Source organism: Rutilus rutilus (genome assembly GCF_951802725.1).
Source record: "Rutilus rutilus genome assembly, chromosome: 2".
Taxonomy (NCBI): domain Eukaryota; kingdom Metazoa; phylum Chordata; class Actinopteri; order Cypriniformes; family Leuciscidae; genus Rutilus; species Rutilus rutilus.
In genome coordinates this window covers 21,718,037-21,783,036 of record NC_140210.1, presented here as the reverse complement: position 1 = coordinate 21,783,036, position 65,000 = coordinate 21,718,037, and the positions used below count along the sequence as shown (strand labels likewise).

The following is a 65,000-nucleotide window of genomic DNA, read 5'->3' as shown; positions in this document are numbered from 1 at the left end:
TTGTCTCCCGATAGCAAGGAGACACTGCTGTGAATGTGAGATTGTTCAGAGTCTTCGGTCATGCCATCACAATGCACAGCAAACAATGGTCTCTCTCACACTCTCTTACGGTCATGAATTTATGCTGCGTTGATTATTTTAGATATCTCCCATGGCTGCTAGCATTACATATGCACACATCAAGATCATTTGCTGTACTCTGGAGCTTTGCTGGTGTGTACTATTCATAAACTAGACTGTGACCCGGAGGTTAGCGAGAAGATCACGCACACATAAACAAACTTCCTTTATGAGTTTATAAAGAATTCATATGCACTCAAAGGCCACATTTAACATCCACAAACATTTACCACTCAGAGTAAAGGGTCACTAACTCACGAAGAAAGTTGGAATAGGAACTAATTTAATCTTGTTGATCCTGCTTTCTTGCTAAAGATACACTGAAATAAAGGCAGCTAATGTTTTAAAAAGCAAAGGTCAAACTCCAGCAAAACTTAAGCGACGAGAGTGGGTGCCATCTAAATGCATTTCTGCCATCTTCACGGTCGGTGTTGTCGTACTCATATTCTGCAAGATGCAATGACTTTAGCGAGAGAAAAGCTCTAATTTAGAGTCACAAAACAATCTTGGCACTAGAGCGTGCTAAGAAAAACAACAACTGACTTTTGGATTTGGAGCCAGTGTTTAAGCAGTGTTCCTGTCTAGAAAGCCATTTGGTTTGCCAAGAAAAGGATGTAATTAGGTTGGCAATTAACCCCACTATAAAATGCAGTTTATGATTATTGCAAGCCCAGACCAGCATGCTTAATACAATAGACAATAATTAATAGGAAAAACATGCATGATTTCATAAAGCAAGCCTGAAAGTAAATCAACAGCAAAATGAACAGCAGCAGAAGCGATGAAAACGTCTCCGTGCATACATTTACTCTCACAAATAAGTCTCTGACAGTGTGTCATAATAGCAATAAATTCAACATTTCAGCCACACAATCACTTCATGAGCTGAGGGTGAGCGCAGGCTTTGTAGACTTCCTGTAGGGCAGCGCAGGAAGAGCATGCCTAACGAACCTGCATCATTAATGCGGATAATTATCATATATTACTGGAATTCGCATGAAATTAGCATGGCTTCAGTCCCCCTGAATGTTCCGAGACACGCAAAAGAGACAACAGGGAGACGCTGCCGTACGCGGGCGCGCTCCGGCTCTACAAAACAACAAGCGCTCCTAGCCATGGTGTTATCGTCAGCTTTATTATTTACGCCGAGCAGAACTCTTTTGTTTTGACAGTTTATCAAAGGCAATAACGTTCACAGGTTGCCCACGATGGGCACGGGCATGTAACAATGTGAATAATTCAGCAATTTCGCATTCAAATTGGACTAAATAATGAATGAGAGGAGAAAGGAATCACCCCGAGCATCTCTCTGTTTGCGCAAGTGGGTAAATGTGTTTGACGCGGAAACAAGTCAGAGGGGTGGTTGCTCCTGGACGCGCTGTCGGTACAGTACAAGAAAAAGCCGAGCGGTACGCCGTGTGATTCAGAGCGCACGGAAGGTCAGCAGTGCTGGGGAGTAACTGGAAAAAAGCAGTGATGTTACTAAATTTGGTAGAATTGTAGAAAGTCTGAGTCCTCTCTTTAATATGCAGCAATGGAAAGTTGATTGATTCTAGTGAATCAATTCCTTTAAAATGGTTCTTTCTCATGTGTAGCGACGAAAAGTTAGATTCTTTCTAGTGAATCCAACTAAATGAAAAGATATAATTATAGCACAATATTTAGTATGATAAAGTGCTGTCATTGTTAACTAAACTAAAACCGTTACAAATCCTTTTTTGTTAAATGCTGAAATCAAATTTACATATCAGATTAAAATTAGAAATGTCTTGCCAACTAACTGAAATACAATTTTAGTACAAACAAAGTAAAAAAAAAAAAAAAAAAACTTAAAAACCAAAAAAAACCTGAATTAAAGACAAATAGAAATAAAAAAGCACAATGAAAAAAGCACAAAATTACTCATTTAAAATATTAATAAATATTATAATAGTGGTGACCAGTAACATTGTGTTATTTTAGTATTATTTAAATATTATTTTACATTTAGCCAATTTCTTTGTTTTATTCATTTTTAGAGTAATTTTTAAGTTGATTGTAACTGAGATTCAATCAAAACAATACTGATTTACTAAATTATACTGAATTATAAACCATGTTAAAAGTACAGTAAGTGATTTCTGAGAATCTCAAGAGTGGATGTTTCTTTATCATAGCAGAAGCAAAGCAAAATAAAGCTTCACAGAAAATAAAGCGAAGATGACGAATGAACGACAAGAAATAACAAAAAATGAATGTACAGTACACAAAAGTATATACAGAGTTTACTGTTTGACTCACATGTCACATATGGAGTAGAAACAAGGCCTTCCCGCTTTGGTCTGTCCAGCGCTAGAGAGCTTTTTTTTATATTAACGTGGCTCCTAAAGCTCTTGTCTGATCATTCTTTTTCCAGTGATATTCCTCTGAGCTTTTTTCTTTGTAATGTCTCTCAGCCATCACACTTTATACGGTCTTCAAATCTCCCTCTTGCTCACTCTCTATCCTCCTCCATGAGTGGAATCCACTTTTAACAGCATTTTTTTTAAAAATCACCTACTTCACCTTTAAATTATAAATTGTTTAAAATTGTAAATAATTTTAAATTTTATAATATATATATATATATATATATATATATATATATATATATATATAGATATATATACACATATACATATACATATATACATACATACATATACAGTGAGGAAAATAAGTATTTGAACACCCTGCTATTTTGCAAGTTCTCCCACTTGGAAATCATGGAGGGGTCTGAAATTGACATCGTAGGTGCATGTCCACTGTGAGAGACATAATCTAAAAAAAAACAAATCCAGAAATCACAATATATGATTTTTTTTTAAACTATTTATTTGTATGATACAGCTGCAAATAAGTATTTGAACACCTGTCTATCAGCTAGAATTCTGACCCTCAAAGACCTGTTAGTCTGCCTTTAAAATGTCCACCTCCACTCCATTTATTATCCTAAATTAGATGCACCTTTTTGAGGTCGTTAGCTGCATAAAGACACCTGTCCACCCCATACAATCAGTAAGAATCCAACTACTAACATGGCCAAGACTAAAGAGCTGTCCAAAGACACTAGAGACAAAATTGTACACCTCCACAAGGCTGGAAAGGGCTACGGGGAAATTGCCAAGCAGCTTGGTGAAAAAAGGTCCACTGTTGGAGCAATCATTAGAAAATGGAAGAAGCTAAACATGACTGTCAATCTCCCTCGGACTGGGGCTCCATGCAAGATCTCACCTCGTGGGGTCTCAATAATCCTAAGAAAGGTGAGAAATCAGCCCAGAACTACACGGGAGGAGCTGGTCAATGACCTGAAAAGAGCTGGGACCACCGTTTCCAAGATTACTGTTGGTAATACACTAAGACGTCATGGTTTGAAATCATGCATGGCACGGAAGGTTCCCCTGCTTAAACCAGCACATGTCAAGGCCCGTCTTAAGTTTGCCAATTACCATTTGGATGATCCAGAGGAGTCATGGGAGAAAGTCATGTAGTCAGATGAGACCAAAATAGAACTTTTTGGTCATAATTCCACTAAACGTGTTTGGAGGAAGAAGAATGATGAGTACCATCCCAAGAACACCATCCCTACTGTGAAGCATGGGGGTGGTAGCATCATGCTTTGGGGGTGTTTTTCTGCACATGGGACAGGGCGACTGCACTGTATTAAGGAGAGGATGACCGGGGCCGTGTATTGCGAGATTTTGGGGAACAACCTCCTTCCCTCAGTTAGAGCATTGAAGATGGGTCGAGGCTGGGTCTTCCAACATGACAATGACCCGAAGCACACAGCCAGGATAACCAAGGAGTGGCTCTGTAAGAAGCATATCAAGGTTCTGGCGTGGCCTAGCCAGTCTCCAGACCTAAACCCAATAGAGAATCTTTGGAGGGAGCTCAAACTACGTGTTTCTCAGCGACAGCCCAGAAACCTGACTGATCTAGAGAAGATCTGTGTGGAGGAGTGGGCCAAAATCCCTCCTGCAGTGTGTGCAAACCTGGTGAAAAACTACAGGAAACGTTTGACCTCTGTAATTGCAAACAAAGGCTACTGTACCAAATATTAACATTGATTTTCTCAGGTGTTCAAATACTTATTTGCAGCTGTATCATACAAATAAATAGTAAAAAAAATCATACATTGTGATTTCTGGATTTTATTTCTTTGATTATGTCTCTCACAGTGGACATGCACCTACGATGACAATTTCAGACCCCTCCATGATTTCTAAGTGGGAGAACTTGCAAAATAGCAGGGTGTTCAAATACTTATTTTCCTCACTGTATATATATATATATATATATATATATATATATACTGTATATGTCACGTATGGGTCGTATATAAACACACGACAAAGAAGATGAATCACAAATCAAGTCTTTACTAGATAATCCATAAGACAAACACAGAGGAAGGCAGGAACATAGCACTACACATATACACTGACGAGATCGGAAAAAAAGGACTGAAAGACACAGGGAGTATATATACTAGAACTAATGAGAGAAGTGATAAACACGGCACAGGTGAATGACATTGCTAATTAGACAGATATATTGCTAATATATATATATATATATATATATATACAATGATATTGTTTGCTTAAATAGGAAATTAGCTTGTATTGTTTGCTTAGCGTATTTACTATTTCAAAAGAGCAGCTTGACTGTAGTTGAACTATGTTCAATATGAATAGCTTGTAACTTGGCAAGCTAAAGTATCAAAGTAGATTCTCCAGCACTGAAAGAGAGATGAACAATGTTTTGTTGAGATAGTGGAAACACTTACCACAGAGTCAGATCACGAATTTGAAACGGCTCCGGTTGAGCCAAGATAACCAAGTTTTCACTTTCCCTCATCACCTACACAGGAAGTGGACAGATCTGTCTGTGCGTGTATAGGGTTAGCAGGGGTCAGGTGTGGAGGCTGAAATATGGCTGCCTGCATTGAGCTGGAAGCTAACTTGAACAGGCACAGGTGTTGGGGCTGCAGCCAATAGGGAGGAGTAGAGCTGGTCCCCGAACCACTGACAAACACGCTGGCAACAACGAGAGAGAGAGAGAGAGAGAGAGAGAGAGAGAGAGAGAGAGAGAGAGAGAGAGAGAGAGAGAGAGAGAGAGAGAGAGAGAGAGAGCGCACAGCATCCACAGCTTTCTGGCAGGAACATCTCTCATTCTCTCACTCTCGTCTGTCTCTCACCCCCCTCCTCTTCCTTTTCTGTCTCTCCACAGCAATGCAACAATTAACCAGGCAGCATCTGGTGTAGCAGAGGTGGACTCAGTTTCTCTCAAACAAATCTGACAGTGACTCTCGCAACCCTGCTCTCTCTCTGGCTATCAGAGTGTAAATGGTATTACTTGGCATGATAGTGGATTTCTAGCATTGCTGTATTTTGAGAACGTCCTCGTTATTTTGTTGGCACAGGCATGGTGTATTTGGAGCAGACAATAGGAGGATGTGTTTGCCAATGTCCTTTAGTTTAAGGCTGCTGAAGTCTAGTTTGGCTTCAGCAAACACTTATTTAAGTGGCATGGGTTTCTCTCTCTTTCTACATGTGTCTTTCCACATTAACGTCTGTCATTCTCTAGGATTATGTGAATTTAATATAATAATCGTTTATGTTTAATATAAAAGTTTAGAATGAAACTTTGTAAACTCCATCACTCCCCTAGAATTCACATACACACGGATGCTAGTGGTGGTGATCCCATTGACCAAAAAGATTTGTTTAAATTTGAAATTTGAATTTAAAAAGGTTAGTGATTCTCAACTTTTTGTTTAAAAGTCACCATGATATCAAAATGGACAATTCTTTGCAGTATTTATCATAAATGATTTATATGTGCACATAATATATATATATATATATATATATATATATTTAATATATGTGCCCTCATAATCTTCAATCAAAATCACTTCCCCTCCCTCTTGCAACAACATTTCTTCTCTTCTCTGATGACGTGTTTACTGGCGTGAGGGCGGGGCAACCTGTCACTCATCTACAGTCTGGCCACATTCCACACATTGGCCCATGCCAATCATGGCCTCCTAATAATCCCCATCCACTGAATTGGCTTGATCACTCTTCTCTCCTCTCCACCTACTGTATATGTGGTGTGTGGTGAGGGCACTGGTGCCGTCGCATCATCCAAGTGGATGCTGCACACTGGTGGTGGTTGAGGAGAGATTCCCTGATATGATTGTAAAGCGATTTGGGTGGACGGTAGTACATATGAAAGCGCTAAATAAATGCCTCATTCATTCACGACATCACAGCAATAGCAAACCACAACCATCCAATCAATTCCTGAGGATAAAATCAAGTCCCGGTCTACATTTTGTATTGATCGAAAAGTCGTTACACTCGGCTATATGTCGCAATAGGGAATAAAAGACTATCACAACTTCCGTTTCATGCTGTCTTTAATTTACAGAATCTAAGAGTGTGGATAAAATTAAGTGGCTAAAATAATTAGAATAAGAATTTAAAAACTTTCAGAATTGCATAAGCTTTGAGAGCTGAAGGTATAGGGGGATAACACTCATTTTAACAACTGAATTTTAATTACTATTTACTTTCGTGATTTACTGGAAAATAATGTTATGAAAATAATAATAAAAAAAAAATCTTTTAAAGTTATCTTGAGGCCTATTGGTCAATTGGTCAATTCGAATGAACGAATCCTTCAATTTTATGAACTGGATCAGCTGATTCATCAAAAAGATCCAACTCAAAAGTGTGTTTCCTTCATGAATCGGACATCACTACGTCACTCAGGAACACACAAAGAACAGGTAGGGCAGATGCCAAGATTTTTAGTGTATACCTTTTAGTCTGCTCGTCGCACAACACTATTGAATGGCTTCAGATGACTTTGAATTTATTGCATTAGTTGTATGGACCAATTTTATTATACTTTAATGGCATTTTGAAGCATGACAGTTCCTCGTTTTCTTTCATTACATTGAAAAGAGTGGCCAGGATAGTCTTCATAAATACACCTTAGGGTCTACAGAGGTGAAATGAGGTGAGTAAACAATGACAGAATTTTCATTTTTGGTTTAAGTATTCCTTTAACAAGGGGCACGATAATACATCACCCTTAACAACGAGACCACTTTACCATTAACAAGAATACTACCACATATCACACTTCATTTGGAAAATGGCATATACTCATCCCCCTTAACTAGAAGAAAATACACTGACAATGAGAATGTATCATTGTTTTTAGGAAAGCAATAACATTTCACCCTTAACTTGGAAAACATTACGCACAAAAATATCTTTAGATATTAGAAAAATATCTTTGCACAACTCTGACATTTTAAAAAAGGCAAGAGCTTGAGCTAATTCTAAAAGCCTGAGAGATCCCTCTCTTCTTGTAATTTATTTGTTTGTGGGTGTCTCTGGGGTCTGTTGAAAAGCACACCTGATCCCAAGAGGCTCCAGGAATTGAAACATTGATTCAGTGCTTGTTTGACAGCAGACGAGGAAAATGTATCGCTCCAAAACAGATCCAGGTCTGAAAGAATATTGAGGTACAATGACAGAGATATGACATTTCAAAACTGCTTACAAACACTAAACTTCAGTGGAGAATCCTTATTACAGCTAGTTACCTCCAAATTCTCAGACTTAAAAACCTGCCCAACGTGTCTGATAGGATAATATGAAGCTAAGCAGGATAATGTGGTTTATTTCACGATAATGACCGACTGTCATCTATACATTATATAATTACACAGTTGCTTAAATAAACAAATACATGGACATCATAAATTGACTATAAAATAATGTTATGATTTTTACCAGTACAATGTATTTATTATATATTTATATTGTCAAAATAACACAGTTGATATAAACAGTTACAAGCCATTTGACTTAAACAAAAAAAAAAAAAATCCCAAAAAAAATCTAAAGAATTTAAATTAAATGGCAGTAGTATATATTAGTTACATTGTTTCTTCTGTTATGGGTGGTTGCCCTGCACGCTTAATAAACAAACTATAGCTGGTCCAAAACGCAGCAGCAAGAGTTCTTACCAGAACTAGGAAGTATGACCATATTAGCCCAGTTCTGTCAACACTGCATTCAGTGTTGAAAATATAGCTCCCCAGAAAATATAGAAAATATAGAAAATATAGCTCCCCAGTACTTGAGCGAGCTCTTAACGCATTATAGCCCTTCACGTCTATTGCAATCTCAAAATTCCAGCCAGTTGATAATACCTAGAATATCAAAATCAACTGCTGGTGGTAGATCCTTTTCCTTTTTAGCACCAAAACTTTGGAACAGTCTTCCTAACATTGTCCGGGAAGCAGACACACTCTGTCAGTTCAAATCTAGACTAAAAACACAAATCTCTTTGACCTAGCATACACATAACACATTATAGACTTCTAGAATGCAATGTTAGTCTGCATAGATTAGGTCAGCCGGAACCGGGAACACTTCCTATAAATCCTGATGTACTTGTTACATCATAAGAAGAATGGCGTCTACGCTAATATTAGTCTCTCTGTTTATCAGTCCGCCGGATCTGATGAAGGACCTGCGCCTGGACACGACGACAGCGCAGTCCTGAAGTGTCAACTAGTCTCTCCCCTGTGAAGGCCTCCTTCCCTTCCCTTTACCTCTGTGCAGATAAAACGTTGTCAGGATAATTCCGGTTCACGTGGCTACGAGGAAGCGATAAAAATTCTGTATTATAAATTAAGGCCAGACAAGTAGTTTATTGTGGGTTGGTTTGTAAAGAAAGACTACACGCCTGCGCACATATATCTTCAAACGCGCATATCTATAGATTAAACACGTAATACACACGTGCACGCCATCAGCGTTCTCACAGGATCCCGTTTTGAAAGATTGCGCAGAGAGAACTTTAGGGTTTTCTGTTAGAACGGTGTCGTGTTAGCGGCCCCTAAGTTAATAACTAATGATCGTTGCGACAGAAGTGAATCAATCAAAACTAACTTTAGCTGGACAATAACTTTATTCTAGAGCTGCTATAAGCCAATACAATCTCTGTTATTTTAATTTCCTATTATCACTGTAAAGCTGCTTTGAAACAATCTATATTGTTAAAAGCGCAATATAAATGAAGGTGACTTGACTTATTTCTATGTAGCGTTTTTTTTTAAGTTTTTTTTTTTTTACTTGCTGTCCTCAACCCTATTAGCTCAGCCCAGTTGCTTATTTTGGGTCATGACTCACCAATTAAGAATGACTGATCTAAAAATAATAATAATAACAACTTGACCATCTAACCCATAATATAAAATAAAAAATAAATAAAACTAATTAAGCCTCACTAAGTCTCAAATGCACAGACGACCTTGTTTCTCCAAACCTGGAGTCTTCCAGTTGACCCCGAGCAGCACATTTTGAGACTGACCTAGTGTTAACAGCCAAAAGGACTCTTTCCAGGCTTTTTGCACCTCTTTACACCCTCTCCTTCTCCTTCTCTCCTGAGACCCAAAGAACAGAAACCTAGTTTAGCGTTTTAATAGTTTTCCACGCCATGCGGCTCCAAAGGTCAGGAGAAGGACATCAGAAGCATGGCTCTTAAAAGCAGGACTGCAACTGCAGAGAGCAAAGGAACACTTAGATCAACTTCTCAGTAGCATGAAAGCACAATTCCTCCAAATGAGCCCTGCACCTAATTACGGCACGTGCCCTCATTCCCTCCATAAATTGTCCTCTGAAGTGGGCGTCTGGCGTCATGGAGAGTGGTTTTTATTGTGCTTGTTAGATAAGAGGCTGGTGATATTGTGATTGTGATGTTGTAATGGGCCTTGATTAGCTACAAAAATAGATTTGTGTGACTGCCGTGTAGCTGGATACCTCACTGAGACAAAATTAACATTAGTGTCAATTAAATTTTAATCAGAGCAATATGCTGGAGATGGGAATGAGACAAAGAGCGTACATTAAAACAACGAGCTATGTGATGAGATGGTTGGCTCATTCTCCCAGTCGTTGAAGAGAAATTTCCCATGCTCTACCGAAGCCTATGCTCATTCCTCCGAGCCGCGCTCCTTAGCCTCTGCGTTTCCAATTTCCCCATCTATTTTCTACCCTTCGTCTTGCTCTTGATTTCTTTTCCCAGTTTTTTTTTATGCTCCAACTCACCTGGTTCACCCTAGATAGTCTCCTGAATACTCATACTGCTTAATCTGCATGGAACATAAATCCACTGCATTTCTTATAGTCTCCCTCATATGCTAAAATAAATGAGTAAATAAATAAATGAAAAACAAGTCATGGCAGTACACAAAAAGGTGACTGGCATGAAAAATCGAGGTGTACACCCAGATTTTACGGGTTTTTTTTTTGCTAGTTGATTGATTGCATTTGCTGTGATTTTTCGCAAACAGTCCTATGATGCGACCTAAAGAAAAAAACAAGTATGCTTGCAGCTTCAGATTTTCAGATGTATAATGTATTGCTGTTTTGAGTATAAATTCATGTGTTACATACATTTTTTTTTATAGATAACTACATAGTTTTGTGATAAATAAAAATAGTTAAATATCCAGAAAAAAGAATATAGATGTATCATGATATTAAAAATGAATACTTCTGATCCTTGATTAGCTGAAGCTGTTGTAAAATACTCTGTAAGGATATACCTGTGACCTCATGACATCAGTATTACTGTACCATTGCTGTGTGTTGCAACCATTCTGCTAAATGTTGCTAAATAACTATTTGCTTAGTGGATTAATTATTATTTATCAACGTATTTTTATTGCTGTGTGTTTATTTTATCGAACCTTGCCAGGTATATGTCGTAACCATTTTATAAAAGCAATGCACCTAATGATTGTTGTTGACTTTAAGAACAGGAAACAACGTCCCTAGCAGTTTTAAAATCACTGTAAACCATGGTTTCTTGGTGTTTATTGCTTTAACCCTATAAAGCTACTGTATCATATTTTATAAAATTATACACGATCAAACCTTTAGCTCGTGGTGCCCATGTGTTTTTTTCCTGTGATTTAAAAAAAATAATTTTACTATAAATTAAACATATTAATAAATGTTATACTGTAATATTTCAAGATGATCACTAACTGGACTGAAGCAACTTCACGTGATTATACATAATTAGAAAAAAATAATTGGTTACAATTCGAGAATCAAATTTGATACATTAGGCTTTTGAGGATTGTTTATTTGTCTAATATCTCAATCATCATTGTTTGCATTGCATTATATGTTTTGCCCTCCACAATGAAAACTATGAGGTGTTGATCATAAAACTAAACATTATATATCATCTTACTGAGGCATATTATTGGGAGATATAGAGTGACAACTGATATTTCTAAGCATTTTATGTAAGTGCACTGCTGTACTGTTAAAGATATCATTGATTTACATTACAAACTAACAGCAACTTTGTTTTATTGGTGCATTTTTTTGCTCAGTTTGGTTCTCTTAATTAAATTAAGGTGTTTTTGTCCTCCTTGAGTATGAGCTCCATATTCTCCTATATCATACTTTGAGCCATAAAAGCCTGATGAATCAAATGACGCTCAAATTATTATTATTTTTTAAAGAATTTGTCTAAAGTTCAAGGTTCAATAAAGAGGGTTCAATAAAATGTTCCATTAAAAGACATTCCATTTCCAACCTTTATAAAAAAAAAAAACACATCATACCGTGACTTTAATGTATACTGAGCCTATAGCGACAATGGCGATTAAAAAAAACTCCCTCTTACACACATACATCTCCATATCCCTCAAACACACTGACTTTCTACCGCACGACCATTTCCACACAAATCACTTGGCAGCTCTTGGCTTTTCTCCTCGTACAGCCTATTTTTTCCTCCCTCTTACAAATCTATGCCTTTTCTTCTCTTTCACGATTACTCTCCTTACATCTACCCCCGCCTCCAAAACACTTTTCCCCACTCAAATCTCTCTCAGATCCACCAGCCCCCCATCTCCCCTCTCTCTCAGGTGAACAGGTATAGGGTTTTTGAAATGAGGTGATACAAATGATTTTTATAGGCTTGCCGTGGTGCTTGAGGAGCCTAAGCTGAGGCCATCACCGAGCCCATTGTCTGCTCGCATGTGATTCTTAATGTGCTCCATTTGATTTAATGTCTGCGATAGGTAGGATGAGGAGAAACTAGGTCACAAGTGTCCTTACTTTTTTAAATAATAAGGCGAGACTAGAGAGAGTGTGTGTAGAAGAAAAGACAGCGAAAAAAGAATGAGGTGGGAGGGAATCTAATTCAGAGAGAGAAATGGCATTTACAGGGCGAGCGAGAACCGAGCGAGTATTGGAGAAGCCGAAGAAACGGCAGGAGTGGGTGATAGCGCTGGCAGCTAACGAGAACGAGTTTGTGATTGCCTCTCAGCGCCCGTGGTGACACTCTTCTGATAGGCAGAACAAGTGAAATAGAGAAAAAGGGTATTTACATTGCTAAAGCTCAACCTATTCTTTTTCTCCTCCCTCTATGCTCTCCCAGTGATGGCTGCAACAAGCCCCGCTGCTGATTGCTATCGGCCATTTCTTCACACTCGTTCTACTTTCAGAAAGTTTGCGCGCTCTCTCTTTCTCTCTTTGCCTCGATGAGGGTACATTTCTGGAGCTCTTGATTGCGAGATGCTAGTTAGCTTTTAGCCGAGAGAAGCACGCAGCGTTCTGGCCTTTGTTGGCATGATTGCATTGAGGGGGCTCTGACAGAGCTGTTTTATTGGCCACTTGGGTTGGATTCTCAAGGAGAGTGGTTTAAACGTCACTATGTGATTACCTCAGCATCTAATGCGCCATAAAACTTCTCTGACCTGAGTTATTTCTGCAGTAGTCTCACCTTTCACTAAACGATACAAGACCCCATATTGCACATCTGGAAATGAACCACCAACTTAGAGAGGAAGAGACAGCCTGGTACATGACCAACTACGAATTATATAAAAAAAAAAAAAAAAAGGAAATTATGATATGGCTGTCTCTATAAATGATTTTAGAAAAACACCACAAAAAATCAGACTTCACTCAAAGAAAGTGAGGAAACCTGCTGCTTTGGCAAAATCAAGTATTTTCCAAATGAAGCTTCAACATAATCTTTTTTTTTTTTTTTTTTTTATGTTACACAGAAGGGAACTGAAATATGTTATGGCCTATTATTATTTTTTTTTTTAAGTTGGCATGAAATGCCAAGGACACCTATATGAATTTTCTAAATGTATGTGAATGATTCATCCAGGATGCATTTTGAATGTATAAACCTTTTTAAACCTGTTTGACCGTGTAATTTTTCATCAACTTGTTTTCCCAGAGATGACAGGCTTCTCTCTGGTGACGTATGCCGGACTTCTCCAATCCCTGTCTTACAACTCTGCAAGGTCACATTCAGATCTGCTGCCAACAAATCAACAACCGATTGATAGAAACAAGTCTCTAACCAGTTTGTTCTTTTCAATAATCTAGAATGTCACAACATGGAAGAAAAGATCTGATGCTACTTCAATTTCATTTTCATTCATATTGCTGTATTTTAGCAATAAACCTTTCACACAGAACACAAATCCATTTAAAATGTAAGAATGCAGAGGAATAACAAAAAAAGTACAGAACGCAGGAGTAGCAAGAATGCTTTTAAGAATTAAAATAACAAAAAGTGCTAATGCACTGATCAAAGATGTCTGTCTAGTGCAAATTTAACCAAAATAAATTAATAAATTAGAATTAAAAAGCTGCTAAGTGGAATGCTAAAATGTGCCCTTAACTTTTTCCCTGTCAGTGTTTCTTTTTTTTTTTTTTTGCCAGCCACCACCAGGTGCCAGCATTATTCATCATTTTAACAAAAGCTTCATGGTACCCAGAATATTTTGTTGTAAGAATATCTGAACATGCAATAAATCAAAAGAAAGAACAGAGCCTCTGCTTTAAAAATAAAAATATTATATATATATATATATATATATATATATATATATATTCTGGGGAGAACAAGTATTTGATACACTGCTGATTTTGCAGGTTGTCCCACTTACAAAGTATGTAGAAGTCTGTCATTTTTACCATAGGTTCTCTTCAACTGTGAGTGACGGAACCTAAAACAAAAATCCAGAAAATCACACTGTATGATTTTTAAGTAATTAATTAGCATTTTATTGCATGACATAAGTATTTGATACATCAGAAAAGCAGAACTTAATATCTGGTACAGAAACCTTTGTTTGCAATTACAGAGATCATACGTTTCCTATAGTTCTTGACCAGGTTTGCACACACTGCAGCAGGGATTTTGGCCCACTCCTCCATACAGACCTTCTCCAGATCCTTCAGGTTTCGGGGCTGTCGCTGGGCAATACAGACTTTCAGCTCCCTCCAAAGATTTTCTATTGGGTTCAGGTCTGGAGACCGGCAAGGCCACTCCAGGACCTTGAGATGCTTCTTACGGAGCCACTCCTTATTTGCCCTGGCTGTGTGTTTCGGGTCGTTGTCATGCAGGAAGACCCAACCCATCTTCAATGCTGTTACTGAGGGAAGGAGGTTGTTGGCCAAGATCTTGCGATACATGGCCCCATCCATCCTCCCCTCAATACGGTGCAGTCGTTCTGTCCCCTTTGCAGAAAAGCATCCCCAAAGAATCATGTTTCCACCTCCATGCTTCACGGTAGGGATGGTGTTCTTGGGGGTTGTACTCATCCTTCTTCTTCCTCCAAACACAGCGAGTGGAGTTTAGACCAAAAAGCTCTATTTTTGTCTCATCAGACCACATGACCTTCTCCCATTCCTCCTCTGGATCATCCAGATGGTCATTGGCAAACTTCAGACGGGCCTGGACATGCGCTGGCTTGAGCAGGGGGACCTTGCGTGCACTGCAGGATTTTAATCTATGACGGCGTAGTGTGTTACTAATGGTTTTCTTTGAGACTGTGGTCCCAGCTCTCTTCAGGTCATTGACCAGGTCCTGCCGTGTAGTTCTGGGCTGATCCCTCACCTTCCTCATGATCATTGATGCCCCACGACGTGAGATCTTGCATGGTGCCCCAGACCGAGGGAGACTGACCGTCATTTTGAACTTCTTCCATTTTCTAATAATTGCGCCAACAGTTGTTGCCTTCTCACCAAGCTGCTTGCCTATTGTCCTGTAGCCCATCCCGGCCTTGTGCAGGTATACAATTTTATCCCTGATGTCCTTACACAGCTCTCTGGTCTTGGCCATTGTGGAGAGGTTGGAGTCTGATTGAGTGTGTGGACAGGTGTCTTTTATACAGGTAACAAGTTCAAACAGGTGCAGTTAATACAGGTAATGAGTGGAGAACAGGAGGGCTTCTTAAAGAAAAACTAACAGGTCTGTGAGAGCCGGAACTCTTACTGGTTGGTAGGTGATCAAATACTTATGTCATGCAATAAAATGCTAATTAATTATTTAAAAATCATACAATGTGATTTTCTGGATTTTCGTGATTTTTTTTATTCCGTCTCTCACAGTTGAAGTGTACCTATGATAAACATTACAGACCTCTACATGCTTTGTAAGTGGGAAAACCTGCAAAATCGGCAGTGTATCAAATACTTGTTCTCCCCACTTTATATAAAATAATACAATTAGATAAAAAAATATAAAATAAAAAGCTGCAAAATTTGTTTCTTTGTCAAAGACTACAATACTACACGAAATGCTATCAATGGTGGGGAAAGAGTTAAAAAGTAGGTTGCTGACATGATTGTATCATGTGCGAGAAAACAGAACACAAGACTTATAAAGTGACTAAGTCGAGCAGTGTAGGATGTTGGAAAAATGCTTGAAGATATCTTGTTTACTTACTAGTGATATCTTGTCTCACTGCCAATGAAATCTTGAACATCTTTCAAAGATTCAGATTTCATTTAATTAGCATATTAGCCCAATTTGAGCAAAACACACAATTAATTAAAGACATACAATAGTGTATACAGCAAGGATTTATCAACATTCGTATTGGTCCTGGAACAACATTTCCTTCAAACAGCCAGATTTTAGGGTTTAGGTTAGAATCAAATATAAAGCTAGGGTTAGGGGTTTCAACAAGATTCAAATCAACCAATAATATCCAATACTGGTAATGGTTAGGACCATGCTTTTTTGACAGGACTGTTGATCTAGGAATACATCCTACTTGGCAAAATCACTGTCACCTTCCAAATCCCCAGTCAGGAGATTTCCAGCGGTACTGAGATAGAGAGACAAATGTGTGATCATGTACTCTTAGCACTAGTCATCTTTCAGCAGGCTACTCTGCTGTACTCCTGCTCACATTACTTCACACTTGGGCTTTAATGAAACCATTTGCTTGAAGCATGTGTGTGTTGGTGAGGAGTCTATAATGATGCATTTTTGCCCTGAGTGTGTGTTTGATTGACAGATGGGTGTTTGGCCCAACAACAAGCTGCAGTAATTAGCCTGGCACAAGAGCATCTGGTCCTGGTGTACACCTGCTCATATTGCACTGTGAGTATGCGTGTATGTGGGCCATATTGTTATTCAAATTACGCTGGATAATAACGTTATGCTCCTAGCTCACTTAATTAATTGTTGAAATGTACCTGTGCTTCATAACAATGATTCGAAACAGAGATAGGCTAAAAAAAAAAAAAAAAAAAAGAGTGCATGCTCTGCATCGTTTTGAGTTGATAAAAAAAAAAAATTGAATGTAGTTATCCCAATTGTCTTTTTTATTACTGTATAATATAATTATTATTATTGTTATTAATATAATAAAGATGATTATAATAAAGATAACATGATTATAAATAATTATAATATAATAAAGATTATTATTATTATCATTATTATTATAAAAAAGCTACAATAATTATTCTTAATATAAACTTACTTCTAATTCATATTGTCATTCCTAACAAGAACAATAAACACAATAGCAGACAATAGCACTGGCACAAAAGCTCAATAACAACCCAACCCATGGTGTGGAAACACACACATTGAGAATATTGGAGCGTGAAAACACATTTCAGCATGTGCTAACCTGGAGGCATGTTTAAACCCAGGTGCGGTCTGCTTAACCTGTCTGTTTTAATTGTGATGAAAATGAGATTCTGACTGTTAAATATCGACATGCTCAAACAAACGTTCTCTAATACCTTAAAGCTATGTCTCTAAAAACAAAGCTAAATATGCTATTTTATGTCTGTTGTATGTGGATTAAGAATAATGCTCTGTCATCGCATTATTAAGCTGTTTTGTATCAGGCATTTGTGGGATTTTTAGCAGATATTTGTATGAGAATGCATAAGTGGGCACACTGACATGTTCATTGTAGTATTGTCTAATGGACACAATCTAGTGGGTTGAGGAAATAGACAGCAGCCTAAAATCTGGTGTCAATTCAGTCGGCCTGTTGTTGGGTTAAAGTGATATTTGAAAATTTTACTCACCCTCAGGCCATCCAAGATGTAGGTGTCTTTTTTTTTCTTCTTGAAGGCAGCAAATTTTCATTTCTGGGTGAATATCCCTTTATGTCTTTCTATGATGCCAAGCAGTAGCCATTTGTAAAATTAAGGTCAAAAAGTATAACTGAAAATGTCCATACTGTGTAGACTAAGCTTTTTAATTTCTGGGATTTCTGCAAATAGACAATTTTGTTCAAATAAAGTTGAAATCAGAGTGACTCATTGCATATACAGAAGCATATACCATCATTTAATAACTTCACTTATATGTTTGCAAATTATTGCTAAAAATCAATTTCTCTATAAAGCAAGTGAATGGGATTTTTACTTCCATGCCCCTACTGCTTTTGTGAGAAAACTGTTTGATTTCCACATCATTGACTGATAGGTCAGAACAAGCATAATAATCACAGAACTATTAAATGTCTCATTAACAACTGTCTACACAGACAGAATTAAACATGAAAGTCACCGGGTGTTTTACTGAGCAAATACACACATGTCCCTTTAAAGATTGCGTTCTCTTTGATTTTAGGCTAGTCACTGTACAGAGAGGCAAATATTCATTCTTTAAAACACAGAGGACCAAATCATGTGTGCTGACTACAACTGCTGTATGTTTAGACTAATGATAATTAAGCTTGCTGCAGAAGTGCTGGTACTTACTGGGAAAATATTCATTTACATGTGAAACCTCCGTAAAAGCCCTATCTCCATTGATGGCCATTCAACTGTAGTCATGTATTCTGACTAAATGGAATATTTTTGAACATATACTGTACAGAACTAATATTTTATTAATTTATTTGTTGTACTCCTTTTGGTCCCACCAATCAGTTCAAATCAATGTTGGCATGATGTCATTATTATGCAATTCAAGAGTGATCAGTTACATCCTGGCTCAAAAACAGTTCAGCAGGAATGCACTGATAATACAATTCTGTCCAATACTGATAAGCTGATAATCATTTTCATGTCTATAATCCAATAAATGGCTGATATTAAAATTATACTGTTTTGTCTTTTGTAGTTTGTTTTAAATACTACAAGGGAATTAATTTAGGTATCAAATAATACAGTATGAAAAATGGACATTCTTTTTACAAGAACATTATATTTTTGTTTTATTAACATTATGTTTTATTCAATTATTAGTGATTTTAAATGTTAACCTTAAATGGGTGTTAGATGACAACAACGGAAACCTACATGGATAATTAGGTGAAACGAACATGCAATAACCAATACTGGGTTACATGATAAATTTAAACAATTCTAAAATCGGCTGATAACTGATATGGTACCGATACATAGTGCATAGTGTTCAGAACTGGCTTATGATAAACTAAACTAAACAAATAATAATAATAATAATAAAAAAAATTGTTAACTGAAATAAAAGAAAAATATAAATGGATGAAAAAAAGCCAAAATTGCACCTAATAGAATAGAAATAATACTAAAATAACGTTTGTCCAGAATACCAGAACACTTATACTGTACCTCCCTTATACCTCATGTCTACTTCTATCTATCTTAACACAGGTCTAACTAGTAAAACCCAGTGAGGCTAGTACTAGCCAAGCACCGTAGCTTAGCGTATTGTAACGTCACCTTTAGTTCTGCTAGCGTACCAGCACAGATGGCGATACGTAGAGGAGGTCGCCGCCTGCAACACTCACGCAAACACACCTTTAATGTGTCGGTGGAACACTACAGATGGTGACAGAGAGGAGGCCATAGCCCTCAAGCTGAGACAAGATGCCTGCCGGAGATCAGACGGCACTAATGTGACTCAGAGATGGTGATCAGTCAAGCACAGAAGAACACAAAAGACGCACGCTTGAGATTAAGTTCAGTCAAGTGTTACGGGTATCGTTGACCACGCCGTGGTGGAACAGATCTCGCAGTGGAGCTTTATCCTCTTCCACCCTGAGGACACGCATGCACACACCACACACACACTTCTTAAACTGTGACTTCCATCTGCGATAATAGCTTAAAGGTAAGCTGAAGGTGAACTTTGACAAAAAGCAATCCCATTCTTGCTCTATCCATACACATGGCATTTTTCCCATTTCTATTATTCTTGAAAAGCTTTTCACTCATAGCCTGGCACAGTTCTGCTGTGCGTTAACGTTCGTTGCCAGTACCCTTTCCTGGGGTTTTACACAAATGCACTGACACTCATTCTTTCTCTCTGACACATGCTTTGCATACTGTAGCCTAGCGTAACATCAAGTGTTTCTGACAGCATCAAAAGCAGTCGGCGATGCGTAAAGCCTTGACAGGGTAATACGACCTCTCTGCCTCTGTTTAACCTCTGGAAACTGGGCAAAGTTACGTACAGTACCGCTGATCCTCAATGTTCTTTGAATGCAATGCTTATTTGCCAACTTTGTCTGTTTTGTGGTGTTTAATACAACCAGCATATACTTTAACACCACTTACAAAGCCATAGACACATCACAGATGAACGTGAATCTGGACACATTTAGTTGGTTGTTGTATGCATAGCAGCAGTTTGTAAATGAGTATTGTGTTTGAAAATACATACCATCTACATTAAACCCAACCCTAATGCTAACCGATAGTGTTAACTGAAGCAAACATGAGATAAAAACCCATTTGCTGAAACAACCATGCCATTTTAGATGACTTCTGCAAGTCTACCAAACAAGTTCACGGTTAGTAAAGCCACACATATGGTGCTGATTATATGATGGAAACATCAAAATGCACTATGGTAAGAGGGTCATAGGGTCATTACATAGTATTGTGCAAAGAACAGCACAAAAGTAAGTCTTTATTAATCGCTTATCTGCCCCTGTAATTATAATTTGTGTGAAAAAATAATAAAAGTTGTTGGAATTTCTTTTAGGGTTCATTTCACCTGGAAACTGCAGTGAATTGTATATAGTATACGTTTCTGGAGTTTTGCCAATTTTTTTTAATAAAAATAAAAAATAGGTAGAGGCAATTAACCTAGCCTGGTTCTTACAGTCCTATTATAAAATGTAGAAATACTTTGAAGAGATATACTGAAGTTGTGTTGTATTAAAAAGACAGAATTTCCAATCTCCTACTTAAAAAAAACACACAAAAAAAAACAGTGCAACAGATGACACTTGATGGCACATTTCCAACTTGAAAACTTGGGTGGGATTCTACAACAGCATAGAGTCACTCGATACACACAGGGAAATATACACCATTAGTGGTAAACAATGACTTTACTGCCACTCAAAATTAAAGTGGAGTAAACATAAAATCTGCTTGTTGACAGAGGTAAGTTTGTAAACAGTAAATTAATTCTCTGCTGATATTCAAAACCTGTTAAAAAATTGCTAGCACTGACATTTTGTTTCTTATTGTCATCTTCAGATCATCAGATAACAATGATTTATGTTTGAATACATGTAAATGCAACACTTCAATCACTTGACACTCAGTTGTATAATTTATTAGCCTAAAATAATTCATCTGTTGGAAAATGCAGCTTAGATCCCTGTATCTAATATAAGAGGCTCTCTTGAAGAATCAACTCTCTTGAAGAGGGAGTTACAAATTACTAAAACAAAGAAAGGAAGGGTGCAGGCAGGGGACCACTGCAGTAATATAGGGAAGAAACTTTCGTGACCCAATTTGATAGGGAGCCATGTCATTTCAAGGTAAGTTAATTTTCATGAGTGGCTGTGTAATTAATTTTACAGGAAGACCTCACTTTTAGTGCCACGTTTTCTGAAAATAGCTTGACGGCGTCATGCACTAATTGCGTATCAGAAGTGCCTACCTTTCTATTTAACTTTACATTCAATTACACATTAACGATTACGGAAACAAAATAATTTGGAGGGCAGTCGTGGCCTAATGGTTACAGAGACAGACTGGTAACCCGAAGGTTGCAGGTTCGATTCTCAGTACTGGCTGGAAATGATTGAGGTGCCTGACCCCAAATCGCTCCCTGGGAGCCACAGCAATAATGGCTGCCACTGCTCTGGGTGTGTGTGTCCATGGTTTGCTGTGTGTGTGTGTGAGTGTGAGTGTTCACTACTCCTAATTTGTGTGCACTAACTTGGATGGGTTAAATGCACAGGACAAATTAAGAGTATGGGTTACCATACTTGGCCTTCACATGGGACTTTTTTCACTTTTTAATTAAAGACACCATTTGATCATTTCATGTGAATAATCATCCTCAACCCTTGACCCTATGGCTGAGTTCCTCCTCGGATACAACTGAAGCAGCTCAGAAAAGATCTACCTTGAAGTTCACCTTAAGCAGTCAATCAGCAGGAAAAGGTCATAGGTCAGCAGTGCATCACAAACAGAACAGGAGCCAATTACAACGCAGGGCCTCTCTGTTGACAAGTCTGTCTCCCTCCAAACCGATTTTTCATTTAAAACTGCAACATGGGGGTCAAAACACTCTCATTTCAATAGACAGAAAGGGAGGGGGCGAGAGAGAGTGAGCGGGAGTTAGGATATAGAGAAATTATGTTTGAATAGAAAATTTACGAGGACTAATATGCTCTGTTGCAGAGTTAAATATGCATACTCAAGTGAAAATATTCATATTGAAGTGAAGTGCTTCTGTACAGAAGGTTTCCTCTACATTTTGTCTCTTCACAGCCTCTGTCATGCAGTTAGCAATATGTGTTTATTTTCACTTTGCTATTTACTCAATTATACTTCACCTTTGAAAATTACAATGTGCAATAATTATAAACTTTGCTAAAGGACCATCTATTCATATCTGTTAAAAGAATGTGCAACATTACATATTTTCAAATCAACTAGTTCAAATCAACTAGTTATCCGAATGACTAGTCAGTCACAAGGACGCCCTGCATAATTAGGGTCCATCAAACGTGTGTCTTATGGACCCTTCCACCAAGATCAATGGTTCTTGACCTATTTGAAAGCAGACTGAATGCAAAAGGTGATTTGAACAGCAATTATCCATAAATGTATTGTTATGTGTACTTTTCACTAGAATTTAGTTGCACGTGTAAATGCAAGTTTGAACCGGAATGTCTGATTTTTTTTTTTATTCTTAGTGATACCGTGCAAGTATATGATGCAACTCTTTGAGTGTGTATATAAAACATCACACTATTATGTCAGTTTTGTCTAATATTTTTGTATTTTCTAGCTGTGTGAACTGGTAATGAACAAAATCTTCCCAGAATTTTTCGGAAACTCTAGCCACGTACACACTACAGCTAAAACCAGTTGTCAATTCGCCTTTTAGTGCTAAATCCTGTTCTGTACAGTTCAATAATTTACATGAGTGACATTCTACATTCCAAATTAACTCCAAAAAATGCAGGTAGTGACAACTACATTTACAAGGTTTTTTTTTTTTTTTTTTTTTAACTAGTTGTTAATGATGCACTTAAACGTGCATCAGAAATGAGTCTCTCTGCTGTATGCGAGGTGCAAGAAAATCACAGAGGAAGAGGTACTAAACTTGACTCATTCATGTTGTCAGATCTTGCTTAAAAATTATATAATGAAAACAAGATAAAAATATTGTAACCCTGCACCTGCCATTTTTAATATCTCCATATACTTGATCGCTTTATGAGCCAAGCTCAAACAACAAGTCCAAAGTCCAAAAAACACTTATAATATGTGAACCTGGCAACAGTGCAAGTGTATGCTCTGAGAAGCAGCCTTCCAAGCTGTAATATTAATTTGGTCAAAAATAGCCGAATCAAAACCTGTGGGAGAAAACATTGCAATGGTTACCATGGTGTTAAAGGGATCACCCCAAAATGAAAATTCTCCCATTAATTACGCACCCTCATCATGTCATTCCAAACCGGTAAGACTTTCGTTTATCTTCGAACACAAATTAAGATCTTTTCGATGAAATCAGAGCTTTCTGTCTCTCCATTGACAGCTACACAACTACCACTTTGACGCTTCAAAAAGTTCATAAAGAGATCGTAAAAGAGTGGTTTAGTCCAAATTTTTGCAGACATTGGTTCCACAAGAACCAATGAGGTTTGTTCTTGTGTTACGCAGCACATTTGAGCTTCCGCAAGAACCAATGAGTAGGGCTGTCACGGTGAAGGAATTTCCCTTGTGGTAATTTTGAGTGGCTCAATAGTGCGATATGCGATATTATCACCTTTTTTTTTATATTTATTTGTTGCTATATAAATAAGTGTTACGATGTGGTCAGCATGCACAAAAACAAGGACATTTTCAGTAACCAATGTAACCGAAACTAAACAGCGTCTCTGCACATTGAAAGGCTGTCACTCAGCACGCAGTTACGGCAACGGACTGTCTTTGAGAGTCATTAAACCGCTCATTCAACGAACACGTTCAAAAATGCTGATTCATTAAAAGATAGATGTAATGAAACAAGGTGTTTATTATTTTTAACTTTGAGCTCCACTTTTCAAGGCTCAGCTGACCAGCAATGCGCCGCATGGGTAATGCTGAAGCTGATGCTTCATTTAATAGAGACCAATGGCATTGATTTAATGTGTGACTAGCTGATTTTTTCGCAACTTCCTTGCGCTTTGGAATGCTGACCACTGCTGCCGCTGCCACCATTCATGGTAAATACACTGTAAAAAATAAAAAGTTGAGTAAACTTAAAAAAGTGAAGCAACCAGCTGCAAAGCATTTTTGAGTTTACTCAACTTCAGTGGTCGAAGTTCATCCAACTACCAGTCCAACTCAAAGAAACGAGTAAGCACAACTACAGAGGTCCTGAAGTTCAGTAAACTCAAAAAAGCTTTGCAGCTGGTTGCTTCACTTTTTTAAGTTGATTCAATTTTTAACTTTTTTAAGTTGATTCAACTTTTTTACTTTTTTAAGTTGATTCAACTTTTTCAAATATCTCACCCAGATACTTGTACAGCCTTCACATTAAGAATCCAAATGCAGGGAGTAAACCATACTGTAAATACAACACAATACAAAAGACATTGCTATCATTACAGAACTTATTTATTGACAAATATTCTGCAAAACAACACATTTTCTATTTGCATTAGGTACACATATTTTAAGGTGATGAAGTTCTATTCCACTCTTCAAGATTTATTTAAAAAAAAAAAAAAAACACTATGCACAAAATTAGAGTACAAACTGGAATAAATAAATGCTCAACCTTACAATTATCCATATGGATTGCAGCTACTTGGACAATCTTTTGAAGGACTATGCAAAAAAAAAAAAAAATCAGCCTTGCGGAGCACTTTAGGTCAAGATAAATAAACGTTTTTTTTTTCTAAACAAACTAAACAATTTTTTTCTTAACCAGTTACTACTGGTGTATTTTAATGCTTTAGAATAGTTAACATTGGGGCCATAAATCAAGCCAAAGAGGAGAGTAACAACTGTGGCAAAGGTCTTGCACATTATCTGGCCAAAACTGCTCTTATAGTACTACAGAGAGGCACCTTATATTTGGGTTTGAGTGGATAGTGGCAACATCATCTTCAACGATAGTTAAGGTCCTCATCTTCTCCCCTTGTGAATGTCTTCTGGCTCTGTGTCCTGCAGTAGAAAATAAATCAGCATAAAATTAGGGTCATTTTTTTATTGTATTGAATTATGTTAGACCACAGAGTGTTCCTAAAGGTATGCTCATGTAACTTCACTTGAAAAGTAAAGGTGGTCATGTTTTTTAAGCATGTTCAAATTCAGCCATAGAGCTAAAACTGATAAACGGAAAACATTTTCCCAACTCCAAACAATGCCATATCAGCACTGATGTGATTGCCTGTGGCATTCGTCCACAGCAGAATCCACGGCCATTCTGATTTAATGCTTTTTTTTAGTTTTAGTTTAGTTATTTTAGGTCACCCAAAATCGTACATGTATTAAGGCACACATTCTGTTCATCACCCAAAACTGGTCATATTGCATCAGTGAAGATTGGTTTAAATCACTAGAGTCACATGGATTACTTTCATGCTGCCTTTTCTTGTTTATATCTCCTATATTCATATTCTTTCATATTATATTAATTTTATTAGGGCCCGAGCACCGATGGTGTGAGGACCCTCTTGGAATTGCTCTGTTTATTATTATTATTATTATTATTCTTCTCCGCATTGAATTGCATTTTTGAGGGCCTAAACATGCGCGAAAACTCACGAAACTTTGCACACGCGTCAGAACTGGCGAAAATTTACATCTGATATAGGTTTCAGAATTGGACGGGGCAAAATGGCTCGATAGCGCCACCTATAAAAGTTCAACGGAGTGCGCCTCCCGCAACGTTCAACGTACGTGCACGAAATTCGGTACATACGTGTAATGACCTAATACCTACAAAAAAGTCTCTTGGAGCATAGCCCTAAACACAACAGGAAGTCAGCCATTTTGAACTTCCTCTCAGATTTTTGTGCAGTTTTTGCCATTTTCAGGCCTCGTACTTTAACGAACTCCTCCTACAGTTTTAATCTGATCATCTTCAAATTTGGTGAGTGTAATCTTAAGGCCTTTGCGACGTTAAATTGCGAAGATCTTGAGTTTTCGTCGAAGGGCGGGTCCTCGGCGGCCTTACAAATTTCGATGTTTCGCCATGAAACAGGAAGTTGCTGTAACTCAGGCATGGAATGTCCAATCTGCCCCAAACTTCACACGTTTGATAAGAGTTCTGTCCTGAACACATGGCCATGCTCATATTCAGTTATAGTCATAGCGCCACCTGCTGGCAACAGGAAGTGACATGTTTAACACTGTTATGGACTCCTAATAACATATAAAAAAGTGCCAGCAAGTGCTAAACATGCTAACAACATACTAGAAGCATGCTAAAACATGCTAGCAAACTCTTAGCTAAGTGCTAAAGCATGCTATTATTGCAATTAAATAGGAATTTGCTGTAACTCAGGCATGGAATGTCCAATCTGCCCCAAACTTCACACTTTTGATAAGCGTTCTGTCCTGAACACATCTACATGAGAATATTCAGTTATAGTAATAGCGCCACCTACTGGCAACAGGAAGTGTCATGTTTAACACGTTGATGCCATTCTAGCAACATGTTAAAAATGCCATTGAGGTCTAAACATGCTAGAAACATGTTAAAACATGCTAGCTAATGTTAAAACATGCTAGCAATACTTAGCTAAGTGGTAAAGCATGCTAATTCAATGAAACAGGATGTTGTTGTTACTCAAGAAGGCAATGTCCAATATGCGCCAAACTTCACACTTTTAATAAACGTTCTGTCCTGAACACATGACCATGCTCATATTCAGTTACAGTCATAGTGCCACCTGCTGGCAACAGGAAGTGACATGTTAAACACTGTTGTGGACATATAAAAACATATAAAAAAGTGCCAGCAAGTGCTAAACATGCTAACAACATAGTAGAAACATGCTAAAACATGCTAGCAAACACTTAGCTAAGTGCTAAAGCATGCTATTGCTGCAATTAAATAGGAATTTGCTGTAACACAGGCATGGAATGTCCAATCTGCCCCAAACTTCACACGTTTGATAAGAGTCATGGCCTGAACACATCTACATGAGAATATTCAGTTATAGTAATAGCGCCACCTGCTGTCAACAGGAAGTGACATGTTTAACACTGTTGTGGTCTCCTAATAACATATATAAAAGAGCCAGCAAGTGCTAAACAGGTTAGCAACATACTAGAAACATGCTAGCAAACACTTAGCTAAGTGATAAAGCATGCTATTACTGCAATTAAATAGGAATTTGCTGTAACTCAGGCATGGAACGTCCAATCTGCCCCAAACTTCACATGTTTGATAAGAATCATGGCCTGAACGCATGCCTATGCTCAAATTCAGTTATAGTAATAGCGCCACCTACTGGCAACAGGAAGTGACATGTTTAACACGTTGATGCCGTTCTAGCAACATGTTAAAAATGCCATTGTGTTCTAAACATGCTAGAAACATATTAAAACATGCTAGCAATACTTAGCTAAGTGCTAAAGCATGCTAATTCAATGAAACAGGACTTTGTTGTTACTCAAGAAGGCAATGTACAATCTACCCCAAACGTCACACGTTTGATAAGAGTTATCTCTTGAACACATGTCCATGCTCATATTTAGTTATAGTCATAGCGCCACCTGCTGGCAACAGGAAGTGACGTTTAACACTGTTCTTGACTCCTAATAACATATAAAAAAATGCCAGTAGGTGCTTAACATCCTACCAACATACTAGAGACATGCTAAAACATAATAGCAAACACTTAGCTAAGTGCTAAAGAATGATATTACTGCAATTAAATATGAATTTGCTGTAACTCAGGCATGGAATGTCCAATCTGCCCCAAACTTCACACTTTTGATAAGCGTTCTGTCCTGAACACATGACCATGCTTATATTCAGTTATAGTCATAGCGCCACCTGCTGGCAACAGGAAGTGACATGTTTAACACTGTTGTGGACTCCTAATAACATATAAAAAAGTGCCAGCAAGTGTTAAACATGCTAACAACATACTAGAAACATGCTAAAACATGCTAGCAAACTCTTAGCCAAGTGCTAAAGCATGCTATTATTGCAATTAAATAGGAATTTGCTGTAACTCAGGCATGGAATGTCCAATCTGCCCCAAACTTCACACTTTTGATAAGAGTCATGGCCTGAACACATCTACATGAGAATGTTCAGTTATAGTAATAGCGCCACCAACTGGCAACAGGAAGTGACATGTTTAACACGTTGATGCCGTTCTAGCAACATGTTAAAACATGCTAACAATGCTTAGCTAAGTTCTAAAGAATGCTAATTCAATGAAACATGACTTTGTTGTTACTCAAGAAGGCAATGTCCAATTTGCACCAAACTTCACATGTTTGATAAGAGTTCTGTCCTGAACACACATCCATGCTCATATTCAGTTATAGTCATAACGCCACCTACTGGCAACAGAAACTGACATGGTTAACACCGTGCAGTACTAACCACATAATTATTGTGTACTAAGCATGCTAGAAACAGACTGAACATGCTAGCAACACTTAGCTGAGTCATGAAGCATGCTATTATCACCATTATACAAAACATTTTGTAACTGACTTTGACATACTCTTACTATATATACCTCCTTAAATGTACATTTCCCAACCATGCTCTGCCTTCCTAAAGCCACCGAGTGTTGATGGCACGGGTGCGAGGGCCCTTTCATCGCTGCTTGCAGCTTTAATTTACTCTGCTATTGCTACATTACTGTTTAACCTTATGATTGTGCACTGTATTGTTTTAACAGGTTAGATATCAGAGGGAATGTCTCCGGACAGTGTTGTGAAGCAGTAATTTTCCACTGTCTTTGCTTTGGTAAAATAACAGCTTGTTGAATTTGTGCTATCAGATGAAGTCAAACTGATCACTGAGAAAGTTTCAACTACAATTATTTAATAAAGTAATTTTTACCATGACTTTGTCTGTTGATGATAAGTTTTGTATATCACACAAAACCTATCTCTTAACAGCATCTGGTAAATAGGTGAAATATATCAGGTGTGAGTGTATATGCTGATGATCTTCTTACCAGGCAAGTCTTCAGGATGTTTCCAGACTTTTCCCTCATAAACAAAGGCAGACCTTTAAGAGTTGTAGACTTTCTTTGAGGAAGCACATTGGAGTTTCTGTGTCTGAAAGACAGAAAAACAAATACGGAACAAGTTATATACAAAGTGAAGCATGGGAATTACCTTGAAAAAGAGATGGCACCATTCAGCCTTTAACCAGAGAGATATGATCACATGCAAAATAATTACTTGATGATCAAGTGAGGATCTTCATCTCCACCACTTGCTCTGTACAACTAGATGTGTATTCATTTAACTAAGAGAAAAAGGTGCTCTTCGGATCAGTTTGTGTGATACTGTAATACTCAGCAGAGAGCAGAGACCCTGAAAAAAAAAAAAAAAAACCTTGTTGAAACAGTAAGAAACAGTAAGTAAATTCAGTTCAACTCACCTGATCTTTTAAAAAATAAAGGCCACTGTTTTAGCACATCCAAGGATCTTGTCACTGTACTGCTGTTCTTTAGTCTAAAAAGGACAAATACAACAGAACAAAGATACATAATTTTATTAAACAAAACAACAACAAAAAAATCAGTTACAGTTAGTAGTTAATTTAACATGTAGCAAAAATAATACAGAAAATGAATAATCAAATGGAAAAAGAATCAATGCATAGGTTTCACTGTATTTACAGCGATTTTGTCTTTTGTTAATTGATTAACATTAAGGATTTGGCCTAATATTTAAGGATACACAATATTTTTATCCTATTCACTTTAAAACATACCGCACACATACTACCCATTCTATTATTTGATATGCAAAGCTAACATACATATTTTTAACATAACACATTAGTTTTGCATAGGCTTCTACATTTTTCCTCTAAATTGTATTGTATTTAATTATATTGCACTACTGTAGAATGACTGAGCCTCAACCTAAGCATGTACAAATTGTAACTGAAATTTGTATACGTGACAAATAAACTTGAAATTAAATTGAACGGACTGCGGTCACTTTAAGAGCTCATGGATCTAATACTGAAACATCTAGGTTTCACCAAATTGGTTATGTTCACTTAAGACATCGCCGACTGTGTTTACTTGAATACTTTTTTAGTTTTGTTTTTTGTTATTGACATAATTGTATGTGTATGTCATTATTAAATCGCAATACGCCACGAAAGATAGCTGAATTCGCACTCAGATTCTGTCCGAGTCCGAGAGAAGCAGCTTTCTGTCTCTCAATCAGCGCAAGCACCGCATTTAAGTCTTTATTCACGACTTACTGAGCTTAACATTTTTAACATCTTTTAAACACCATGCACGTCCTTGTCCTTCTTTTTCAAGCATGTTTCCTCACTCTAACGTTAGTCTGGGTAACTTTAGCACGTTAAGTAGCAATGTGCTACGTGGATAATCTCTAACAATAGAAACTTATCGTCACCACAAAATATATCTTTTAACATAATACTATATTTTATCAACATATGTGTACAATTTATAGCCTATTTTCATTCATAAAGCTTAAAGAAAACTTACCGCAATCAGATGAAATCCAGTCCCTTCGATAGCGTGGTTGGAGGAGGAAACCCCAAGTAACGTACAGCGAGACAGACTGCGCATGCGCGATGACGGGAAGTTAAACGTTCGAACTATGAAATCAAAATATTAAGTTTTCTCAACTTAATTGTTTGTGTTTATTGGACAAAATAGTAGTGCACTTGCAGTTAAATAGTTTTTATAAGTAAACTCAACATTGCAGTAAAAAATTTGCCCACTCAACTTAAAATTTTAAACTGAGTTAACAATTTGCAAGTTGGATTTTTTACAGTGTACCCTTAAACGTTAAAAGCATGATACGACAAATATTTCGCTTTCCTTAGACACGGCAACCTTTTCTCGAATATATATGACTTGACTTGACCTCAAAGACTGACGCAGGTAATCGCACACACTCAGTCGATCTCTCATTCACTGTCTGTTTAGGCTTAAGTGCAAATCCATGAATCCTCTGTACAAATCACCATGATAAACAGTCTTGTAATCATAATTAACTTATTTAACATTCAATACACATTGCACAAAGTTCAAAACAAGAAGGGTATAGCCTTATGAAAAAAGAAACATGCGAATATCACGGTTGCTGCAGTTACTTGCATTCCTTTGCGTTTGGCATGTCAGTAGTGCGGTACTACAATATTGCGGTTATAGCGACAGCCCTTCCACTGAGGTTTGTCCTCGTGCGTCAAACAGGTTCAGTTGAGCTTCTGTTTATGTTTGCTGATCAGTGAATAAAATACTAAATTAAATCTGTTCATCAAATGTGCTGCGTAACACGAGAACAAACCTCATTGGTTCTTGTGGAAGCTTAAATGTGCTGCGTAATACAGTAGAATAAACCCCACTGGTTCTTGCAGAAGCTCATTTGTGCTGCGTAACACGAGAATGAACCTCATTGGTTCTCGCACGTCAAGCGAACATGCTTAAGCTTCCGTCAAAGCCCGTCTACGGAAAGCCTGTTCACTCCAACGCCCTATTAAGTCCTATTGGTTGTAGTTCCAATCAGAGTTCCACTGGGGGCGCTCGCCATGAGTGCAAAATGAATGGGAGTCAATGGGGCTAGACGGCTAAATTTGTCTCCCTCACCCGATTGCCGTTGAGAAATCTCAGATTTGATTGTAGGTTTTGCAAGTTCAACATGGGTTATAGATCGAAAGTTGAATGAACGAGTACTTATTTCTTTTCAATTTCTTACAGGTTGAGTTGTTGTTGCCCATAACACGCTATAGCATTCTGCTAATGACGTCAGCATTCTGACGGCATTGACATTTTGAAAGACTTTTTAAAGCAAATAAGTGACTAAAAAATCTAACACCAAGCAATGTGTAATTTCTTTGGATCCCCTTTCGAAAACAACATTCAAATTACTAGACAAAAAATTATATCCTAAGAAAAGTGGATTTTGAGCGGTATAGCTCCATAGACCTCGAGATGTGAGCGCCCTCATATGGAACAAGAGTGGAACTGCAACCGGAAGTTTATTGAGTGGCACTTCTCCCCTCATTAGACATTCTCTGCTTCCGTTTACCACGACTGATGTGTGAGTTGATATGTTAATATGTGAATAAAAACCAACCAAATGTATTATGTTCCAAAACCAAATGTTCATCACCAACCAAATGTATTAATGTTTTTTTTTTTTTTTTAAGGTAAACTAGTCAACCTCATGACCATCCTGCCCATCCCAAATTAGTTGAATGATCTAATTTTTTGTGGTGGATTTTAGTAGGTATGTGCCAGCGTGATGTGTGTGTCTGTGTGAGAGAATAAGACTGAGGAAAGGGTGAAAGAGAGAGAGGTGAGACTTTAACCTTTCTTGTTTGTGTGCATGTCTGTGGCTGTTGTTGCCATCGAGGTGTTGCTAGGGGGCCATCTTGACAACTTCCTGTGATGGGCTGTAATCAGGCTGGCGGCCCTCCTCACACCTGATCTGAGTGTGTGTGTGGCCTCCACCTAAATTTAGCTCAGTGACATGTGTGAAAGTACACACAGAAATAGAAACACACTCTCATCACAAATGCATAATACCAGATAATACAAAACACACACACTGAAACATAAATCTTCACCCATTCACATTTAGTCACACACAAATGAAAACTTTGACAGGAAAGCCTAATAGACCAACAAACCTAATCCTTTTCGAATACACAGGGTCGTATACTTAACATGTCTAATGACCCAAAAACCAAACACGCTCTCACACGGTCGCGCACACACACATTAATTCAATGCACAAACGCTGGACAAACACCAGAGCCTGAGTACACACACAACCTCTCTGAACATACAGCGACTGTAATTCCTGTAAACATCAACAAGAGGATAGCTGTCACTTCCAAGCTATCGGCAGCTCACTAAGAGACAGGGCAAGCCTGAGGTGCAATACACTCTCCTTATAACCTTACTGTCAACATTTCAGCCTGCACACACATGCTGGTGGGGGGAGGGGGGGTGTTTGGGGGAATTAACCTCATACTCCGTCAACCGCTCAACCTGGGTCTGACTCACAGATAAAAAGCAGCAGCACACCTTTCCAAATGGAGATACTACTTAAAGGAATAGTTCACCCAAAATGAAAATTCAGAGATAATTTACACACTCTCATGTCATCCCAAACCTGTATGACTTTCCCTCTTCTGTGGTATACACTCACACTCAGACTCACACTCACACACACACAAACACAAAAGATATGAAAAATATTTTGAAATAATAGTGTTTTTGGTTCATTCAAAAAGTCAATGGGGTCCAATGTCATTTTGATCCCCAATGACAAAATAAACACAGAGATTTTTTTCAAAATATCTTCTTATGTGGTCCACATAAGAAAGTATTATATAGTATACCTAGTAATATATATGCAGTTCAAAAGTTTGGGGTAAGAAAGATTTTTGTTTGTTTTATTTAGCAAGGATGGATTAGACTGATCAAAAGTGACAGTGAAGACTTTTTACATTGTTACAACATATTTCTATTTCAAATGTTCTTTTGAACTTTCTATTAATCAAATAATGCTGGACAAATCACATTCACATTTTCCACAAAAATATTAAGCAGCATTGTTTTCAATAAATGTTTCCCGAGCAGCAAATCAGCATATTAGAATGATTCCTGAAGGATCGGTGACACTGAAGACTGACAGCTGAGATTTCTGCTTAGCCATCACAGGAATAAATTACATTGCATTACATGCCTTTCAAAGTTCCTCATGAACCAAAACAACGAGCTTATGCTGTGGTCACACCATGTCATAACGTAATTACGAGATGGCAAATCGTGACATTCTACCCGGAGCTGTTTACGTCCTCAAACTCAAATCTTCTTGCATCATGTCGACTTGATATTTTGTTTAGCTTTTCTCAACAATTCTTTTGTTTTGCTTTTTTGTTTTTTACAGTGCAAAGTTGAAATGTGTGACTACATCCCCATATTCTCATTGTGTCTCCATAGCCCTGTGTATCACCCCACAGTTTCCCTGAATTACTGCATGCCTTCCCAAGTGTTTTGTCTATCCGCTGATGATGTCTCAGTTGGATTCTGAGTGCGCACATGCATTTGGATCCGTCTCTCAATGCTTGGCTGGTATTTCCGCTATTATCAGGAGGTCATGGACTAGGAAAGTAGCATTTGTTGAACATTAGGAGAATGTTTGTTTTCTGATGTTGGAATAAAAAGTGTTTGTGCAGCTTCTTGAACATCCCTCCTGACAAATGACTCATCCATCAAAGCGAGGTAAACTGATTTGTTCATTTGTGCTACTTCGCTGCCATGAGATCTTGATTGCTTCCCTGCATCATCTCTGCGCAGTTCTCACTACCGCCCATGCAAAAAAATACTTTAAAATGTCAGGATGTTAAAATCTGAGTAAAAATGAAAGTGGCACAGATAAATTTAGATACATCTGCAGCACCTGAGAATGAAAGAGAAGACGGGCGGAGATTAAAGGCAAACTTGTGCCGTATCCGGTCAGCATTCCAGGCCTGTGCTTTAAATTAAATTAATTCTGCTCTCATTTCTCTAACAAATTAAATAAGCACCCCCGAATTCCATAGTGCAGGTTTACTGCTAACTGCAGGCAAGAACATTTTCCCCTTGACATTATCCATATGATTGCTGTTCCCCAGGCCTTGAGTCTACCCATGCTATTACTGCTGCTCTAACCATGAGCCATCTGTGGAAAATTCAACTCAGTCCAATTGACCTGTTTGATTAATTGACTGTGTTCAATGAAAATCTATTTAATAAGGCCATAATGACTGCTACAGCCCCAATGAGTGATTATGATTATGGTAGGATGTATCTTGTGTGTCAGTATTTGCAGAGGTGGCTTTTTTCCCTTAGTGGGAAGCATTTGTAAGACAGCCTTCTTGTATATAATAATATGCCTATAGTAACAGCAAAACCTCAGCTATACATCTCAAATTATATTTCTCTGATCGCTGATAACTGTTACAAAAGTACTCACTTAAATGTAATGGATGTCAGTGAATACTCGTTTAGACAGTTATACCTTTAGTAGTGAATGAGGCAAGCCAAAAGCTATTCATTTTCATTTCACTGCCACATATTTGGCCATGGCCAGACACTACACTTAGTAAAAATCTGGTGTTTCTGTTTTCAACGTGTCAGGACTGGCTGTGATCATAAAGGAGCTGTAGCTTATTTTGTGGAGCCTTTTTAAATCAAATTTATTGTCTATCATCTTTTTGTGCCATGTGCTGCTGATTGGATCATCCATCGTCGATGCCATTTACTTGGACACTGTGGCCTCACCCTATGCAAATGAGTAGAATACATAAACCAATCACTGTAGCAGCTCAGTGTGAGCATAATTCATATTTCCTGCGCTACGGTATAATATCAGGCAGAGAGAGAGAGAGAAAGATGGAGAGTCCTTGTGTGCTGTCTGGTCTGCTGTGCTCTAAATATCTGTGGTGGGTTACTGTAGCTTAATTTATCTTATTTAGCTTTTTATTTATTTATTTATGCATGATAAGGGCTGAATTAATCAACTAATGTAAAAAAGGAGAGTGAACACAGAACCTTTTAGCTGCTAATGCAGGACTTAAATTTCTTGACGGATGAACGGATAAAGATAAATCGCTTCGTCCATCCATCCATCGAGATGGGATAAAGAATTCTTATAAAAAAATAATAATACCAGTTGTAGGATAGTCACCTAAATCCAATAATGTCTCATTATTTTGATTGATGGCAGAGAGAGGGAGGTCATCTCTTCAGGGTGGACGGGTCATTCCTACTTTGCAGTTTATTGTTATATCTTGATTTACTGGATAAAATAATAAACTCACAATATTGAAATATGGAAATTAAACTAGCTATCATTTTCTCACAATATAACAATTTAGTCAACATATATGACCTGTAAATAATTTCACTACTTTGCTTGAGCAGACTTTCAAAAAGAAAAACAATTTATTAAAACTGTTAGGTGTGTTTTTTTTTAAAGATTATTTTAAATAGCAATCAAGTTGGTAGTTGACAAAAAAATAATAATAATACTGAGATATAGACACACACACACAGACACAGACATTCCACACAACATTCCTGTACCTCTTATACTATAACAATAATGACCCTCCTACATTATTTTACAACTATAAAAACTTTTCCAATCCATATTGCGCCTCTCTCCTCATTCCTGACTGATGGCATTAACGGTGAAACTCGGGAGCAAGTGGGAATGTTTAAATTGCTGGAGGCAGGAGAGAGAGGAGCGCTTTGAACATTGGCGTAGGGTAATTCTGTAACGGTAATCTGTGAAGCGCAGATAGCGCATTTCGGATATGAGTGGAATATGAGAGTGATGATATCGCGGCCAGGCAGGCTCTGCAGCGCCTCTGATTATTAGCACTGATATGAATGTTGTTTGATTAGGCAAATATGGATTGAAGATGGCACGCATATAATACGGGGAGGTGTCGTCGACAACTGGTGTCTGGTCAGCGGAGGGACAAGGCGGTCTGTGCCCAATCATCCGTAACTTAAATTTAACATTAGTATTTTTCGTGTCTCACAATGTCATCAAAAAGAAAATAGGCCCTGATATGCAGTGGCATAAACAAATAATAATCTTCGAAGAAAGATTTTACACGTCAAAAAAACAACAAAGCGTTTTGTTTCTTTGCACATGAAGCGTTTTCTCTCTCCATAAATGTAGAGGATGGAGGGAGAAGGGAGGGAGCTGTATGGTGATATGCACAGAGAAAGCATAACTCCAAACCTCGGAAGAGCTGTAAGCTGTGATTGAGGGTCAATAGCATAGCCGGGGGCTGATTCAAATTCATGTTGGGAAAAAGCTTCATATTTTCATTTCTACGGCGCATTTGAGACAAATCGCTCAATACCTGAAAGACAAGGAAATTTAAGCAATGTGTTTTCCTCTCATTCCACAGCGGTAATTTCTCATTTGTAATCCATTTTTCTCCCACGGCTCCGTGGTCTCTGGGAGCACATATGGGCTGCGGAAAAGGGAAGACGCAGGGAGATGCATCATTTGACTCGGAAAAACAACATCTCTGAAGTGGGCCGCACACACAAAAAGAGTGTCGCTCTCATCTAATTGCAAATTCCAATTTTCTTGAAAAAGACGACCTCAAATATGTAAATCCTTGTTGAGGGTGCTTAGATGGATCAGATTATCTAGTCTTCCAATGCAAGGATGGAAGCCGGGCAGAGCGGCAAATCTTCTTTAAAAAGCTTTGATACAAAAAGCAAGTCCCTGCATGGCAGTCCACATTATCATTCACAAATGGAGTGGCTGTGTGAGGACCCTTTCGAAAATATAGAACATTAAGAGCAATGAGACCCATTTGCATGTTCAACCATGATTCAAAATGAAAAGAAAAAACCCCTCAGCTTTTATACTATTGATTAAGGGACAATGTTAATTAACATCACAGTTCTTTCTAACTCTATGCATTGCTTGTCTCTAGCATGTTTGTTTTCTGGTCTCGTCTCGTCTCGTTCTGGCTTCCATTTAAAGTCCCATTTCCAGTTAAAATATATAAAGAATGTCACAAATATCAGTTCAACAGACTATCTCTGAATATACGACATTAGTTGTAAAAAATAGTAATAATAAACTCAAATATTAAATTAAGTTTCCTACAATTGGATTGTAACCCTGATAACAACATGACTTTCTCCTATCACAAACAAATTAGGTAACATTGCTTAAAATTTTATTTTATTTTACATGTACATGTAATGGGTTTATGTGAAGATTGTTTTAAGTTCACTTAAATTAAAAGTTGTTATATTTTTTAAAGCCTAATAAATGTTAAAATGAAAAGCTTTCAATTATACTGTAATGCTGAATGGCTATAATTAATGGCTAAAATTGTGAAGAAATCAATTTCATAGAGATACTCTATGAATTAAAAAAAAAAAAAGATGCCATTAAACACGTATTTAAAATATAGGCTACTGTCTTTATGTTGTTTCAACATTAATTTTGAGTTTAAATGTAAAAAATAAATACATTAAAACCTTTAATGTTAAGTGTGATTAATCGTGATTAATTACAGAAAAATGATTGATTATATACACACACATTTACTGTATGTATTGCATATATATAATTTTTCAAATTTTTTCAAAATAACACACTCTATTTGAGCGATCGAGCCTGACATCACACGAGCCTGAGTGGAACCCGTCTGACCAGGTGTGTGAACCTCACACACCCGCCCGTCACTGAGAGTGAGTTTCTGGACTATCATTTACTTTTAACCCTGTATCAGCTTAATTATTCTGTTTTGGAATCGCTAGTCCTACCCAGCTTCCTCTCCCACCTCCTCTCCTTTCTAAATGTTCCTGTGGATAGTTGTCTTGCCAGTTTTTTTTTGTCTCAGCCACCTCCTCCAGGACATGGGGATCCAATGGCTCCGCCTCTAGCCTTAGATCATGTTGTTCTACCTCGACCCATTGCCCTGACTCCTCTACCTGCTCTCCTCCCTCCCATATTGTCAGCAGTGACCATAGGGCATTTATCCACACAGGGCTCCCTCGGACCGTCGGCTCCACCTGGGTCGGACATTGCCTTGCCTCCCTTACGGACTTGCAAGCCGTCCGCTGCTCTCCGCCCTTGGTCGCTCCAGCTCCACCTCAGCCCTCCGGATCCTTGCTACCATCTCGGGGGGTGGTCGCCCCGTTGCGGCTGCCTACGTCTTTTGCATAACTTCTCTCCATTGGCTCTCCGTCTGCACCGTGGGCTCGACCTCTAGCGCCGTCGTCACCTCCATGTGTCCCCATGGTGGCGTCAGGACTCCCTCCACCATGCCTTTTCCCTCCAGCAAGCTGCCATGGGGCATTACCGGCAACTACCACCTCCTGTTCCTCCCATAATGTCACATATATGTTTCATTTTCATGGACTTTGAGTTTATCATCAGCCACCTGTTTCCTTTGTTCAAGTTTCCCTCTCTTATCAGTTACCATGACATTTCATTTGTTCATCACACCTGTTAGTCTTTTAGTTCATTATCATTGTATAACTTAAGTCCCTTGGTTTCCTCTGTTCATTGTCGGCTATTGTTTGTGTGTTGAGCACACTGTTACGCTATGTTGGATTACACTGTTTGTTCTTTTATTAAATACCTTTGGATTGGAACTTTTGACTCGTCTTCATCTTTGGACTCTTTAAACTGTGACATGGGGTTGCGAAATTTACGGACCTTGTTTAATTTTCTCTCTAAATAAAATGCACATCTTTTCACTGACCATTTCTTTTTCAGGCCTCCTTTTTAGTACCCTATTTGTGGAAAGTTCCACCTCTATATTAGACCAACTAGAAAGGAGAGTTGGATCTCAGTCTTTCATGAAGACCCTTACAAACAACAGTCTTTTTTGTAATGATATGATGCCCTGACGGGTCTTAAAAGCTCTCACGCACTCACATTAATTAGGTCAGAGATGGCTTTCACCGAGAGGCACACGGGTCAGATCACTGAAGACATTACCGGGGTGACTATTATCAAATGAAGCATGGCAGTGAAGGAGCTGCCTGCAGAGAAAAGGAGCGCGAGCAAGGATAATTTTTTCCACTTCTAAGTGTGGATGAAACAGTCAGTGCCTCCAGCGTGGCCCTCGGTGACCTGTTCCAAACATACACATTCCACACAGGTAATTTCCTGCTCAGTGTGAGCGAATGTGTGTGTGGTAAGAAAGACAAAGAAACAAAAGGGGAGAGTGAGATGGAAGAAGTGTCACAGAGAGAAGAAGACAGAGACATGGAGAGAGAAAGTCAGGCATGAAGACCGAGATCTAAGAAAAGCCTGGTGTTGAAATGTTCCCCCTTTGGCAAAGTGACAAGCCTGTAATCAATATCGCAGCATTACAGAGGCTGACCCCTGGAGGACTGTGTGTAGTTCTGAGAGGAACCTGACAGTGATGAGAGGAGATATTAGCTCTGATGTCACATGAACATGAAATTATAAATTCCTCATTGCACTCGCTTCAGCGGAGCTCAAGCTGACAGACAGGTTCCATGCTGCTTTCATGCTGCTTTCGTTCACAGCCTCACAATAGAATGGGATGGTTTGCACACCCGCTACGCGATGGCAGCTCTTGGCGGAGGCTTTAAACGCATAGCTCGGAATCAGATGAGGACACTGGTGTAGCCGGCATCAGAGCAACATAACAAATCATTCAGACTCGTTTTGTAAACTGGATTTACTGGTTCATTTGAAAGATCCGACTCAGATGATTCGTTTACAAATTGGACATCGTGACTTCTCTCAGAATGTGCTAAGGAGAGTAAGAGTAGACAAAGAGTGGAGAAATCAATGAAAAAAAACAACAAAAAAACACTGATATTTTCTTTTTACCATTTACCTGAGCCATGTACTATGGTACAGTATTTACTAGGTATATATATATATATATTAGGGATGTCCCGATCCGATCCACGTCATCGGTATCATGCCGATACCTAGATCGCTAGATCGGAGATCGGAGGGGAGAAAAAAAATATGCGATACCTATTAGGGGTACATGTATTCATATTGAACCGAAACGGTTTGGTGCATGGATTTACACGGAGAATACACGGTATAAAATAAATAAAACTCACGTGCACATTAGTTAATGTAATGCGTAACTACTGTTAGATACGCGCATAGTCATATGCGGGTTCTTTAGAGACACCTAATCTGTAGCCCCGCCTTAGCTCTGAACGCGCGTCTATTTCGCTTCAAACGCTCACTTTATACACGCGTCCTATTCGCTTTGGACGCGCAAATGGATTCAAAATGTTCAAGCATCGAACTAGACGCGATAGACGCGAATTTGCCGCTCTATTCGCGTTTGGTGTGAACACAGCATAATGAACAGGCTGCGATGTCAAGATTGCAATGCTGGAATGTGTGTGCGTGTGTGTGTGTGTGTGTCAGAGAGAGAGAGGCACGGGCACGATCGAACAGTGGAAACATAAAAACATACTCCGTCATTTTGTTCATACAGGACATCATTAAAACTGCAAAGTGTTTAGCCTACTTATATTTGTGTAAAACACAACATTGTGCTTTTGTCAAACTGTAAACTGTGGTCAAACTGTAACCTACAACTGTCACCCAACCAAAATCTCTCTCACACACACACGCACACGCGTTTAAAAGCAAAAATGATCTCATCTTTTGGACATTCATCATATTGCATTGGTTTTCATTTCTTGTCCTAAAACAGAGCACTAATCTGTTTATTTTTAAGTTACACATTCTACATTGATTAAAAAAGAAAATCAAATGTGGTTTTAATGGTAGTATTATTTTATACAGAAATAAATGATTTATAATTCAGATGAGAATAAAGTTAAAGTTAATTAAAATTTTAAGGAAACAAATATATTGATCTGAAATAAATTTTAAATTTATTCAGGTACAATTACCAAACATATCTCAAGGTCTTTTGAATAAAGGGTGGCAGTCGTTTTGAGATGTTTTTATGTGGCTAATTGAGCAAAGTGCTTCCATATATTTTATTATTATTAGTATTAGTTCAAGAAAAAAAAAAAATTATCGGATTGATATCGGTATCTGCAAATAGCCAAAGCTGCGGTATCGGTATCGGAAGTGAAAAAGTGGTAACGGGACATCCCTAATATATATATATAAAACATTTTATAATAGTATATAAATTATACTAGATTAACACTGACGTCTGATTCTTACGAATTATTTTTATTCGGTTCTTCAACTAGATCAACAGATCAGAGGTTTGGACCAGCACATGAGCTTCTGGGAATGCATTTCAGCAGTTTTCTTAGTTTGGGTGTTTTTAAATATACCCATGGGAACGCGTTTGACCAGTGACTCCTTTCTGATTGATCAAAATGAACTGGACTTAAAAATCATAGAAAACCACACCTCAGAGGTGCGAGACAATAAGTACAGCTGTTTCCGTTCACTAAAATGCTTCTAGATTACTTATTTCCCTTATGGCATTCAGTTTCTGAACATATTTCCACCATATTTCTGACAGGCATATGAGACACTTACTAGTATGCAAGAGAGTCAGACACACAACACAGCCTTTTGTTCTCATGTTTGTAGATGTGTGAGAGCGATAGGAGCATTTTGAAACAGAAGCAGTATGACAAGAGAAAAAGAGAGAGAGAGATTGCTGATTCAGCAATATGAATAATGCATAAATGTCATTATCAGTGGAGTTGATTCAAGAGCTTAGCGTATTTACTCATTCACTGGATTCAAGGCCAGTTATCGAAGCCTGTGAGTGTGTGTGCGTGTGTGTGTGTGTGTGTGTGTGTGTGTGTGTGTGCAAAGACCAATGGAGACTTCAGCTGATAGTGAAATTACTGTAAGGGATAAACAGCACTAACACACAGACTGTTAACCCTTAAAATTGATGTTATGGGGTACTGAGTGAACAATTATCATCTGCATTAATTCATTTGTGCGTTGACTCAGTTTGCATTTTCATTCTCTTTAGCTAACCTCATTCATCCCATACTGTCGGAGTGACTAAATATTCAATCTGAAAAAGTAAGACGAGAACAGAGCAGAGATAATTGTAATGCTTAACATCAATATTAACGTCATGCACAGTGCACTCACAATTGCCACATCAAATTCAGCAAGCATGCATTACATTGATCAAAAATGGCAGTAAAATCATGTATGATGTTAAAAGATTTCTGTTTCAAATAAATGTTGCTCTTTTGAACTTTCTATTTATCTAAGAATCATGAAAAAAAAATCAGCATATTAGAATGATTTCTGAAGGATCATGTGACACTGAAGACTAAAGTAATGATGCTGAATATTCAGCTTTGCCATCACAGGAATAAAATATATTTTAAAATATATTCAATTAGACAGCAGTTATTTTAAAATGTAATAATATGGTATTTGTAATAATAATGTAGCTTTTGTAAGCATGCCTCTTTTCAAAGACATACACAGACAATTGTACAGTCGCCATATTTTTAAACAGTATACTGTATAAGCATTAGAATGATCTCAGCTCTGTTTACTTTTTAATAATAATAAACAATAATTATTTAATTTTGAATAAAAGTATTATTAATATTCATAAAATATACAAGCAAATAGCAATTTATATTATTATTAGTATTATTAGTATTTTTGTAATATATATTACAAATACAGTATAGAAAAAAACAGTAGATAGATAGAGGCAACACCATCATAGGTTTGAATCTTAATGCAAGAAACAATAAAATGTATCCGTAACCTTGAATGCTTTGGGCAAAAGTATCTGCCAAATGCAATGTAAATGTACAATTAATCCTGCAGCTCTCTACGCATCAAATAAGTTACACTTGCAAATACAGATTGTCTAGAGTCACAGTCTATAGAGTAGAACAAATATTATAGGCTTAGACAAGACAAAATACATACATGAATAACAAATACTCTCTTGCACGTACAGATAAACTAAAATTCAAGGCCACAAACCGCATACTCAGGATTCTGGAGGCCATTCGGCCATTTAAACCCATACGGCACTATGACGGTTACGGCCCTGCAATGTACATCCCTTTATATGCCATTATGGATACTTGTATAGATGTTGCACAATATATTAACACTTTTCACAATGACATACTTTCTCTTTCCTTGAATACTGTAAGAGGTTTTAAGTGAGGTGGACAGTGATGCGTGACTGTTGAAGGACACTCGATTTAAGAATCACTGCAATGTTCTAGTGACTCTACTGTACTTTACATTGAAATAATAAGGGTCAACCTACTAGTAACTCTGACAGCCTTCCTTTAATGGACGCTTGTGTGGATCTGGAAAGCAAAGAGAGAAAGAAAACCAACCAGTAAAATAATAATTAAAAAAAAAGCACGTTCAATAACTCTTCAGTTTATACCATGCTGAAGCTGTATTTATAGTGTTATTTGTGAGATAAGACATCTTAGATGGGATTTTAATAGCAGAGGAGTGTGTCATTGAACAAAATTGTGTTATTTAAGGTCATCAGATGACAAAAATCTTTAAACATACTAAACTCATGTATTTTTAGCATAAATATGATCACACAGCACATATACTGTATGGAGTAGTAACATTTTTGGTTGTTAAGGTAGATGCACAAAATTCTATGTCAAGTACTGCAGAGTATTAGGTATAAATTAAATGATTTGTTATGACAACACAAGGTAAATTACAAAAGCGTATGCAAATTAGTGGATGCATTAGTTTTCCACAAAGACTCTACAAAGACTTTTTTTAAAGGCACTAGAAAGGTCCTCTCTACAAAAGCAGGCAGTCAGTTCTCACAATGCTACAAAAACACTCGGAATTCAGCATGCGCTGTCATCTTCTTCACCGATTCACAGTTTTGACAGAAGCGCAAAGAGAAGGAAGATGGCGGGATGAAGAAGAGCAGGATGAAAAAGAATAGCGCAGTTATCATTAAAGTGGAAGCAGACAGACTCAAGACGAGCTGGGATGTAAAAGACAATGGGAATGATTCGAATGGACAGATGGAGTCCTTTAAAACATCTGAGCTCATGTATTGTTTAGCACAATTAATTTATAATGCACATTTTTGTGGACTTCAGCAAACGGGGGAAAAATGTCAGGTGAAAACATCTTGGCATTGAAATGTAACCAAGATTTACTAATAGATTTGATCAATCCTAGGGTGAGGATAAGAGCAGGATGCAATACACAAGCATTAATATACATACACATACATTTATATACATACATACATATATCTCAACATGCGAGATGAATGACCACGGCCGATGGCGAGGTCCCATTCGTGTAGAAGAGAGGAAATGGTATGGTCATCCATCTGCTGAACCTATGTTCGGCGTGGGCGACCAGGTGGTCTTTTCCAACCATTAGGAGCGCGTCTTTCAGTATGGCGGGCACCATGAGTCCCCAGCCGGGCCACATGCCCGTATGGAGCAGTGTGGCGACGAGTGATAACGTCGGTGATTGTTGGCAGGCCGGTATGCAAGTTGACAACAGCCGCATTTGTTATAAAGTCAAACCAGCGAATACACAAAATTTGAGACTGGCAGCGCATGTGAAATGACTGTAATCTTTTGCCATCTTGCAATTGAAGAGTCCGAATCTCGGAACCACAGAGGAGGATTGGCAGCACACATGTGGAATTGAACCGGAGTTTTGTTCTAAGCTGAATCCTCTGCTGATGGCAAATTTATATATAAAAAGACTATATATACTGTATTTGTGTGATGTCTAACCAGCAGATCGTTGGTCCTAACCAGAAGTCTCATTAAAACTGTCACCTGATAGAATGGCTTTGCAACAAGTCAGGAAATTTCATTCGTGCTAGCTATTCCATGGTCAACTGGACGTGGTATTATTGGAAAGTATAAAAGACGAGAAGAGCAGCGCCGCATCGCGTCTTTAAGATTTGAACACATTATTCACCCTCTGTCCGCAGCTACAACTCAGGACCATGTTCAAAATCCTGCCGTGCCACAGAGCGCCATTTACATCGTTTTATATTAAATTTACATTATATTTGTCTCAAATGGTCATTAATGTACGTGTCACCAGTGAAGGGTGAATTTTTTTCTCAATCATGTTCCAGCCTCTTCTCCCCAATCATATCATGTAATCTATCTATCTATCTGTATCATTAAAATATGAGACAAAAGACCAAAACGCATAGCTAAAAACTTGACCTGTAATCATTTAAAATGGAACCAAAAGACTGAAAGCTCTCTTTCATTTCTGCAGTGTCCCTTAATCAAGATGGAACGTTCTAGACCTTCAGTACGCTTGCCTAGGGGATGCTAGTGGCCATTTCTCAATTAGTGACACTAAAGAGAGTGAAAGAGAAGAAGGACAGGGTCCGTAGAGGGACAAAAAGGCACCTGGAAGTTTAATAGGATTAGATTAGGAGACAGCGAGACACGAGTCCCCAAATGATCAAACGCTGGGCTTTACAGAGTTGGAAAAGTGAGAGCTACAGATTCAGAAATCGAGGTCAGGCTCTCAGAAAGAAGGGATGGAGATACGAGCGAGTTTGCATCTGAGGTGACAGTTTTAATGAGACGTCTGGTTAGGAGAAACCTCTGTAGCAGAGCTGAAAGGTAGAGCGTACTCAATCCCAATGGTGACACAAGTAGATTATTAAAATCTCAATGAGCCCTGGTGGAGTAACAAAAAAAAACATGCAGTGTATATGTATGAAAGACTGCAATTATCATTGTTCATTTTGTATAACATAATGCATCTTTTTCCCTGATACCAACCACAACACAGTGTTAAAATTGTCAGCACTGCAAATTGTAAATTGCACCTTCCTATGTAAACTGACCAGATTTTTGTGACTAAAACCAGGATGTTTCTAGTTCAGCATTTTATTTTTAAATTGTTATCTATGAATTAAAAATGTACAGAAAGTCCCAGTTTGTTAATGGAAATGTAATCGCAAGCAAGTAATTAGTAGAATATGAATGATAATGCGACTAGAAGCTATTATAGCAAGTAGAGCCCTCAATGGTTAAGTCAAACACAACACGATTGTGACGGTAACCTGTACAATCTGCTGCTGTGGGGGTAAGCAATGAAAGTCACAAAAGTACAAAAGGCTTTCAAAAGATTTCAAAAGTTTAAAGAAAGCGAAATTGCTTATGATTTGAAACTACTGTTGAATAGACAAATTACTAGTCTCACTCTTGAAAAATACATAGAAATCGTGTAGCAGATAAACGTACAAAATAATGCACTGGGAAAAAAAGATTTCTGAAAGATGCATTTATGGCATTGAACCTTTCATCTTTTCACGTGCTGAAGCATTGCATACTGACAAGAAATACATTCACTTACAATTCAAAGTAACATCCAGCCCTTATAACCACTTGGCCAGACACTTATGTACATCCACTCTATTTTTACATTCTGATTGTATTTTCTCTTACCTCTGGATTTGCATTTATGGCTTAATTATGTGGGAGAAGCACTTTTATGACAGCCACCCATTGCAGCACTAAAAATATGTATTGTGGCACCGTGACATCTTGAATGCAGATTCCAAGTCTGTTTGACATTATTCTCAAATGCATTAAGTCGAAAGATGTACAGCTCAAATTAGAATTAATGGGACATGCATATTAATAGAAAATAAGTGACACTTGCAGATAAAACGACTTCAGATTCTCCTAATATTTCCAACAAATCTGTAAGAATCATCATCATGAACAGGGCACTGGGTACCAACAGCACACAGGCTCCGTTCCAAACCTGCCAACAGCAGTTTTTAGCCATCACAGGTGCATTCCCGATGTGGAGGCTGTTCTAAAACAGTATCCAACAAAATTCTGCTATAAAGCCTGGTTTTAGGCCAGATTCTAAAGGCAGCATCACATTTAACCTTCACGAATAAAGCAATCTCTGAATACACTGCGAGTCGACAAATCCTAACCCTATATAGTGAGCTTATAACTTATAACAATAAGTATAGCTTATAACTTATAGCTTATAACAGCACAGCCAATGAGCGCACTAGTCAGCTCTGCTCTGTGCTCGCTGTGCAACTGCCCGGCGTTTTAAAATAAAGGCTTCAATATTCTCGAGAAAAGGAGTTTTCCCATAGTGTTTAGCTACGCAATACGAGAGACCGTTCTCGAAAGGGAACTTGCGTTACTTGTAATGCATCAGGAGTAGAATACCTTGATTCACCTGTTAAAAAAACTGAATTCAGACATTAACTGAGGGGGCGATATGGAATGAACACACAATCATAGGTGTGAGAGACTGAACCTGATCTTCCTTTTAACTCACATCACTTCCCTTCACACCAGCATGGACTCAGGTCATGCTCAAAACAGACCCGTGGGCCAGCTGCCATCACAGGAGAATAGAACACAATCTCACTCAGTAATAGTGTCACCCTGCCTGCCCCAAGGGTGGCCATCTTAACTGCACCTCTCCTCACCAAACCCGAATAATGTGAACCACAATCATTGCATACACATACACACAGAGAGAAAGAGAAAGACTCATATAAAAGAGATTTCCATTCTAATCTCCTATAGAAGCCCACGGGAGCTGCAGTCGGAAGGGTTTTCCTTGGCTCTCTTTCAGGATTCATGCATTTCTGTGATTTATGGATATTACTTAGAATACAAGCAATATCAGAAGTAGTGCAGGAGAGGACAAATATCGGTCAGTGCCAATGGTGTTAAGTTTCTTTTCTTAATCTTTATTGATACGAAATTCCAGCCCTTTAGATTTTACAGGCAGCACCAAATCTTCTGGGTTTGCTCTGAGGCTAAGGTGAGAGAAAGAAAAAAGAAAAGAAAAGAAAAACACCAAGAGATTTATAGAGTGATATTGAAATATGAGATAAATACAATATATATATTACAGCACTTTATGGCCAAATTGATCCATTTCATAATTTGCTCCCTGTTAAATGTTCATCTTTATTATGTAATTTAACTTTAGTATGTAATTGCCTCCCTCCCTCCCTCTCTCTCTCTCTCTCTCAAAGAATACAGTGAATCTGCAAAATTCCCATGGTGTCAAAAACATATAGTAAAAACAAATTAGGAGTTTGGCTTTAGTGCTTTAGTATAGAGATTCACTCCAAAAGGTGATTTGAACTTGCTTTTACCATGTGACCGAAGCTGCTTCAAATTCTAAATGACTCTTGAACGCGCTTTATCACACAGCAGTAGAGGTATATGCGTTTCTTAAATGTATTCCTCAGTATCGATTCACACCTCTCTTATTGTCTTCACTGTGACATTAGCCTCACCTCTGAAAAATCTCCGAAAAGGAAAAACCGTAGGGTAGTCAGACAGATAGATAGACAGACAGACAGACAGAGAAAGGCCAGACAGAGAGAGAAAACAGGATGACAGAGAGGGAGGTAGAAGGGTGGAAGAAAAGTACTTCACTTCTAGTCGGATTTGTGCGCAGATCTGAAGCTGAGCCAGAGGAAATCTGTGTAAAATTATGCTAATCCGTCTATATAATATGCAGGGAGCTGCTACAAAACAGTTTTATTTTTTCCATAGAAGAGGAGGGGATTTATCTCACAAAAGGAGGCGGGTTACACCGGTGCTTAAAAAAAATTATGTAACAGAATGATAAGGAGATGTAGGATGTAGGTGTTGTGAAGATTGAGATTTGTTGGACATGTGAACAGACCAGGCAGGACAGCGTGACGCTTAACTGAAACCACAAAACCAACAGACAAACTAAAGTCTTTGAGCAATCAGACGTCTTGCCGAATCAGTTGAACAGGCACAAAGACATCCATGCATGCTCAAGCACTAGGACAAACACTCTGGAATACTACAAAAAATAAACTTACAACACCATGAATCTGGCCATATTCAGACACTTAGCACATAGAATAAATGTAAATTGCAGCTCAATGTGGCCAATTTGTATTTCAACGACGACACTTTTCTCAACACAGTTACTATATTTATCTAATTTCACAGTATCAGTAACTGACAGAGAAACAAAAAAAACCTTCTTGATGACTAATTTGTAGTTATGTCAAATCCAGATGAGGCATTTAACTAAGGTAATTTGTAATGTGGAAATTAATAAATGAAGCTCAGGCATGAATTCACCTACTGTATGAGCAAACTGTCATTTTTACGAGCATTAATGAGTGGACCACACAACCACTGCCTAGGCTCTTTAATTTACTATGAGAGCAATCAATTTCTTTCTTTTTACAAAACTCTTAGTCTATATTTATTTAAAAAATTTTGTTATCAATCCATAAGAAAAAACAACAAAAAGAAAAAGGCCAGAGCATATATAATAATTTACACAAACCAATAATAATTTAAATACAATACATTTAAATACAATAACCATTTATATATAAAAGGTCAGAAATCTATAAAATGTAAAAAATGACTACAGTAAAAAAAAAAGAAAAAAAAGAAAGAAAAGATGTTGCCTTTGTATATATGGTGAAAACAAGTAAATTGTTTAACATCACATTACAGTATATGTAATGTTACTTTGTAAATACTGTCAAATGTATGGGAAGTTCCTGTGTGGCACATTATTATTTTTAATTGAAATAGTTTTGTTTCTTAGGGTGTTTTATGTTACATGTTATGTTATTTATTTAATGTTTATTGCATTATTTTAGAGTCATGTGTGCTTTGTCTTTGTATGAATTACCCTGTGCACCGTCTATATGCAACACAATGCGAGTACCTGTGATGTTTTATCGACAGGCCAATTATTTTCGTTTTACCACCTGTTTTATGGTGGTTATCAGTATATTTTTAAGGTAAAAATCTGATGCTAGTAGTACATGTAGTTTGGTATATTAACATTACATCACTTAATGAAATATTTATGGTTATAAGATGTTAAATAAGCAGGCACTAATATGGCATCCTGTAATACCTGAAACACTGTCACAGTATTTTTACGGTGGGAAACCACAGCTGCCTTTTTTCTTTTTTTACCGTAAATTCAACAGGATATTTTTTACAGTGTTTCTAAAAGAATAAAGACATAAATCATTTACCCAATAACACATATAGAAAGTGGAAACGCAGATCCACTGAAGTGCGCTGCAAAACAAATAAGAATTACAACACTAATTCACTTAGAAAGTTTTAAGACCTTATCCCTGCTTTCTGATAAACAAGTATAAAGTACAAAATCTTCTGAAGTGAAAGCAGGGCAGTGTTCTACAAGCCTTAAAAGATTATTAAAATGGACTCCACTGAAATGGATTTGCTCTTTTGTTATTACTAAAAACAAACAACAACAACCACATGTCCTCTCATATCACTCCTCGGAAATCTTTCTGCTGTACATCCAGAGTAAACTTTTTGTTTTTCTCCTCAGCAGACTGCTCAGCGCTCTGCCTGAGTTATATAATTTTACAGCCAGAGTTATTAATAAAACAATACACTAATACAGCCCCGCTTTATTACCAGCAAGCGTTGTTATGGTGCTGCAGTGACCTCAATTAAATTTAAAGGCCATTTTACTGGCTTAGGATTTCTCTAGAGGTTTAATCTCTCGAGACCTGAATAACCCAAAGGCAGTGTGACTTTTAAGCTCTCTTTCTCTCTCAAAATGAAATAATTCACTTTCGTTATTATGTATATTATTACGTGTCATATTTATATAGTGGATTTAGTATAAAATTATGCATTCTGAATGCTTTAAGAACTGCTGCAATAATTGACTCTAAAAAAGTTTTTTATTGTTTCATAGAAGCACAGAGATAATGTTAAAACAACCCTTTTTCTAAAGATAGTAGTCAGATTATAGGTCCTATTTGGGAGGATTATTGTCTAAAGCCAAAATGATTACCAAAAATGGGATTATGATTGAAAACAGGTTTTAAAACAAGAAATCACTGAGCTGAAAACAACAGATCATCAAAAACAGATTATACAAAAAAAAAAAAAAAAATGTTCAAGAGCTCAACCAACCAATCAGAGATTCCAACATTAATGACATCACAATGGGATCATTCTAATCATCTTCTTTAGATCCTTAACACAGGTTACAATGACTTCACTGATAATCAACATGAACATCTGTTCATATTAGTACACTCCACAATGGAATCTATAAAACGGTGTGCACAAACAACAGGGCATTAAACTGATTAAAGGAATGTGATGGCATCGCACAATGAGTTTCATCAGATCACTAACACTTCGCTCAATACCGTGAGGAATGTGATAAGCACTTAAATTAAACCAGCATATACCGTATCATAAACAACAGCTTTGGATGAAATGAATAAAAAAATAAGATCAGGCACTGGTCAAAACAGATGTTTTTCAGGAGGATTAAACATCTCTAAAATAAGCAAACACATTTCAGTTATTGAAATTAATATATGATATGTGTTGGATAGTTTTAATAGCTCATAACATGGATCACTATAAAGGAGGTCATGATTTGAACTCCAAACACACGAATGAGCAGATCCAGCTTCACCTCTTTCCACAAGGTCTATGTGATTCCTGTACATGCAAACATGATGCATCTTGGTCTTTGTTTAAGAGCCTTATAGTTTTTTAAAAACATATTTTAACATCCAAAATGGTGCATTGAAAAGGCTTGTTATTTAGTTGTTAAAATATAAAACATAAAAACTGACTGACATTATTGTTTTAGACCGATTGGTTAAAGTGGCCCGAATAGCTCTGCAATGTGCAAATACAGAGACGAGATGCCTGTCAACTGAATGAGAGTTGCATTACGTGCTTCCAGTGAAGGCAGCTTTATTGATAATAATGTGCTCTAGTTTTGTGCAATCTACGTTTGTGTCTAGCCTTGAGTTGTTGTTATGAACACTTTATCTGGACATTTTCCCACCTCCAGCCTCCAAAGTTGTTCTTTGCTGTAGACCAGCAAGGTTATGGGGCCTCAAACCACCTTTTCTCTGGTGGAAACTTGCAACACAGGTCTAGATTGAACACTGTCGTGAAAAATTGGGTCCTCCCTCAAAACCAGGACTCCATTAGGATCCAGAGTGATCCCATTGGGTTAAAGTACTTTTGATGGGAACTCTTTTTAATGCCAGATTAGAATTCCAACAAAATCACATTATATACAGTGCTTAACAAATGTATTAGACCACCTCCAAATGTAAGGTTTGTGCCACAGCTGACCAAAACTAACAGTATTGGTGATTACCAAAATCATTTTCTTATGTTTCTGTAATGGTTAACCCACCATGTGCAAGCTCTTTAATCACAGTTGACCAAGTTAAAGGTCCGGACTTGAATCATATTGGGAAAAAATCAAAGATAGATCGCACAAAAGTTTAACCAGAAAGCAAGTCTTTGGGAACAACTAGAAACTTATTTGGAAGTCAAGTAAATAACAGAGACTGTGGAAAAGTACTGAACATAAAAACAAAAGGACGCCATACAAAATATTACGTTTTATGAGTGAATAAAGACATAAAGGAAAGAAAATAAAGAAAAAGTTTGTTGTTTCAGGTTGTTATTTACCTAATAAATGACAATACATTTTTAGTTTTAAACAAGTTTTTGATAGATTACTAAAATATTTGTGTTTTCTCTTTATTGTGATAGGTGGTCTAATACATTTGTTAAGCACTGTATGTCATTTGAACTACGTTATAACGACCATTAATATGATTTAGTTATCTTACGTACTAGCATATCATACAGATACCCAAAAAGCCTGTTTATATATAGATATACTTAACTTATACACTACGAATTTGCAATTACTTTACATGCATTTACAACAGTATTTAATGTACTTATAAAAGTGTTAAATATCCAAATATTTCAGTTATTAAAAGAATGATGTAAGAACTGTTATTATTTATCTAGTTTTTCAAGTGAAAGAAAAGACATTCTCCAATGAGTTTTATGAAACACTATAGTAAGTAATTATATTCATGTTTAAAATTAAATTAAATAAATTGATAACTGATAACCCATTTCAAGGAGGATCCGATTTGTCACGACACCAACACTGTGTTAAACACTGTATAAAAGCGGTCTGAGTGATACACCCCAGATGTCGTGTAAACAAATCTCTTATTAGTTTATTAGAATTAACTCATAAATTTGATCTTTTAAGTTGGGAATTTTTATTCTTTTTAAAATGGGCCTGCAGAAATGCTTTAGTTTGAGCATGAACTTGGTGGTGGACAGTAGTGGGCAGCTGTCTACAATGATTACTGAAGTATGTCACAGCTTCAAGAATGTGTGATGCATCAGCTGTCAATCAAAGCTCTGTCTCATCATTTTAAGACCATCATCCTAATGAACAGGGTTTGTAAATGTCCTCTGTGACTGACTGATGTTAACATACAGGTAGACATTACATTTGAAAAGCAATCAAATGGAGTCCTAAAAAAAGCACAATTTCCATTGAGCACATAGCCTTTTCCAATTATCCATCTCCTGTGCATGTTCCGCTCGGTTCTGTCAAAGCGTCCAAGATGCATCCTCTCCACCCCCAACCTCACGTCCCAGAGGGTCATGCCGTATTTACCCACGGACTGATTGAGCTAATATTGAAATGTAATTTAGCGGGAGCCAAGACCTGCGAGCGCGTCTATCACAAGGCCCATTTAAACTAATGAAAGAGGAGGAAGGTTCCCTGCAGGAGGGGGGACATGATTCAAAGCGACACTGCTGACAGTCAGCAAACAGACTATAGGGGTGATGATGATTAATCTTCACAAATTAAAGTTGATCTGAAATAAATAAAAAGTGTCAGAGGGTGAGAGGAGATGAGATAATGAGAGAGGGTGGAGACATTCACAGTAGGGTGAGACAGGCCCATCTGCACAGTGCACTGACTTCACCTGTGCAAAGTGTCACTCAAAGAAAACACTTCTACACTACAACACATAGACTAAAGTGTCAGTCATTTCTTACCCAGAACAAGTAAACGCAGAAATGCTTTTTTTTTTTTTTACTTGTGGGATTTAGTAAAAAATAAATAAACAAAAAAGAACAGTAAAGTTGTACAAAATTGTCCTTTTTAAAACTTCTAGGTACAAAAACTTCTGGTTATGAGTTGCATACCTTTTTTTTTTTTTTTTTTTTGGTTGGAGTTTGTTTCATGTAAACATAAGCTTTAGCTCTTTAGTTTATGGCGGAAGTAGCAATGTGCGATTCATGAACGATTAACTTGGATAGGTCAAAACTTTAAATGATTTGTTTGATCCAAGTTCACAAAAATAGTCTAAATGATTGTTGATGATAAATGGAACTGATCCGCTTCTTAAAACCGGCTGCAACTTTTAACAGCTCATTGGAGTGGACAATTTTGAACGACTTAAATTGAGCCTTTTGGTCACACAAAGTCTCTTTCCTGTATATGCTTGTGTTTCTTGTGAAACTTTTTATGGTTTTACCATCTTGAAAATCTAGAAAGACACCTTTGCACAGATGCGATCAGTAGGCGATTCCATCACACAAGTCTCAAACCAACATGAATAAAGTATTATGGCTATACCTTTAAAACAGTGAATATTAATGTTATTTTGCCACAAATGCTGCCGACTGAGCTTATTTCGCATTGAACCTGGATCTCTCCTTAAAGTCTGTCGTAGCATCCAGCACTAACTCCACTGAACTCCGTAAAGCCGCCTCAGAAATGAATCCTGTGCATTTGCCGATTACATCTCCTGCAGCTAGCGGCATTGTAAGAATATTATATCTGTGCGGGTGGGCTTACTCGAATCGAATGAAATGAAAAGGAAAGCTCTCATATTAAAGCCAAGATGTGGCTTCTTCTGTTGAGAGGGATCATTTTCGGCATCTCTCATCCGGATGTTTGGTTTATTTTTTGACCTTGCAGTGTCTCCTGTGCTTATGGAGGAAGAGAGAAAGTAATAGACCGAAAGAGAGAAGGGGAAAAGCTAGTTTATTCTTGTCTGTATGGACGTTTATAGAGTGTCACGAAGCCAGTGTGTGACAGGAAATGCAAGGAATCATGGCAGGCTTTTGGCGGTGATTGGGGCAGCTATTGAAGGCGCTGGAACAGAGAGAAATGGTTACTTATGATGGACTGATGTTTCCGTCTGCACTTCACCATCCGCTCGCTTCACTCTCTCTCTCGCTCGCTCTATTCACTTCTTTTCCTGTTATACACTGAAGCCCACAGGAGCCATATATTACGGTGGGCTTAAAAGCAGTCCACTCTCTCTGAACATTCTGCTTAAAATACCAAAAGCAATTAGCGATTCAGCACCCTGCATTATGCAATGAAACTATTTGATTCCGCCTTGTTTCCTGTGCCTATCCCAACTCGTTCACACTCTCTAGCTTGAAGGACAAAGCGGACGAGAGCAGGGCTCCTCATTAGAGCAATATGTGTGACACCTTTTACAGTTGTCAATTCTGAGGGGAGGGAGCCAGTTTCTGATTGGCCCCCGGCGGTTGACATGTCACATCAATGAAAAACAGCACTCTGATTGGTCCCAGCCTGCGGAGAGAGACACTCACAGATCTGCATCAACTTACCCCTAAAAGACAAGTTAGACAAATAAATTAAAAATGAGAACCAGTCAGAAGAGAAGAATTTCATAAACCCCACAGATTGAGATGAGGGGTATGAAATGTATGAATTTGTTATTTGCTGTGAAAGCAGGAGCAGCTGTATTGACATGTTTCCAATTCTATTTGTTTTGTGCGTCTGAACCGAATGCCGTTTTGCTGTTATTTCAGGAATTGGCTCGGGTTGTGGCATGTCTATGCAAAAATAAAGGAGACAAACAAAGGAGACGGAGACAAAGAGAGTGAGAGAATGAGAAAGAGGGTGTTTAAAGTCTGCACGGTGAAGGTGTAGTGAAGGTTGAGGTAATTTCAAAGACTTTTTGATGGTTTTACATACAATAGCAAAAGGAAATAGAAACTTATAGGGATAGTTTACCCAAAAAAGGACATCCTGTCCTTTTTACTTAACCTTTTTTTTTTTTTTTGGAATATCACTTTCTTCCTTTTGTGAACACACACACACAAAATAATAATAAATAAAAATCATTTTAAGAATATCCTTTAGGTCTTCTTGACACATTCTTGACAGAAATAGCGATGTCCGATCGTTCTTTTAAGATTAATCTTTTCCACTGATCCAGTTCACAGAAATGGTCTAAATGTCTCATTCACAAAACACAGGTACACTTCTTGAGTTCACCTCTCTTATTCTATTATATGACTGTTTGGAATATAACATACTAGTAGTATGAACTATTTTAAAAGTACTTGTATGGTTCTTTTTTGAAGACAAACATCTTCTTCATAATAAAAAGTGAGGCTTATATATTCTTTAAAAAATGATGTTTTGTGTTCCTAAAAAAAAAAGAAAAAAAGAAAAGTAGACCAGAAATACACAGACTGTGCCAACAAAACCCTGTGTTAAATAAATAAATAAAAGGAAAAGACAAACTGTTCCATCACTACTGATCCCTCCTGCACGCCACATTTAGTTCAGACCACTTCTGAAAATCACCATGAAATGGTAAAAATGTTCCCTTCTTCCAAAAAGTACGCAGCCATTCACAACACCCAGGATATCTCCAAACACAAAGCGTGTAATTATCATTTCGGTCCCAAACTATACGATACTGAAAAGTGTTTGCTTTGTTTGCAACATGCATCAAGGTCCTTTCAGAAATAAGACCTGCAATAAGCCAAGATGAGAGTTACGTATTGGTGGGCTGCTGCATCAAAAGCATTTTCAACTTTTTTTTAAATAAGAAAATTGCTCCCTCCTGAGAAGATTTTTTTTTCCTCCAAAGTTGAGAGGGATGAGGAGGAGAAAAAGGATATGAACTCAAGGTGAGAGACTAGAGGAGAATTGTCATGGGAGCGCAAGATTATCAGAAGGGTAAGGGAGACGATCTGTAACAGGCATTTTAAAGCAGATATTTGTTCAGGGGAGGCCACAGAAAGAAAAACTGTGCCCTTGAGAGCGAAAAATGTAAGAGGAGGAGAAAAAGAAGAGGGGAGAGAGGGTGAACTGAGAGAAAAGGAGAGATGCACAGGTCATGAAGGATCAGGGTAAATTGGAGGGCTTAGAAAAACAAGTGTCATGGGTTCAAAACCCTCAGCACTTAAGAGAGACGGTTCCCAAACAATGCCAGCGAGTGGAGTGACAAACACAACACTCAAAAACGTACCTCAAAAATGAACGACAAAATGCTGCTGGAAACAGTCTTCAATAATAAAACGCCATGCTAACATATCTAAAGTACATCTCAACTTAATGAGTAATCATACCTGAGAGATGTCTGCCAGTCACTGATAACATAAAAAATAGCCTACAAAATGTTCTTGTCAACAGGTGAGAAGAATAAGCTTAATAAAAAAAGAAAAAAAGAAAGAAAGAATTTAGATGTATAGTGTTTATTTTCAACACCTCGTTTGTCATATTGGGTTTATTTTTTTCATTGGGACACATGAAATGCTGACTTAGAATTTGGCTGAAACTAGGTTTTTTTAACAGGCAGTATAATTATGTTTCCTGTCTTGATGCCTTAACATGTAGCTTACGGAAAGATACAAAAAGATAGAAAGCTCAAACAGAATTGAAAGTGTGTTTGAAAGCTTCCAGACAAGAAATAAAGAAAGCAAGCAAGAAAGAAAAGATAAGAGTACTCATTCACTGCTGAAAACCTTCTACCAGCTCTCTTACTAACCCTTTTAGCCTTGAAAACGTCCATCTTTCGTCAATCTTGATTTTTCAACATTTCAACCATTCTTACCCTCCCACTGCCTCTCTATAGACCTGTGTTTCACCTCCTATGGATGGGTAATCAGAGGGACGTTCTATTAAGAGGCAATCTTGTCAAGCAGGTACCAAAAGGTCAACCTGACGAAATAGAAGGGTGGATTGCTCTCCATCATACACACTCGGGGGTGTGCTGTAATCTCTATCATCTGCCGTAGGATTAGAGGACAGTGTATAAAATCATATTCTGATAGCCTGAGTGCACTGCGTAGTGATCAAATTCAAAGATTCACACAGACCAAATCATGAAGTAGACCAACTGTAGGCCATATTGGTAACAATTCCGGGAATAAAAATAAATGGCCATGAATTAATTTTAGTTTTAGATGCCTGGCATATTATAAAATGAGAAACATTATCTGTATTAAACATGAAATTGCCTCTAGTTTTTACTATAACACTAGATGGTCCTGTTAATTCTGAAAACCTAGACAATTTTGAAAATACAAACTAAACTATGAAGATTGACAAATGCTAAATGAACTAAATTGAAAATTAATAGAAATAAAAAACTTAATAAAAAATACAAAACCATTATAACCCTACAGTCAACAATTCTTACAGCATTTATTTATTCAGGTTAATGTTAATTATAAATATGAATAATTGTTGCACATTAAAATTGTTCATCATTTTATTACATTTCAAACATTGTACTTTCATAATACATTAAGTGTTATTTATACAACTTACAATTATATAAATGTTTCTGCATAAGCAGAAATTAACATTAACCTAGAGTAATAAATGGTGTAAAAGTACTGTCCATTGCCCTATAAAATCAGGAATAAAAATATGACCATAAACGTATCTTAAATTGTGGTTCTTGACCACAAATTGCACCAAAAATTTGGTATAGTTTAGGCTAATGCATGTTCTAGAGTAGACAAACCGGCCACTGTTTATTTTGTCTGTAAGGCGGGACTATAAACACCATATTTTACATATTGTCAAATCTTAGTAGAGTCAAGTGCAGTCTACATAGACATTGTCAGTTTAATCAGAAACAGAAAGAGCTTTATTGCCAAGTGTGGTTACACACACACAAGGAATTTTTCTTGGTATACTGAAGCTTCCAGTGCACACATACAAATACAACAACAAGAACATAGTAGTAAAAAAAAAAAATAAGTAGGCCTACAAAGACACAGTTAGGTTTAGTCGTAATAAACATTTACAGATTATGAACATATTTACAGTATTATGAATAATATGAATAAATATCAACTGAATTTACAAAGATTGTGCAGATATTGGACATGTGCTTTGTTTAAAAGAGTTTTGTAATCTTTTCTTTTGCCGTGTGTTGTTGGCACTGTATGTGGGTGTAAAAAGGAATGAGATAAATCTTTTTTTTTTGTTACTGCACACACAAACAGTGCAAACGCCCTCCAGTGCACGGTTTGAATAGCAGCGTTCTAAATCAAACCAGAAATCGCAGTCTCTGTGGTCCACGCACCAACGCTTTCATGGAGAACTCATAGATTATACGCTATTGGCATGAACGCTGGTGCCAAAACCACTCCATTGGCATAATCAAGCAATACTATAGCCTAAATCTTCAAGGGCCTTGGGCCCAGTGGATTGATCTATTTCACATTGGCAGCAAACAGACTGACATCAATATAAATCCACCAAGTATGAATGACCTGCTGATTCCATCTGATTCCAGCATTTCCAGTCTTATTGCAGAGCTGCTCTCATTAATTCATACTCAATACAGCTGTGTCAGGTTTACTGACATTAAACTCTCGTTAAATGGCTGATAAATGTCAGCATTGTAAAACCAAGAAATAGTTTTGATTGGAAAATCAATCAAAATCCATAAGGTTATGGAGGGATACTAGTTAACACAAGGCCCAGGAGTGATGAGTGAGAGAATAGCAATGCCGTGATGCTTATAAAAGAGCTGTCAGGCAGGTCAAACAGTTTAACATTACAATTGCATTAGTGTTGTCTTTACAATCCATGAATTATTGAAGGCTGTGAAAAATATACAAGGTCACGTAGATTATCAACTCATTGTGCCAGCAAATGTAAGCTTCAGGAAGAAATCTAATTGTGCTGGCCAATGATAAATTGTGGACACAAAGACAAAACCGTCCACAAATTGCTTATTGTAAGGATTAGTCATCATTTTACTGGTTCTCAAGGATCTTTCGGAGTAATTTGAAGGCTGTTCCATACAAACTTGCAAATGAAGCAAGACCTCCAGTGAAGTGTGCTTCTAAGGACCTTGGTATGCTGGGGACAGGTGGAAATGGATGGACAAAAGAGTCTTCAGTCCTTCAGGGACATGAAGGATTAGCACTAGAGGCCTCTGTCTGAAGGGAGAGATTTTCGGTTGAAAGACTATGTTAATGTGAGAGGTTAAATGCGCAGAAGATGACAGGAAGCACTTGACTTCTGAACCCACAATCGTTCGGCCCTCACGCAGCACAAGAATTCACCATTCATTGGCCGAAGCTCTCTTGTCTGTCAAAAGTTCTGCTCTGTGAGATTGGGCGGATTAAGCGTATGCTGATTAGGTTTAATTAACATTTAAATGCTTGTAAGAATGTCCTGTTTTAGACTCGATTGGAGAGGCCTGGTTTATGCTAATTCACTCTGTGGAGAGAGTTTATGGGTCTTTGGTTTTGAGAAAGGGATTAACGGACACCTGATTATGACCAATGAAAGGTCAAGTGAAGCTCTGATGAATGCCAGGCATTGGTATGAATTTATATTCCTTACCCTAGTTTGAAACTTTCAACTCAAAGAACTTGCCAAAGAAGCAGTTAGAGAAAAAAGCATGTAATCCTTTTATCTGGATTTCAGAAATAACTTGATCATAAATTTAAAACAGAGTAGACTTTTTAGATAAATAATACACAAACAAAGAAACACTTCCATGTCTTAACTGAAGACACCATGTAAACATTCACAGTGTAAAAAGTATGTGAACTCTTTTATATACTGATTTAATAACTGATTGACCCTCCTTTTACAGCAGTAACCTTTACCAAACATTTCCTGTAATTGCAGATCAGACCTGTGCAACAGTCAGGGGAAAGTTTTCAGCATTCCTCTTCAAAAAAAATGCTTAAGTTCAGCAATATTATCGGGATCTTTAGTGCAAATCATTTTCTTGAGGTCATGCCAAATTATTTCAATTGAGTTGAGGTCAGGACTCTGATTGGGCCACTGAAGAAGGTCTTCTGTTGTTGATTTACTTTCATGCTTTGGGTTGCAAGACAGGGGTAAATCAACTTCTGTTGAGTTTAAACTGGCAGAAATATGACCTTTCCTTTTCCTGCAAAAAGCCACACATTTCGATGGCCCCATCCACCACAATTTACAGTTCAGAGGAAAAGTGTTGTGTGTTTTCCAAATAAATAAGCTTTGGTAAATTCTGTCCACAGAACGTTCTGCCAAAGTTTCTCTACACGGCCTGACCAAAACTTTCAGCTTTGTCTTCGACTGGATTCTTGACTCAGTTAGCTTTTGAAGAAAACATTAGGTTAGGGGCAGTGTTGGGCCACTGTGCTACAGAGTTTAGTTCCATCCCTAAACAAACAGTTATGCATTTGACAGACATTTTTATCCAAAGTGACTTACATTACATTCAAGGTACACATTTTATTCTTGTTTTCCCTAGAAAATCAAACCTATGACCTTAAAGGGATAGTTCACTTTGAAATTAATTTTTGATATGTTTTAGCTTACCTCAAGGGCATCCAAGATGTAGGTGTCTTTGTTTCCGCAGTAGTTTCAATTTTGATATTTTTAGGTCAAACCGTTCTTGTCTGTCAGTCATATAATGCAGGTCTATGGTCACTGGCTCAAAACACAAGCACAGAGTCCAAATTAAAACAATTCCCCATCGTCCAAATGAAACAATTCCCCATCATAAGTACACATTGATGGCCTAAGACACGAAACGAGCGGTTTGTGTGAGAAAACGAACAGTATTTATATCGTTGTTATCTCTTGAAAACAGCACACGTCCAAATGATCTGACGGCGCGGGCGGGTATAGATATATACATAGATGTCACCTTGGCTACTGCAGTTCATTGGAACGAAACCGTAGCCAAGCGACATCTAGTGTATATATCTATACCCGCCCGCTGGCGGGTATAGATGTATACACTAGATGTCGCCTTCGCTACTGCAGTTCATTGGAACGAAACCGTAGCCAAGGGGAAATCTTTGTATATATCTATACCCGCCCGCGCCGTCAGATCATTTGGACATGTGCTGTTTTCAAGAGATAACAACGATATAAATACTGTTCGTTTTCTCACACAAACCGCTCGTTTCGTGTCTTAGGCCATCAATGTGTACTTATGATGGGGAATTGTTTCATTTGGACGTGGGGAATTGTTTTAATTTGGACTCTGTGCTTGTGTTTTGAGCCAGTGACCATCGACCTGCATTATATGACTGACAGACAAGAACGGTTTGACCTAAAAATATCAAAATTGAAACTACTGCGGAAACAAAGACACCTACATCTTGGATGCCCTTGAGGTAAGCTAAAACATATCAAAAATTTATTTCAAAGTGAACTATCCCTTTAACACAGCTTGTGCCATTCTCAATTATTTGAGCTACAGTTTTAAAGGTGATCTATTATGCCCATTTCCACATTATGCAATACAATTCTCTGATGTCATCAGAATGTGTCTGTGAAGTTTCAGCTCAAAATACCACCCAGATTTTGCATTACAGCTTGTCAAAGTTGCCCCTTTTTGGGTGTGAGGGAAAACGCTCAGTTTTTTTGTGTGTCCCTTTAAATGCAAATGAGCTTCTGCTCCCCGCCCCGTTCAGAAGACGGCCGGTCCTTTACATGTGCTTCGGATATACAGGAACAACATAACAGCCAAATTTATCTCAAGCAAAATGTCAATAATAACCAGTAGCATAGTGCGACATTACATGTTTGATCCGGAGTCAGACACAGATGGAGAGACTCAGGAAGAGGCTGCAACTGTTAGACTGTACATGGACGTTTCTGAATGGTTAGTGGATACATTTATGTAACTTAGTAGTTGTGGAGTTACGTGTATTCATCTCATCGACTGTACCGTCATTTTAATCTATAAACTGTTGTATAGGTTCTTGTGTGTGAACTGTATTAGGATGCCCACAGAGCCAGAAAATATATGCTGCATGGAGCAGGTATCGTTTAGTTTACGGTTATAATGTCGGACTGCTGCTTCTCACTCAGGGCGGGATCTAGTGCAGATCAAGCGTGCTGCACAAGCCCTGAAAAGTGAAGCCAAAACGTCTCGATCGCCCCCCGGTGACTGGTCCTAGCCCCGCCTCCCCATGTTATTCAACAGGACGTGAGACCAACTAAACAATTAAATTACACTTCAAATATCTTTTTTCCAAAGGTGGTTTCTTTCATTTGCTGTCGTTTTTATCACGCTGATATAAGTTCAAGTGTCTGTTTCAAAAATAAGTTGGTTTTTAGTTAGTTACGTGATGCAGTGGTGTAACGTCATGATTGACAGCTGTGATTGACAGGTTCTCGAGCGAAGTAGTCACTGAAGCACCAACGGACATTTTTTTCGGGATCTTCGGAGGACTGAGGAGATTGTATTTACTTTATTTTAACAAGCCTCTTGTCGTACTGCAATCAATTTTTTAAAAAGTGTGCAGAATCCACTCTCCCTGAGTGCATTCTGCGAGAGTGAGGGCGGAGCGTTGATTTCGCGGCTTTACTTCCTGCTCACTACTGCGCAGGTCTGGGTCCCGAGATCGCTACTGCGCAGACTCAAGTTCCAATATGTCAGCGCCATATTGGGACTCTGGCGGCTTCAGTTCTAATCAATGGAAGAGAGCGAAGGGGCGTCGTCCATCTTTTTTTACAGTCTATGGTGCAGATCATCACCAGTCTTGGACGGGGTTTCCCTACTCTTACTTAGGAGTAGGGGGAAATTTGAAACAGCTTGTTGTGAGAGATTGATAATGATATATGGGGATTATAAAAAAAAAAAAGTATTGGGTGGATTTTTACCATTATAGGCTGGTTGTTTACAACACTGCACACTCATCTGTGTTCAAAACACCTTATAAAAGTTAATTTAGCTTAATAGGTCGCCTTTAAGTTCTTTACATTTTTGAGTTGTGTTTGATTAGGGATTGAACTAAACTCTGCAGGACAGTTGCCCCCCAGGACCGGAATCGTCCATGCCTGGCCTACGGATTCACATATTTTTACCACCCTGCACTGTTTAACCCTTGCTGGTCAATAAATAACAATATGACTTACTGAATTTGAGAAACAGATACAATTATGACCAGTTCATACAGAAAGCCAAGCACATTTAAAGGATTCACACTGTTACCTGCGACACTTAAAGTTTTACACAATCTGATAAACATCACACACAATAAAACATTCGACAATAAGCAAATGCTAATGGTCTATCAGCAGTAATATTTAAACAAAAACACTGATCGGCTCAAAAGAACTGGACTCAAACACTGGGCCTTTTAACCCAAGTCAATATTTACTCCATGCAACAAATGGCATGGTCTACTCATTAAAAAGCCTTAAAGTGAATCAGTTATCACTAAAACTAAATGACATTGCATTACTGTCCAACCTACAGGCTGTTTT

The 65,000-nt window shown here is 37.7% G+C and overlaps 1 long non-coding RNA gene across 2 annotated transcripts; it reads right to left on the bottom strand.

Annotated features, from left to right (window-relative positions):
- Nucleotides 1-24,175: 24,175 nt before the first annotated feature.
- Nucleotides 24,176-30,899, bottom strand: LOC311282026. Of its 2 annotated transcripts, XR_014625873.1 has the most exons (5): nt 30,617-30,899; nt 29,524-29,597; nt 29,322-29,456; nt 29,093-29,195; nt 24,176-25,100 (listed from the first exon to the last, which is right to left on the bottom strand). It is a non-coding gene; the product is annotated as an uncharacterized lncRNA (long non-coding RNA). The 2 variants fall into 2 exon arrangements; XR_014625874.1 differs by lacking the exon at nt 24,176-25,100 and having other exon boundaries at nt 28,761-29,456.
- Between the last annotated feature and the right edge of the window lie 34,101 nt (nt 30,900-65,000).